We start from the raw sequence: 69,920 nt of genomic DNA, 5'->3' as shown, positions 1-69,920 counted from the left end.
CCCGGTACTGAACTTGTCCCTAAGAGGTTCGTCCACCGGATTATCAGTTTCGACGATGTTAAGGTGGTGAAAAATGCAATGAAACTGGTAAAAAAGTAGTTTTATTTCATAATTTCAAGTATATCTTGAATTATGTATACGCACTGACTTTTTTAGCTTTTAATTTATTTTGTTAGACGGTAAATGATGTTCTTCTTGGAGTAACACAAGCCGGACTTTCCCGGTACCTTAGTCGGAGATATGGTATAAGAGTTTGTTTTTACATGATAGTTCTGAATACTAATATAGTGTCATCTAAAGGATCTCGATCTTGTCATGTGTTTATAAAATAGATCAAGAAGCAACACCGAAATCGAAAGAGTCAATGAGGAGAATCCGACTTCGTTCAGCCATTATGATTAATTTGAGACCAAACACTGGAATAGAGGTTACAAAATGTTTACTCTTGGAATCTTTGAGATTATATACTTTGACGCTGATTGTATAGTTTCATTATGAGTTTCTTTCATTATTGTTCAATGATGCCAATATAGGCTCTAGCGGATATGATGGCCAAGAAATCGAAATGCAGATGGGGAAATCTCTTCGGTTACATTCTCCTACCATTCTCTGTCGGGCTGGAGACAGACCCTCTAGAATACGTCCGACGAGCCAAAGTTACGGTCGACCGCAAAAAACACTCCCTTGAGGCTGTATTCTCTATGGCGTTCTTTAAATTGATACTAAAAATTTTGGGGCTCAAGGTAAACTCAAGTTCCTAATACAGACAAGGTTAATGTCAAGATTTTGTGTATTTTAAGTTACATGAATATTAATTAACGAATGGAGAATAAAATTGAAAATGCAGGCAAGTGTAGTTCTTGTAAGGAAAGTGATCCATAACACGACGTTAACGTTCTCCAATGTAGTAGGTCCAAAAGAAGAAATAACCTTTCACGGCCACCCGTTATCTTATATCGCCCCTAGTGTTTTTGGCCACCCACATGTAAGTGTATGCATATATATGTAGAGTTATAGACAATCCATTAGATACATTTATAGAAACTCTTTTTGCTTATCTTGTTTTTCCAATTATGTTTTTGCATGTGCGTGGAGGCTCTTACTGTACATTTCCAGAGTTATGAGAACAAGGTCATAATATCAGTAACGGCCGATCCAACAGTCATTCCTGACCCTCATAAGATGTGTGATGATTTTGTGGAGTCTCTCAAGTTAATTAAATCCTCTGTCTTAGAAAGAGGGTTATATGAGATGGAGGTTTAGTAAAAATACTCCCTGTGTTGTCTCAGCATATCGTATTTAAATAGTTATTCAGTTTTAGTTCCATGGGCATGTACAAGTCTATTTAAATAGTTATTCAAGCTATATTCTAAGTGTGCTTATTAAAAGACAGGCCATCTTGAATGAAGTAATGATTATCAACGAGGAAACTGTGCATGTAACCTTGTGTTGTTTTAAACTTACTGATCCAACTTTGTTTTCTTTCTTTCATTTATGTACAAAGAACGTTGAGAGACTACATTTGACCATATGTTCTGGATCAATGATGATGATGATGATATATTGATACATTTACATATTGGCTACAACCGGCTCCACTTCAGTTTCTCCTTCAGGTCCTTCCTTGGTTTCAGAGAGATACAGAGACAAAGCTCCTTCACCACGGAGAATCTTAGCACCAGAGCCTCTACGCCCTTCTCCTTCAACTGCTTCTTCATCCACCACAACCGCCTCTATCATATCCTTCCCTGTACCTTCCTCCGGTATCTGAATGAAAAAACATAAGAGAGTGAATCCAGATATAACGAATAACTAATACTATAAGAGGTAAGAACTTGCCTCGTACATAGAGTCCATGAGGATGCTTTCTAACAGAGCTCTTAAACCACGAGCTCCCGTGTTTTTGGTTATTGCTCTTCTCGCTATTAGCCGCAGAGCTGGTTCCGTGAAATGCAGCTTTACTCTATTCATCTGATACATCTTTTTGTATTGCTTTCCAAGTGCGTTCTTTGGCTCCGTCAGCACCTGCAGTCCAACTGATTTAGAAATTAGAATCACGTTAATAATTTTTAATATCAAAATCAATTTACACCTGCATAAGTTGGTTCTCGGTGAGAGCAGACAAGCTGACGAGAACTGGAAACCTTCCAACAAACTCAGGTATTAAACCATAAGCAATCAGGTCACTGCTTTCCACCTGCCAACACCAAACAATGGACACAATGTCATTACGAACAACAAGCAGAAGAATCTCACAAACATGTGTGCTTAAAGACCTACAGTTTCCATCAGGTTTGATGCAACAGCTGCGTTTGTAACACCACCTGCCCTCATGTTAGCACGTACAGGAGCACCAAACCCTATTGAAGAATCATGGCGCCTGGCAACAAAAAAAAAAGAAACATTCAGTTGACTTCTTGTAAAGGTAATGTTTAGGGGATTTGATTTGATACCTCTCAGAGATGGTCTTCTCGATGTCTACAAAAGCACCACCACATATGAAGAGTATATCTTTTGTATCTATCTGCAGAAACAGAGGAGAGACATTAAACTCTCTAACACTCCAATCATCATGCAAAGAGCATTAAGAGTAGAGCACAAGAAATAAACCTGGATGTTGTCGCCTCTAGGGTGCTTTCTAGCTCCCTTCTCAGGTACATTAACGATCTATTTACACAAACAGAGAAAGAGAGAGAGAGAGAGAGAGTTAGATATTGGTTATCAAACACAAAAACATGACTTAAACTGCAAAACTTACAGTTCCTTCCAGCATTTTCAGCAATGCTTGTTGAACACCCTCTCCTGATACATCTCTGCTGATGTTAAGGCTTTCTGCCTGGCAAAACCAAAAAAGAAGCACATAAAATTATATAATCAAGTAGTTTTCCAAAATTGGCACTAGGATAATGTTTATTTTAGTCTCTAACCTTCTTTGTTATCTTGTCGACTTCATCGATGTAAACAATCCCCTGCTGTGCAGCTGCAACGTTATAATCTGCAACCTGGAGAGAGAGAGAGATCAATCAAAACCCACTCATCACAAATAATAATATAAAGAAAATTGATTTATAATAAATGTAAACTGGTTGGGTTTTAGGAAAGATTACTGTGAGAAGTTTGTATAATATAGACTCAACATCCTCTCCCACATAACCAGCCTGACAAAAAGTTATTTCATTTTTTTTTTTTGAATTGGTCATCACGAAAAAAGACATACATGCATGCGGCAAAAAAAGAAGACAAGAAGAGAATATGCCTGAGTCAAGGTGGTTGCATCCGCAATGACAAAAGGTACATTCACAAACCGCGCCAAGGTTTTCGCAAGTAGGGTCTTCCCTGTGGTTGAAGAAAAAACAAACAAAACAGATGAGATGTGAGACAAGCTGAGTTTGAAGTTTTGGCAACCATGCTAGATTGATCACCTGAGCCAGTTGGTCCCATGAGGAGAATGTTACTCTTCTCCAGTTCAACCAGATCATCATCATCATCATCACCTGGTTTTGCTGCAGTGCTATCGGTTTCTCCTGAGGAGGACCTAGCTTTCCCCACACAAGTTTCAGCATCAAAACTAATGATATTCTCTTATGGAATACGTGAACAAGATATGTTAACTATTTTTTCAGATGCTTATAGGTAAAATAAGCTGTACTAGTAAAGGTTTGTAGACTATAACCGTTTCTGTAATGATTCGTAGTATATCCTCTTGTAGTGATTGTAGACTGCCACTGAAAGCACCTGCATCCACCCCACACATAATTCAAAGTATTCAACAGTGTGCTCTTAAGTAACAAAAGAATGGATTAAAAACTAAACAAGGAATATGACACTGAAAATAATATATAAACTTTCTAATTACAATCCAACTAGAAACTAATCTCTGAATAGGAAGTTTGACGTTATAAAACCATTCAAAGCCTAAAGCATCACAAAGATATTTTAGACACTAGCCAAAAACGATCATCCACAACCACAAGCAAAACTTTACTAACAAGTAACAACATCATTTTCACCTTTTTAGCTCTCTCCTGACCGATCACGAACTTGTCCAAACCATTACAAATATCCTTTGGTGTCGGAAAACTAGACCCGAGGTTAGACCCACCCCAAGCATCCTCTTTCGAATCCGAACCTGTCCCAACACCAACACCAGCACCAGGACCACCACCGCCACGAACGGGATTAACCCGAAGGAAGGAAACTTCATCTGCGGGAGGCTGCCAGAGATCAGGTGGGTCTCCTCCTTGAGAGGAGGAGCACAAAAGAGCAGACTTTACTACGCCTCTCACCTTCTCCGTAGCGTAGCACCTTCTCTCTCCTCCCGTAGTGGGGTTGAGAGACGCGATCTTGTTAATGTTACGGTGGTGGTTGTGGTTGGAGTGAGGAGACGGTTGGAGATGAAGTGAAGAAAGTGAGAGTGTGTGAGAGAAGCGGTTTCTCGGGAGGTGTTTGACCTCAGAGCCGCGGCCATGGCGGGTTTCTCAGAGGGAATTCAATCGGGAGGGGGAAGGTATAATCTCAGCGATTGATCAACATGATCTGATTCAAGATGAGAATTATTGGAGATGGGTTTGTGAGGAATGAAGCAAAGACTGAAGCTTTTTTGATAGAGATGATGATGAAAGTTATGAAGCAGTGAAGAAACGCAAATTCGAAAGGGAAGAGAGAATATCTATTTCATCTTCTGGTAACAGTTTGACGAGAGCATTGACGGTTCATGGCGTTCGAAACGTCGTCGTCTTCGGTTCGTTTTTCTGGTTTTTTTTTTTGAATAAATACAAAAGTGATCTTTTGCAATAGCATGGTCGGGGGGTGTCGAACCGGGTTAAAACATCCGGTTGACTCCTATGAATCTAGCTCAAGATGTAAATGGTTGATTTGATATGTTGCTGATCGAGCTTAATTGCAGATTGATAATCCTAATTTATCATACATACCATGGATTCAGCATATCAATCTGCAAATTTATCATACTCTCTTTATCCATTTCATTAGTTTTCAATGTTTCAGAAGCTATATGCACGGGCGGAGTGTACTTAGCCAACTAGGAGACCCAAACGTACAGAGGAGAACTCCAGTGTATAGAGAACATATCTGTCTGCAAAATAGGCTAACTGCACCATTTTTTTTACACTTGGGTGGGTTGTGGTATCAATCATTGCATTATGCAAGGTTTTTTATAGGTTCTGGATGTAAAAGCAATGTTGTTACTCATCAAACATCGGTTGCTTTCAAGTCGAAGCAGTGAAATAGATAGCTTTACTGACAAAGTTTTGTCTCCACCCAAAACAAATCACATCCATTTACACAGTGAAAGAAAACAATGTTTATACTTTTGTCAATCTTTTACATTATTCGATGTTTTACTTACACACTATAGAAGGAGGATAATTTGAAAGTCTAAAAAAAGTTCAAGAAGAACCATGGAGCAAATGTGACAATGCCTTCTCAGTGTCGTTCTCGAACATGAAGAGAGCATCTGCAACAGCGTTCGTTGGGAACCCCATCTCCCTTATCGCACTGAACCCATTTGCAAATTCATGAACCTAAAACACGTTTCAGAAAAGAAAAAAACAACAACTGTAATTAGATACTCCTCTGGGAAAGTATATGCCGTGTAGCTATTATAGCTAATACATGAATAGAATGTGTGGATAGATGGAAATAAGATAAAATGCACCTTTGTGGGATTATCACCATAGTTTGCAACAGCGATGTTGACAGCTTCTCGGTTTAGCCCAGCATATTTCATCACTACAGGATCTACACCCTGCAATTGAAACCCAACCTCAGTAACAATAATAGAGGTAGAACAAATACAATGATCATACTAATGCAAAGTTTGATTTTCTTGACTCAGTTCCCATTAAGTATTACACAACAAAACAAAACCTCTTCTGTTAATTACGTTCACAGTCACAAATGATGATGATGATGATCCACACTTGTTCTTTTCAAGAACTCATACAAACAATCTCAGGCCTAACTCTAAGAACCTTTCCATAGAGCAAACCTAAGGATCATACTAGAGTGTAAACCAATTAAGTATTACACAAAACAAAACCTGTTCTGTTAACTAAGTTCATAGATAATGATGATCCACAATTAGAACACTCATACTAACAACAACCTCGGCCCTCCTAACTCTTAAGAAGCTTTGCCATAGAGCAAATCCTGATAGAAGAACTGAAAGATGAGCCTTACGTACCATTGAATGTGCCGGTGGTGGTTGTGCAAAATTAGCCGGCGGCGGTTGTGAAAAGTTCGCCGGTGGAGGAGGAGGAGGAGGATGGTCGGACCCAAACTTGCTCCAATCAGGGTTATCCTTCTCCGCCTCAGCAAGAACCTTCCTTTCTAGTCCGAAATCGAACTGAAAGCTGCTCCTAGGAACATCTCCAACTCGAGGCAACAACGGAGGCTGAAAACACACATCACAAATTTTCACAACACAGACTTCAAATCATTCAATCCCAAATTTTAAAAAGATGAGAGCTTTCACATCAGAAACTCAAAAAGTTGATAAATTGTTCTCACCGGAGGAGTGATACGATAGTCAGGCTTGAGAGTCACCTTGATTCCTAATCCAGCTAACCACCCAGCAACAACAAAGAAAAAAACGAGTATGAGAGCTACAGATCGAATAAAAGCAAATTCGAGATCAGATCAGAGGAGAGTTACATGAAGAGGGGTTGTGTTGAAACGACGGGGTTCTCTCCGGCGGCGGAGGGAAAAACGGTTGGCCGCCACCGATCTTTGGGTATCCGGGAGGACCGGTGTACATAGATGATGGAGAAGGAGATGGGTACATAGGACGGCCGTAGGAGGGACCTGACTTGTTTCTGAAGTCGTAATCCATTGTCGTTAAAGGATTTGCTGAGAGAAGACGGAAGTTGCGATCGGCGAGGAAGAAGAAGAAGGAAGAAGGAAGAAGTCTCGAAGGGGGGTGAGATGTGTTTGGATATAAGGATACGTGTGTTCCTTCCCCAGCTTGGACTCGGTTGTTTTTTTTTTTTGGTCAAATATACATGTTATTTTCTTCGGTTGTTCAATTCTTCATATAAAATATACCTTATTTTCTATTTTATAACAACTATATACGTTTTTTTTTTATCGACTGACAATAGTTTTAATTTTGTTTTTTGGTAAAAAATAGCTTAATATTATTAAAAGAATACATACAAATATCATGATATACACATATCTATAATTAAACTTATGATAAAAAAAAACTTTTGTATGTATAAACAAAATACTTAAATTTTGTTATTGTTTGCTAATTTATATACTTTTGGTATCAAATTTTATTTTATTTCTAAATTATAAGACGTTACAAAAATAAAAAATTATAAGAATTCAAACTAATATAATAATGATTTTCTGACAGTAGAAATATTTTAAAATTTAAGACCTTGGTTATAACTTTTTCTTTCTCTCATTTATAAGTTTATATAATTCTACAATCCATATAGAACATAATATCATTTTTTAAAAAAAAATAGAGAAGGTTCAAAAACTAAAAAGAACTATAAAACTCCACATGTACTGGTTTATCTTTGTTATCGATATTTCTTTTTTTTCGCCTCAGAAATATTTAAAATGTTTCACAACACTTTTAATGGGGGATCTTTCATCTTATACACGCCTCAAACAACTCATTAACTTGTAACCTAAGCAAAGTGTTTTCTCATAACTCTGAATACATTCAACGTATTAGCTTGTAATATAGGTTAAAAAAAAAAAAAAAAAAAAAAAAGCTTGTAATATAGGTAAGCTGTTGTCTCATAATCTGATAATCCTTATACGTTTTCTTTCTCTTTTATGGAAATTCTTGTAATGCTACAATCCGAGGCTCATATAACTGACTAACAGTACAATATCTACATAGCGCATGTCCTAGAAAAGATACCCTCATGAACAAAAAACACATGCTATGTACTTATAAGTTATAACCAAGCGTTACAAATTTTAAAACTGAAACCATATCTCTCAAGTCAACGAATAAAACATGAACTGATTCTAAATTGAGTTTGTGTGTGTGGGGTGGGTAGATGTGAGAGAGAGACTCGACAATAAGCATGAACCGTGAACTTCCTTTTTTCTAACTTCAACTGTTAAAAGACAAGACTTTGGTTTACACATTGAAAATCAATTGTTGAAAAGTTGAAAAATAAACTATTTGCTTTCACCGCGATTTTCTCTGGCCAACAAAGAAACAAAAACATAGAGAGAGTTGTTAGGCATCAAGTCAACAACTCGCCCAACCTAACATTAACCTAAAGCAACCCACTTTCGTTTAATAAATAAAACTTTATCCTATAGTCTCTAAATAGCCCACAAAAAGTCAATAATCCTAACCTTATTATATACACACATACACACACCCTCTTCTTCATCCATTATTAACGTCACTTTACCCTTAAAAACCAGTTTTTTTTTCTCCACCGAAACAATGAAAATGAAGAGCCAAGCTGTAATCAAATGTGTTCTACTACTCTTTGGAGCAATCCTCTGCATAGAGGCTGAGACGATCAAACAAGATAAACACACTCTTCTTCAATTCATTAGCAACATCACTCACTCTCATTCACTCAACTGGTCACCAACTCTTTCTATATGTACCAAATGGACCGGTGTTACGTGCGACTCCAACCACTCCAGCGTCGTCGGTCTTCACCTAGCAGCCACGGGTCTTCGCGGGGATCTCCAGCTAAGGCACATAGCCAGGTTAACTAATCTCCAGTTTCTCGTTCTCAGTTCTAACAACATCTCTGGACCTTTTCCTTCAAGTTTTCAAGCTTTGAAGAACTTGACCGAGCTTAGACTCGACTCCAACGACTTCTCTGGTCCTTTGCCTGATTTCTCTTATTGGGAGCGTCTACGAGTTCTTGATCTCTCTAACAATCGGTTTGATGGTCGCATCCCATCTTCTATTGAGAAGCTGGCTCTGTTACACTCTCTGAATCTTGCGAATAACAAGTTCTCCGGTGAGATTCCGAATCTCCATGTTCCTGGTCTGAAGCTGCTCGACTTAGCTAACAACAACCTGACAGGAACCGTGCCCGAGTCATTGCAGAGGTTCCCACTCTCAGCATTTGTCGGAAACAATGTTTCCTCTGAAAAGCTGGCTCCTGTTAGGCAACACACCAAACACCACCACCACCACAACCGTGCAGTTCTTGTCATAGCATTAAGCGTGTGTTCCGCCCTACTAGCTCTCCTCGCTATCTTACTGGTGATCATCCACAACAGAGACGAGCAAAGAAGATCCACAAAGGAGAAACCAAGCAAGATGAGGAAAGATTCAGATCCAAGCTTGGGCGAAGAAGGAGGTAACAACAACAAGATTGTGTTCTTCCAAGGGAAGAATCTCGTATTCGACCTTGAAGACTTGCTGAGAGCTTCTGCAGAAGTCTTAGGGAAAGGACCGTTTGGGACGACCTACAAGGTTGATGTCGAGGACTCGGCCACCATCGTCGTGAAAAGGATCAAAGAAGTGTGCGTCCCTCAGAGAGAGTTCGAGCAGCAGATCGAACAGCTTGGCAACATCAAGCATGAGAATGTTGCCACTTTGAGAGGATACTTCTACTCTAAGGATGAGAAGCTTGTGGTTTATGATTACTACCAACATGGAAGTCTTTCCACATTACTACACGGTACGTTACGAACCCTTATATTATTAGGGTAACCCTTATATTATTAGGGTCAGAAGTATCGTATAGCACCAAATGTCTCAAATTATGACCTCGTTCTATATATTTCCGAATTAAAATATCGTATAGCATCAAATATCTGTCAAATTATTCTATATATCTCCGAATTAAAATATCGTATAGCATCAAATGTCTGTCAAATTATGATCTTGTTCTATATATCTCCGAATTAAAAGCTTAAAGACTTATATCTTTATGTGTTTACCATCAGGTCAGAGATGTCTTAAAAATAGGAAACCTCTAGATTGGGAAACAAGATTGAACATGGTGTATGGAGCAGCAAGAGGAGTAGCTCATATCCACTCACAAGGCCTAGGAGGGAAACTAGTCCATGGAAACATAAAATCCTCGAACGTTTTCCTCAACGCCAAAGGATACGGGTGCGTCTCGGGAGCAGGGATGGCCACGCTGATGCATTCGCTACCCCGGCACGCGGCTGGCTACCGCGCGCCAGAGATAGCAGACACGAGAAAAGGGACTCAGCAGTCGGACGTGTATAGTTTCGGAGTGTTGATATTCGAGGTGCTGACGGGGAAAGCAGAGGTGGGTGGTAACCTGGTGAGGTGGGTGAACTCGGTGGTGAGAGAGGAGTGGACGGGGGAGGTGTTCGATGAGGAGCTGATGAGGTGCACTCAGGTGGAGGAAGAGATGGTGGAGATGCTTCAGGTTGGGATGGTTTGCACGGGGAGGGTGCCGGAGAAGAGGCCGAAGATGAGTGAGGTGGTGAGAATGGTGGAGGAGATAAGGCCGGAGAAGCTGGCGAGTGGGTATAGATCGGAGGTTTCCACAGGGTCGACTCCGATAGGGAGTCTATCAGGATCGCCGTATATACTGTGAGGAAAGACTATCGTGAATGATTGTAATTTGACATGTCACTTTCCTAGAACCAGTAAAAAAGAATTCAATTCATATATAAAACATAGTTCTTATCTAAGGAAGAAGAAAACAATCACAAGCACAAACTTAGAAAGATTCAAAATTTTATTCATACATACATACCCTTCAGCTTCCTATATTAACGACAGCAGAAGCATTAATGTAGCTGGAATGAACACAAGGAGAGTCCATTACTAGCGTTACAAACACCAAAGCTGAGGTTTACTATTAAGAAACTGCGACATGTTAGAGAGAAGTAGAACAAGTTCATACTCAAGTGCGCGCTTTTAGTCACATGGATCCCATGATCTGATCTGATCTGATCTGAACAAGTTCACAACTTAACTAACAGTAACAACTATGGCCCATAAAACATACTCCCTCCGTTTCATAATACTTGATGTTTTAGAAAGATAATTTTGTTTCAAATTAGTTGAAGTTTTGAGATTTTAAGGTTACTTTAACCAATTAGATTTCACAATTTTTTTAATTATTGGTTAATTGATTTTAAAATTATATCTTTAAAATATTTTTTATTAAAAAATATAATTTTCTTAATCTTTGTGCACTATGATAAAACATCAAGTATTATGAAACGGAGGGAGTATCATATAGCGAACAAGTTATCGCTTGTTAACCAAAACGAACCAGATAATGAAAACCGAATTAAACCGAAGAATTGAAATACAAACCATTATTAGAGTTTGTATCCAAAGAAATACAATAGTATCAAATATCAGAATCAAACCAGAATCAAACCGAACCGAATAATAATTTTACAAGTGGGAGAGACAATGACGCAGATTCGTCAAACGAATTTGAAAATCAACGTTGGTTAAATGCGGTTTCAAATTTCCAATCATGAAAACCGGACGGTTTTAAATCTCCAATCATGAAAACCGCACGCACCGTATTTAACGTGGACGCGAGCACAGAGAATCAAACACTTGGGTTCTCTTTCGTCCACCCACCACCACCACCCTTGTTTAGTCTTCTCTTCTTCGTCCTTCATCTCTCCTAAAAAACCACGAGAAGAAAAAGGCGATAACCTCGCCAAATCGGAGATACGCGAAAACCAAAAAAGGTATATAACATTCTCTCTCTCGTCGTTTAAAATCTTTCGATCTCTATTATCCCCTTTACGGATTTATAGCCTCTCTCTCTCTCTCTCTTTGTGGTAGATCTCGTAAGGTTTTTGGATTCATGGCGTCGAAGCGGATCTTGAAGGAACTCAAGGATCTCCAGAAGGATCCACCCACCTCTTGTAGCGCAGGTCTGTTGATCAATCCTTCTAGTATTAGATCTTGTAACTTGTTAATTGTGTTGCTTGATGAGATCTGGTTGATAGTTGTAAAGAAAAAGCTCATCTCTTTGTTTCAAAGATCTCATCTTTTTTTTTTTTGCTGTTTTTGAAACTTGTTTTTTTTTTATTACAGGACCTGTTGCTGAAGACATGTTTCATTGGCAGGCAACGATAATGGGTCCTTCAGACAGTCCTTACGCTGGAGGTGTTTTCCTTGTTACCATTCATTTCCCTCCAGATTACCCTTTCAAACCTCCTAAGGTGCTTTTCCAATTCTTTTTTTTTGTTTCTGTCTTTGTGGTTGTTTGCTTCATTATTATCTCATTGTTTCTTTTTTTCATTATGGTGTGGCGAAATAAATACCTAGGTGGCCTTTAGGACCAAGGTGTTCCATCCCAACATTAACAGCAACGGAAGCATTTGCCTCGACATCTTGAAGGAGCAATGGAGTCCTGCCCTCACCATTTCCAAGGTTTTATTTTTTTTTCTTCTTCTTTTGCTTAACATCTTTTGTACCTGCAATTAACACATTGAGCTGTCTCTCAAGTTGTTTAGATTTGACTCATTTTAGTATGAAAATGGTTTTTACTGATTTGCTCTCTCTTTAGTTGAGGATTAATAGCCCTCTCTTTAGTTGCTAAGCTTAGACTCATTTAGGATGAACAAAAATGGGTTTGTTTTAGTTTCTAACACCCAACGTTGTAATGGACAGGTGCTGCTATCGATCTGTTCTTTGTTAACCGATCCAAACCCGGATGATCCTTTGGTACCTGAGATTGCTCATATGTACAAGACTGACAAGAACAAGTATGAGTCCACTGCACGGAGCTGGACTCAGAAGTATGCCATGGGATGAAAAGGAAGACCTCAAAACTATCTCTTTTTAATGAAAACAAAATATGCCGTTATTTCTATGTATGATTCAATAGACAATCTCTTTGTGTTCTTTTAAAAATTCTGAAAAACAAGACCAAATGAAGTGGGTCTTGTTTAAAACCAAACATCTTTGTGAAAACAAGAAACTGAGAATCTTTCCGGTGTTGTCTTGTGTTGCAATTATGATTTGAGGTTTTTTTGCTGTTTGATATGATGAGCATCAATCAAACAACTGTTTATTTTATTTGTCTACCATAGATTTAAATTTCTACTATTGGCACATAGTTTTAAACCACAAAGCTTATGCGAGCTCTGTTCCAAGATTGTACTTAGGTTATTCATCAAATAGCAATATCATTTCTTTTGGAAATATTCAGCGTATTTATTGTTTATTTGCTTATTTTATAAAGGTAAAATTCCATAAAAATATCCGAACTAAATTTTGTTAAGCTTTTTAATACCCAAAATTTTTCACTACCCAGTTTGATAGTCTAATTAATTATTTTGTTCATTTTAATACCCAAACTTTTAAAACTGTATCCACTTTAATACCCGTTATTTATTTTAATAAAAATACTAATAAGTTTCAAATAAAATTTAAAAAATTTCTAAAATTTACAAAACAAACTCAGAAAATTCTAAAATTTTTTGGTGTTTGAGAAATAAAAGTAACTAAATAGTGTAAAATATTAAACTTTGTAATAAAATTTCTAAATTTTAAATATTGTATTTAGTTTGTTTTCTGAAATAAAAACGAAATTTATTTTTATCATTCAAATTCATTTATTTAAAAAAAAAATTTCCATGGTTTATCTACCTTCTTTCCTAAATCTTAAAATAAAATTAGAATTTTTAATATTTTTTCATAGATGTTTGAGATTTTTTAAGTTTTGTTTGAAATTTATTAATATTTTTTATTAAAATAAATAAAGTTTGAGTATTAAAGTGGGAACTGTGTTAAAAGTTTGGATATTAAAATGAACAAAATAATTAGTTGGAGTATTAAACTGGGTAGTGAAAAAGTTTGGGTATTAAAAAACTTAACAAAATTTAGTTCGGATATTTTTATAGAGTTTTCCCTTTTATAAACAACAGTGAAGTTTCATAGAGACTGTAAATGGTATTACAGTAAAACTGTATCACAAGCTTGTTGGGAAAACTGCATCACAAGTATTAAAGCAATACAATTTCAGATTTCACAAATACAAAAAGCTTTGTTTTACTTGACTGAAAATAACGTAGATTCATGAATAAGTGAAGCAGAGTCTCTTGCAGTGAAGAAAATTTATGGGACTAGAAGATTTAAATTTTCGATTAAAATGATTAGGTTTGGCCATTTTATCCGGATCCGAAAATCTGAACTAGAACCGATTTGAAAATTCGGTTTGGATATGGGTAATACTAGTTTATTCCATTAGATTTAGTTAGAGAAGATCATTGGAGTAACTAAAATATCATATTTTAACAGATCTGAGTGCTGATTCAAAGTAGTAGCACAACTTATTTTTACTAGTTTTGTTTATATTGACCAAATTTAATATATTTCGATGTCGGATGTTTGAAATTAGTAATTCATTAAAAATATCAACTAAAATGTAACCAAGAGAATCAAACCCAATACGTGAAGTCCGAACTCCAAACTCTAGTAGAAATACCACCGGACCACATTAAAAGTACTAGTAGTTATTGCACAAAATAACTGATATATGGATATTTATATGAAAATTCTAAAAATGTTCAAAATTAGATCTCAGTTTATTAATCCTCGAACTTATCTGGATCCGATAAGACATGAATGATCGAACCAACTAACAAATTCTAATTATTTTATTGGGTCTAAAAATCTAAGATTTGAACTGACATATACTTGACATCATCCGAACCGAATTCAAACTGACAAATTCTAATTATCCTATTTGGATCTAAATATCTGAAAAATTAGAAAGACTCTGACCCGACAAGACTCGATCGAAATCCGACTTGGAAACCCGGATGTCCATACCTAAAAATGATTATTTGGTATGAGTTTTATTTGTTGTTAACAAGATAAGCAAAATCCTATGATCAGAAAATATGCATATTGATATTACTATTGTTCAAATGAAAATGTCTTATTTCTTTTTCTTAAATTGCAGAGAAACATATTTCCAATCAACAAAAGTAGAAACTTAACGTATTGCTTTTTTATGGAAATTGATTATGTTCTCTATGAAAAGCGTAGTTCTCCCAAATAGTCATTTACAAAAAAATTATTACCAAAAAAGTTTATAATAAAAAAAATGATCAAATGAGATTTCATTAAAGAAGCAAAAGACTATTTTACCATTTGATTTATAATCTATAAATAATAAAAATAAAATTTAATTTAATTTAATTTTGAACTATATGTTATCAAATTCAATTTTTATAATTAAAAAGAAAATTTAAATTTTCCTTTTGAATTCAAAATTGCTTTTTGAAATTATTTTGATAATTTTCATTTTTATTGTTTATTTTAAACATCTTCTCCGAAACCTTATTTCTTAACTCTAAATCTTAAGTATAGATTAGTTAACCCTAAAGTTATAAATGTATATTTACTTTTTAATGAACATTATTAGTCATTTTTCATAAAGAATTTTTGTGAAAATAAACTAAAATGCTATCATAAGGAATTTTTCTTTTCTTATTTATCAATTTATTTTGAATATTTATATTTTTGTTTTATATTGAATTTCTTTGTGATTTTTCTTTGTCAAGAATTTCTTTGTGATATATTCAATTTTTTTAGTTGAAAATATGAAAGGCAGTCCATTTTTTTCTTTTGCATCATAGTCTTTCAAAACTCAAAGACCAGCACTAATTAGAGTTAGTTCTATAGTGTAAATGATATCTGTGGATTGAACTCAAATTATGGGCCTTCATGTTCGTAGACCTCAGATCCGTAACTCCTCCAAGCTTAGAAATATCACCTCTCTTGTTCATTTTCTTACGATGGCCGTGCCCGTACGTAAAAGACATTACACATTAACAATATTAGCCTTTTCCTCTGATTGTATCTTACTATCATTTCCCAAAAAAGGTAATACCACAGAATCGACGTCTGTTTTTCAAAATATGTCCACCGGTCATTTCTACTATCTAACAATCTATAACATATTGTAAGATTAAGGGTTTGATTTGGGGATATCCATGGGCTGACACTCCCATAGATTCAAACCCAACTTTTAAAAGGTTTGTGTTGATTGGAAGAATAATAAAATAAAAATCGGTCTTCCATGTTTGTTTGGTTTATTGACAAAGGAGACATGATTATCATATAGGTGTTGCATGTTCCAAAGCTCTAGAATACACCCTAAATCAATGCACGGGTAAAGAGACATTACAAACTTAGCGGTTCGTCGTCAAATATGTCGGCTGCATTAACTTCCCTACTTGGTTTCTCCTTTCCTAAAACTAGTAAGCAGTAATCAATTTAATTTCCTTCCACAAAACCTAATTTAATTATAATGTATTTTTTTTTTGTGAAGTTGTTCCTACAGGTTTGAATAAGAAAGTCTACTCTAGTTGACAAAAATATGTAAAAAAGAACGAACGGAACGTGCTCATCTAAAAAAGAGCCGGCCCTAGTTTTCTCCCAGGCACCAACATCGAGGCAGCTAAAGCAGATCCGTTTTCTGATGCCGGTGGAACTGGAGCTCACCAGCGTCGGGATAAACTAGTCTCTTGTTGTCTTTTGTTCGTTTACCTGCTTTACTCTGACTTCGTCCTTCTTCTTTTTCCTTTTTTTAACTTTCTGAAACTTGGGTTTTCAAGATCTAGTCGATATGTTTCCATGAATCAAATGAATCAAATTCTCTCGATGTTGCTGTCTCTCTGGTAGGTTGTACTTTCAACCTCAAACATGGAATCCTCACCTGACAGTGCTGCTTACCGCATCTCGGGTTCAAGCCTCGAAGACCTTCTTTCCGGAGCGGCGCTATCAGACTCGGCGGTGGTGGAGGTGGTTTCTTCAAGGAGAAGCTCACTCTCGCTAATCACCCTTTTTGCTCCGGTAAAAGCTGAAGATGACGTAATCGAGGCTGCACATACCTCCGACGTGTCTGAATTCAGCCAATCTCGGGTCTGGCCCGATGAACCGTTAATCTTCATGTGGTGCCTCTCGCCGGTGACACCGAGAGCTCCGGCTACACTAAAATTAAATCCTCATTTCCACAAATCTGGTATGGGCTTCTCAACACTAAAGTTGTTTGATAAGTTTACTAATGCCTTATATTCTTTCTTGGGCTTCAAGCCCAAAGATTTTTGTTGCTATTCACCTTGTATATGGAAGCATCCTGCAAAAAATAGAAACACTTTGGTCAAGATAGAGATCACGTGTATGATGTCTGATGAACAAGGAAAATTCAAATGGTCTCCACCAACTCCACAACTCTGGTTTGGCTGTAGCGTCTGTGTCAACGTCTCGTGTATATCAGTAACCACCAAAAGTATGGAAGAGGCCACAAAATCAGTTTGGGATCTCACAGAGATTCTGCTTAAGCTTATCAATTTCAATCCTTTAGATTACTCTTTTGTGGAGAAGTCTAGTCAAACCTCCTCCTGCCAAGGCCAGGAGAGATCATTTTTCCATTCCTCCTCCTTTGTGGTGAGAGCTCTACCGCCAACTTCCCTCCCGCAAGGAGGTGATACTTCTCTGGTTTCAAACCTGAGATCTGTTAGCGCCATACTCTGTTTGTTTTCTTGTGTAGCGACTTGTACGAGGTCTGAAGAAACAACGGAATTCGTTTCGACGAAAATCCAAGATATGAGCCAGTTATCAAAGGCAAGACATATAATACATATGTTGCCGTCTCTATTGCTCTTCGTCATATTCGAAGTTGCTTCTTCAACGCATCCGAATTTCTTCTTAGATTTGCTGGATTCGCAGTTGTTTTATCCAAATTTCTATCTTATTTCATGCTTTTTAATGTTTAACTTTGCTTGTATTATTGAATTTTACTTTTCTGGTATCGAGCTTTAAATTAATGGAAGATTTGTTTGCACAAAAAAAGAACGAACGGAAATTTTTTCTTTTTTTGTCACTAAATTTTCTTATTGAAACTTGTATGAACATCTTAAGTTTTCCTTAAAGGTACCTCAAGAGCTAGTATTATAAATTATACATCATATGAACCACGTTCATAATAATATTTTTATACAGTATGGGATTGTTATCAATAATCTCATTTTTAATTTATTATATTGTAAATGATGATTAATCAATCGAATATATTACTTATAACATATATAAAACTGATGAATAATTCTAGTTTTACGTTTTATTCAGAAACAATATTTTCTGTCAGTTTATTTTTTAAAACAATATTTTCTATCATATACAGGTTCATGAGAGACGGTTCTTTATATTTTATGATAACAATAAGAGTATAAAAGATCACATACGCTATGCAAGTGTATACTGGTTTGGGCTTACCGAGGCTTCTTCTTTCGAGGTCTATTCCGAATGCTTTTATTGTTTCCACTACGCAAGCACTATCTCAAACCACTTAAATAAAACTATCGAAATTGCTTATAGTTTAAAAAAAAACTGGTTATTATTCTTGCAATTTAATTTACGTATGATGGACCACCTACCAGGCACATGGAAATAGCGCAGCACCACCACCGAAGGTCTTTCTTTCCCTTGGGGTTTCGTTAGAGTTTGCATTGAGTAACTTTGTCTTTACTTAATAATTCTTCATTAGTTAATATGTTTTTTAAACGCTTCATTTGTTAATATTGCATAGTAAATTAGTAATAACTACTACTGCATTATATTATTATAAAATAATACATAGCATTCCGTTTTCGAATTCGCGCTCAATGTCATTATTTAAAAAGAAGACATTCGTGTCACTATCTTGTATGGTTACTGTCGAAAAACAAACATTTTGTAGATGTCAAAGAAGAACATTTTGTATTGTTAATCCCAATAGCGACTGGTATCAATTTTTGTACTGTTATATCTTAAATGAAATTTTTGTAATGAGGGATTTAATATTAGTTTTCAACCCACAACTCAAGCTTTTTCGTGTGGCAAAATAACCATAAAAACCAGCTTTTAAGCAAAAGGCAAAAATGAAAATCTCTTACAGGCCACTTCGAAGATGGACATCATTAAATTAAAATACGTTGTCTAAAGAATCTAAACATAAGTTTTAACCTTTTTCTATATGACAATCGAATTTTGTTATATTATTTAAATGTTCCGAACATGCAAAACCTTTATTTGAAAGTTGAAAACCATATAAAGTAATGTATAAGAATTCCAACTACACGTGTCAGTGATTGGACTAATGAAAAATCTATGTCCAGAGTCTCCATAACTTAGATGATAAAATATTTTCTTTTGTTAAAGAGGTCGTGGCCAGTGTAGCATGGTCCTGAAATCCAGGTTTATTAAAATAACAACACTAAACTTGGTTTAATCATAATTAAGTCTGAAAGAAAGAACATACAGCCTGAGATTTAGACAGTCTTCTAACACTAATCTCCCTTTTTGTATCTAGTGAAACACAGAATCATGAGGATGGTGGCCTCCACTAGTTGTCATTAATGATCGAAGGTTCATTAATGTTAATTATTGCTATTAGTTGAGTTACTAGCTGAAGGTTAATGTCGAAACAAAGGAAAGGACCATAGCTTGTTTCTGTAAAACTAAAAGAGCTGGTTCAATGATTAATAAGTATTCGTATTCGTTTCCTCATATTTTGTTCAAAGCTGAAACCGTCGAAGAAATCAGCACACGTGCTAAAAGAGACTGTAAAACATGTTATTGAACAACAGCTTGTTATTTGTTAACAAACAAAAATATGATAAAATTTCTAAACTGTTAATACTTATAAATCTTTTTGAAAGAGCATGATTGACACATATATGATGTTGTGACGATGATAATTGCCTAAATTGAAAAACATGATATCATGGACAAGAATTGGGTTCACCCCCTATGGTGAATCTTTAAATTCACCACTTCCTTATTAACCAATCAAAATGCCAACTAGATTAATGATTAAAAAATATAAAAAAAATTTTCAAAACCAAAAAAAAAAATAGTGTCAATTTTAATAATGCTAATGTCACTATCTAATCCATAAACTCAAACTCTATATCCTAAATCCAAATTCTAAACCCTAAATTCTAAATTATAAACTCAAACTCTATACCCTAAACCCAAACCATAAATCATAAACCCAAAAACCTGAACTCTAAACCCAAACCTATACCCTAAACCCAAATCCTATACTCTAAACCCAAAACATAAATACAAAACCCAAACCCTATACCTTAAATATTTTAGATTAATATTGATGTTGTTCTTTTGAAATTTAAGGTTAAGAATTAAAGTTTGGATTTAGAGTTCATGGTTTGGATTACAGTCTAGGGTTTGGGTTTAGGGTCTACGGTTTGGGTTTAGGGTTTATGGTTTGGGTTTAGAGTCTAAGATTTGGGTTTAGGGTCTAGGGTTTGAGTTTATGGTATAGTTTTGGGTTTAGAGTTTAGATTTTTTGGTTTATGATTTATGGTTTGAATTTAGGGTTTAAGATTTGGGTTTAGGGTATAATGTTTGGGTTTAGAAGTTAAAATTTAGGGTTTAGAATTTGGATTTAGGGTATAGAATTTGAGTTCATGGATTAAATAATGACATTATCATTATTAAATATGATATTATTTATTTTTTATTTTTTTATTATTAATCTAGTTGACAATTTGGTTGGTTATTAGAGAGGTGGTGAATTTAAAGATTCATCATAGAGGGTGAACCCAAGACTTTTACTGATATCATTGGCTTCCCTCGGTATCAAATCATTATTGTCATTGTGTAATTTACAATGTATAAACTACAAAGCGAGAGAAAAGCACCTTTTAGTCTAATTTTTTCTTTAAAAATTAAAACGGTCTCCCGGAAGAAAGTAGTCTTCAGAGTAATACCCCATTACTAGGGTTTAAGAGTATACAAATTCAATAAACTGATTCACAGGAATCTCGTAATGACCTAGCAACTTTCCCATAAAAAATAGCTGTTGATTTTATATCTTTGTTTGCTATTTATTTAATCATGTTTTAATTCTTTTTAAAGAGCACTGCAAAAAATAACTAGAATTTGATTATTATTATTATTATTCTTTCTGAAACGTTTTTTATTACTCGTTCATAAATTAATATTCTTATGATTGTTCGTATTATTGATTGAATGATTTTCTAATTTTACTAAAATTCTTATGTTATTCAAAATTTAGCTACTAAAGAATTTGTGTGTTATTAACTAGATAAATTTTTAGTTTTAAGGAGCACTATAAAAAGCAACTGAATTCCGACTATATATACAATTTCGAGAACATCTTAATAAATGTCCCGTTATTTTTTGATAAACTGATTAGTAGTGAAAACATGATCATAAATTTCCAATATATTAGTTGCTCACTGCTACCAAAATGTTTGTTAGTAAATTGTTAAAACCAACCCAGAAATTAAAATTATCCATTAAATCCTGCCATGAAATCATTTTAAAATCCGATATTGTTATATGTATTGTTTTACAGTTGTTTCTAAAAACCTTGCGACGATAATAGTAACTAAACTCTGTATAACTAGCTGTGAAAAAGTTAATTCTTTTAACATTAATATAGATAAGGTATCGATGATTTTGATTATGCAAAATATTTAATAAGAAATAGAAGAAACCTTCTAAACCATATTTAATTTGCTGTAAAATAGTTCAATTCTTATTATGAATGTACCTATGAGTTACTAAGCAAAGTTTGCGCCAAAAATAGAACAACAGTAATATTGCTAACTAATGACGATATTCAACAATATCACTATTTTCCGAATCAACTCCTGGAATGAGTGAATACTCAGATTATGATCAAAAGGCTTTGTCAGATGGCCACACGTGACAAAACCGAAACCGTCAGTAGAGAGTTGCGAAGTCGTCTCACGTGTGTGTGACATTATGGAGTATGGGCTAGTCACTATACTCACTAAAAGTCACTATAGAGGACTGAGAGAGTCGGTAACAAAGAATGTACAACTACTCTAGTTAAAAGCGCTCACTATCGATTTGTAAATCTAGTTCTATCTTTACATTTTTATCTTAATACCATTCTAATCTTTCAAGTATTATCTTCAATGTGTGAAAGTATAATTAAGATAACAGACATCTAAGATAATTATGTCTAGTTCCAGTTTTCCACTCAAGATAATCATCGTTTCGATTTAATTTACATGGCTTAATGTATATTACCTCAAATTGTTAGATATCTTGAGGATTTTCTTATAAATGGAATGTGTTCTGCCAATTAAAGAAGAAACTTGTAGTCTTTGAATAATATTTGAAAGACAAAAAGTTAAATTTTAGCTCAAATTTTAAATTCAGTGTAAGAAAAATCCAATAGAAATTTACACTAGATATTGATAGTTTAATTGCTAATACTATAAACCGAAGACAATTCAATATTCAATAATATAAATAGACACTGAAAAGAAATCAACAATACAAATATATCATATTCTGTTTTCTATACCATACAACGTCTATTTTCAATTATCATAACCTTTTAGGCTTTTAGCTAATAGCCTAATACTAGTAGTTTTGTATCTTTTTTTTTTTTTGCTAAAAGTAGTTTTGTATCTTACTTTTCATAGAGTCACCTGAAAGAAAAAATTTATGGTTGTATCTCCATCAAGATAAATTTAGACAATCGATTATATATATATATATATATATATATATATGTAGCTTGTGTCAGTGTGTGTACGTAAGATATATATTACGTTTCTTGATTAACGGGAGTTGTGACGAGAAGTAAACAGTAAGCATAAGACCAACATCGCTTGCTTCTAAACCAAGACTGTCATTGAGAATGACTCGAGTGCTACTTTACTACTCATGTGGATTGAAGTCTTTTTTATCACCCCTAGTAATTATGGCAACGTTTAGTTGTTCTGGTTTGTATAACGTTGTCCAAACTTATTGAAGAAACCTAAAAAGGTCATAATAAAGGTATAACAATATATTATTATTTTTTGAAAATTGTTATTTAGTAACATATGAAGCAAGTGTGATAGGGAGATATTTCATGATTTTTGGAATATTCAAATCTAGTCATGACAAATAACAAGGTTTTATTTTCTCTAGTCTCTCTATTTGCCCATCAAGATTCGAGCTTATGCTTTTGATTACGCTCTACACACATATCAACGTACATGTATCCATTTCACATAATTTAATCACGTAGTTAATGGTGATAAAGCTTCTGTGTTTTGGGACGTGGCCCTTCTTTCTAGAATGGATCTTTGTCCCTAATTTTAACTTTGTTCTCTTATAATATCAATAAAAAGATATATCCTTACCTAATTACTACTTCAACCCACATATAATAAACGTATGGATATTAATTATGATCAGCAATAGGTGTGAAAAAAGAAACTATGCGTATGTTAATATAAATGGTTACAAGTTGAGCTTCAAACTATGAATATAAACTGCATGGTTACTAGCCATGCGGCGAACCTACATTGCCCAAGAAGGTAGCAAGTGCCACCATAAAAAATTTCAGAATTTGTTAAATACACCTAAATTTTAATTATTTTCTTTTAATGAAAAACATTTTCTAAATTTTTCTTTGAGTTTATATAGGATTGCCCCACTAAAATATAATCCTACATTCTAGTCAAGTTGTTCGCTAACATATCTATATAGAACCCACGTAAAATAGTTTAATTATGTGATCCAATGTTCGAGCTTACAGCGGCAGATTTAATGTCATTATAAATTAATATGTTTATGAATATACATATTATGTATTGATGTAAAAATTCACAAAAACGTACTTAGAATATACATATTATGTGTAAATATTTTCTTTTATTATCTGTCAAAAACTATATATATTGTGATCTTTTAAATTTACATCATATTTTACTAAAGCGAATCGATGAAGGCATGATGAAGTTAAAAAGTATAAAGAGACTATAAATATATATATAATACAACTGAGTTTTCTGATGAGATCTTCCAAGTTATGTTCTAGATTTCTTACTTACTCCAAATGACGCAAGGCAGACCGATCGTGCGAAGCACGATTTTAGACAACGATATACACATAATTAGATACTGCTTCTTAAGATATTGATCAAGGTTATTTATCAAAAAAGAGAGGATATTGAGAAGCTTTAATCAATTAAAAACGGGATATTCTTAAGCCTTATACTTGTTGCTCGACATGTGAGGTGTCCAATATCATTTGTTCCTGCTCAATTAAAAAGAGAAGTAAATCAACTGTGCTTTTCAATTGGAAAAACAAATTGCCATTTAACAAAAAAAAAGTTTTAGAAGGAAACAATGTTCGTATAAATAGAATGCATTAACATATAATAAATTTGTGATATTAACTTGATTAGTGGTCATAATTATAGGAATATGACTAAAGTTTATCCAGAGACGGACCTATTTGTTACTAAGGGGATCAAATTACAGAACTTAGATTTTGTTTTTTTTTCTTTGTAGTTAAGTGTTTTAGATTCTGAATCAGGTCATATTCATGTTCGACACCTATTTATATGTTTGACAAATGCAAAACATTTCCCTTGATCCGCCACTGAGTAAGTTTATCATAATATATTTTTACATCAAAGAACTCCATATATTATTAAGATGGTTATACAAATTTTGTCGTGTAGGTTAGTTAATTCGGAATCAACAACTTTACATGAAAAAATCAGTAAAATAGCCTTTAAAGGAAAATAATGAGGAACATGTCTCGCGATCAATTGATAGTAGACGGGTCTTGGTACGCTACGCTAACACGTTTAAGGTTCGTTTCTCCTACTATGCAAAACTAAATTATATTGTTTTGTTCACTTAAAACGGATATGAGTCTGAACTTTAAAACTCATTTGACTATTCTGGATAAAAAGTTTATCTGCGGGCTTACGACTTTCATAAATTCAACTAGATTAAAAAATATATATTTTCAAAAAAAAAGTGAAAACCACGTATTCTAACCCATTAAGCAAAGTATATTTTGCGTGTATATATATATGCACTATGCCTTTTTTTGTGCAACATATGCACTATGCCTTAATCGATAAACCTTCAATATAAAGGGCTCCACGATATTCGGTTTTTCATAAGCCATTATTATATAGTTTTTCAACCATTTTTATATAGTTTCAGTTTACAGATGTGAGAGCTAAAGGGTCTGATTTAAACCCATTGTGATCAGTACATGTATGTCACGAGAACTAAACGGTCTGACTTATGCTTAGGGATGGGTACAGAGCGGATATTTGGAGTTTTAAAGATATCTATGATCTGATCTGCCCCGTACAAATCATCGTTTTTCTGGTCTGATCCAAACCGTGATGCTTTGGATATTTGATGTTACGGATATTCGGAAAATCAATATATTTTACCGGATGTACGATTCGATTTATCGATCCGCTAAAAATAATAAAATATTTATTTTCAAATAAATTAAAAGAAAAATTTTAATATAAAATAATAATATTTCATTACAAGTTATTTAAAAATTAGGTGCTTTTAAAATTTTAACGACCAAATAATTAATTTAGGTGATAAAATAACTAAAAAACTATATAGAAATATTAAATTATATATAATTTTATATATACATATATATATATGCATATGTACATTACAGATCGGATCAGATATTCGTTTTTTAAAAATGAGTATTTGTGATTTGCTTCTTATTTGACGGATATTAAGTTTAGTATTTGTTTCGATTTGTAAGGTTACGAATATCCGGATTTTTCTGATCGAATCGAAACGAATAACGGATCGAATCAAATCTTACGGATATTTTGCCCATCCCTAAATTATACCCATGCAAAGAGGTCTTAATCATCTTACTTGGAGCTATCATACTAGGAATCATTGTTCATTCTTTTTCTAATCGAAACAAAACAATATTGGTGCTGGAATCCATAACCCTGATCTTTAAGGAATTTAGTTAAGAAACTGTGTCAAACACATAAAATCAGTTAGAAACGTTTTATGTGTGATAGTACTATTGTTCGTTTGCATCTAATCTGAATCATTCACACCACACTATTTCCCGATGGCTGATAAATTTTCTTCGGATGAGACATTGGACAATAGTTTCGACCCAATAATGGAAGGAATACGAATAAATAGGATCCAATCTTTTTATGGTATTGTTATTGTTTTATTTCTGTGCGATATTCGTCACTTACTGAGAAAACAGAAGTTATATATAATAAAAAGATATATAATTCATGCATCAATGTATTTACGTATGTTTATGTGTGTGCGTGTAGAAAATGCCCACATGCAAGAATCTTGAGAATCTTGGACTTGATGAGCAATGCAATATATTCTCAGGTCTTGACTAATTTTACCGAACACCAAGTGGATGTTTACGTTAATTATGACTGCATCAACAACTTTGTATCAGTTATATATATGAAATATTCAGACAATTAATCAGTCGTCTCTTTTGTTCTTCGTATTTTACATGTAGGAATTTTTCTTTATGTAAAAAGTTAAGATCGATTGCTAGAAAGGAAAAGATACTTAACAGACATGTGATTTTAATTGAAATTTTCGAATGTGGTTGTTAAGATATCATATGGTTGGAAAACGTGCTAACAAGAAACATATTAATCTGAAGTACGTAATTTTGTATTTATCGATGAATGCGAAGCGAGATTCAGTTTGTCTAAGTTTCCTTGTATTTACTTAAATGTCGTTCTAATAGATACACATATCAGTTGTAAATATATCATATAAATTATAGCACTATTTATGTTCCTACGCGGGATTATTGGTCACTTGGCTCAATGGGGGAGAACACTGCGCTAAACCTTGGGGGTTGTCTTTGCCAATCCAAAGGATTCTTTATGTCTCTCTTTTCTCACGGTGGCTCTTCTCCGAACGCGTCCCCACGCGCCTCTTTTTTCTTGTGTGTTTCCATTTAATTAACGAAAAAGATATCTTCGACCTGAATATTATGCAAAGTAGGTAGTAAATGTGACAAGTTGGACATTTAGAATCAAAAAATGGCATTATGATAAGTTTTTTTTTCTTTTTGAAATTCAAATTTTTACATTCCTAGTTTCGTCCACCCGTTAAACCCGATCCATTATGCTAATCAGCTTTTAATATCCTTAGGAACTAGTTGCCGCTCTCAACCATCAATGATATTTCGGGAATATAGATTTTCCTCATTACCTCGGATTCTAGAAACTCTCAACTCGTCTCCAGCGTAACTAGTTTCCGGTGAACTCGTCGGAGCTTGTTACCATTATTATCAATCAAGTGCTAAGCAGACAAAAAAATGAAGATTTTTGGATACTCTTATCAAGAAGATTTTTGATAATTCAAACTATACACACCTCCAAACCACCAGGAACCATACAGAAAAACGGGTTGATTTAACCGCCACAAACATCTCAAAGCATCTTCCATAATCCGCAAAGAAAGTCATAACACACAACCACAACATAACAAACGAACTTGATTTCATTTGATAAGTTGATAACTATATTCTAAGTATATTACTGACTTAGAACAATTAGGGATGTGAAAATGAGTTTGATTTCATTTCCTTTTTTTGTTATCAAACTGTTGTATTATACATTGACGTAATCATATACAAGACTAACCGAAAGTTTATATATATCTGATATAAGACTTATTGGCGGCAAAAAATGTCGATAAAATGATCTTTAAACAAGAGAAGCATACGACAATATACAAACATAGATTAATATGTATTGAAATAGTAAAATAATCGAAGTGGCTTGAATCGGAACAACCATTTAAGTTTATAAAAATTCTATGAAAAATTTTTAACGTGAATTTTCTTGCCAAACTATTGATAAACCACTTTCTCCTAAAACAACCAGATAACACCTTAGAAATCAAATAACCAAAACTCCATGATCCTACAATTTAATATCACTGCTACATCCTATTACACACTCTTTAAAATGTCAACGTCGAATGCAATGCAAATGCCTAAGTATGAAACCTCTAAAGAACCCATATCTCACGAGATTGATATCTTGAGCTTTTAATAGTTTTAACCTTTTTTAAAAAATCCATGTAACTTACACATAAATATATTTAGAGTTTTTGTATATTCATTTATGTTTTGGGACTTTTGGAGCAGGGTAAATAGAGTTAATCGGAAGAAGAGAACATGTAAAAAAGTAATTTGAAGATTTTTGGTTTGAGGAAGCATGTAGAAGCCGCTCCTTACAGTCTGAGATCTCTATAATTCACTTTTCATGCTCTGATAAAAAAAATTTTGACAACGAAATGTTATTCTGTTACTCAGGCTTAAGGTGATTTGGATAACAAGATCGAAATAAAACAATCAATATAACACAGCTCACGGTAAAAAGTTAATATAAATACAATTTCTAAGATAGTGAATATGGTTTTTTACACGTAAAGAGCAACATGAACTTTCAATATAAAAAAAAACTCTATATATTGGAAACTTTTTTGTGGGAATAAAGAGATGTGTATTAACTTATTTATCTCACTCATCCACATGAGACAATACAACACACGTATAAACTAACACAAATATGTATTGTAAAATATGTTGGATTTTTGCAGTCAACTCAACATTTTTTTTTGTTTTCCAAATACATTAGTGCATTCCATAAATGTGTTCCAAAAGGGAAGGGAGAATAAAAAAAGATAAAGAATGGACACACATTGATCATAATACAAAGGTTAGGAGAAATGTTCTTGGACCAAGATGATTCATGAGTGTATTATATAACACAACATAACATAGAACATGTTTCATTCCAACATGATTCTAGCTAAAAACAATTATGAATATATAAAATGTGATCCCTAATTTCTTTAAAACATATTGGATAGATGACCTATCAAAATCACATATTTTCAAAAATATTGAGACAAACATGTATAATATGAACATACTTTCAAAAATCTTGAGACAAACATGTATAATATGAAGATATTTGTATGTTCCAAGTCATGCATAGATGTTTACTTCAGCTACTTTTGGTTAAACTATGTTTGTTTTAACTGAAACATTTTATACTATACATCGAATTTGCATTCCTTTACTAATCTTTGCGATTCATTTGTACATGATTTCTCTATCTATATATTAGTGTTTTTTGTAAGGACATCTCCATCCTTCTATAATTTACTTCATAAATAGAGTGATAAATGAAATATGAACAAAAATAAAATTTTGCTCCACCATAGTTTACTCTATAAATAGAGTGGGAAATGAAGTATGAACAAAAGATAAAATTTCACTTCATTTTTAGAATAATTTTTTTATTTTTTGTTGATACTATATTTTCTATTCTATTTTCGAATAAATTATGTAGTGGAGTTTAAAATATACTAAGAGTGTAAGTAAAGAAATAATTTGAGTAAAGAAAATGGTGAATTAGCTGAAAATATAAAAAAATGTAGTAATTAGAAAAATACCTAAATATTATGGAGAAATAGTGATGAAAGGGGGGGGGGGGAGAACTCAAGGATTAAGATAGAGAGTGCAAATATGGCAAAAATTATAGGCATTCAGTGCAAATATTCTAAATAAAATAGTAATATAATTTTATTCGGTAAATGTTTATGTACATGTATTTCTTCTTCTTTTTTTTCATTCCTAGCATCATAGGTGATAAAATTCTAAAAGAAATAATCTCTCTTTGTCAGTAATTAATGGAGAAAAAGATGGTGCTAGTTCAACTAGTTTCTACCTCTCTTTTTTTACACAAATATCCAAACAGAATTTTTTCTCTTTCATTCATAAAATTGGAAACTAAAATGGCCCAAATATAAAATTTTATCATTTTTAGAAAATTTAATCACGGTTTCACAAAAAAAAATATTGTGAATGACCTGTAATATTTACATTTTGATACTATAAGATTATATATTTAGTGCATTCGATGTAGTACTAGCACTTTTTACATCAATCATGAATTAATAAAAGGGTACCAAATCTCATTGTATCAAACGAAAACAGAAAGAACATTTTTCTAATTCCTACAAATTAGGAATAGCTTTGATATTTTGAACCCAAGTAAAACTAGGAAAACCGCCGCTGTTTGTGTTTCCGATCGACGGGTTTGGCTCTCTTAACCACCGTCGGTCCGGTTTTTCTCCGTCTTTTTTTATTTTTCTTCGGTGCATGCGTATATTGGAAGGCATGGGTTCGCAGGGACCTTTTTTCCTTTGCTTTCCTCGGCTCCGGGATAAGGAGAATCTCTTATCTTTCTCATCGCCGCTTTCATCTCCAGCATCGCATCTCATGATAGATGGATGGTTGGCTTATCGACTCTGGGGCCGCGCCGTTTCCCTCTACGGTGGTGGTTGGCGGTTTTTGTCTCTTTGGATTTGCTCGCACTGTATGTTGGGTCGATTGTGTGAGGTTGGTGGCCAAGCTTGGAGGAGATCGCGAGTACGATGCTCTCTGAGGTTGTGGCGTAAGTGTTGAACCTGAATTCCTCTACTTCCGATACTATTGTTGGAAGTGGCGTTCGGTGTTCGTGTTGAGTTCCCGGTGTTTTCCGGTGGGAAGTATCTGGTTTGGTTTCAGTGGCGACTTCTAATTGCAGACAGAGACGGTGACTATTGCTTCCGATGGCGAGACGACCGATGGTCCCGGCGGTGACTTCCTCGGCTGAGTTGGTGTTGGCGCAACCATCGACACGCGTTGTTCTGGATCCTTCGGGTTGGACACGTGGTGCGGTGGAGGTTGGGTCACGAATTTTACTTGGGTCGGGAAGTTTCGATGCTCAATAGGCTAGGTTTGTCTTTTTGTATGGGCTCGATTTCTTTGGGCCGTTGTTTTTCGTTTTTAGTTGGCCTTTTAAGGCTTTAGTAATATTATTTTTAGATGGCAAAAAAAAAAACTAGGAAAACCAAATAAATCCTTCTAAACATATTTAAAGTAAGATAATATTTGAGAAGAGCGTGAAAAACACGCAGACAAAGCACTGGTGGGGGGGGGGGCGTTAAAAAAGATAGTACAAGGAATAGCTCACAACTAATTATAAATGGCGGCAAATCCTAGGTTGCTTGCCACGTTACTTCATAGCTGTATTTTGGTAAATATATTTTTTTGCAAAAGGAAAATGATATTTTAGCTAACATATAAATACATAACTTCCTAAATAAAATTTTATTCAATACTAATTAAGTTTATTTGTTTCCTTGTTTAGGAACAATATGATTCCAGTACAATGTATCCAAACTATGTACAGAGCATTTAATTAAATTTTTCTATAAATTTGGTAAACCGTATTTAAGTAAAAAACATTAGTACGTGACAAGGTGAATAGAATTTAGGAAGACGAAATCACCCTCGACCTTCGTCATTATTTACCTATACATGTCGGTCAAAGCTGTTGAAGTGATAACAGCTAGTAACATTTAAAACAAAACAAGTTGCGAAAAAACTAAATTGTTTTTACTATTATATAATTACTGATAAAAAGTTTTTTAAAAAGTTAAAACAAGACCGGGTATCTTGGTATCACGTGATAAGAATCGCGGAGTTCGAGACTGATAGCCACGCGCTGACTCAGCATACTAAGCAACAACAAAAAGGCCAAATATTCTAATATCGACATGTGTTAACATGCAACTTGCTCTTATGAATGCGGCGTACCGTATTTTTCACTTCGTATTCCGAAAACACCCCTCAGTTTTAGTGAATAATATCTGGTGGAACATATAGAAATTAAAATAAATAAATAACGATTTATAATATTAAAATAATTACAGTTTAGATTCTCTCTCTCCTACTATCAATGCTATAAATGAGAATGTTAAGAGTGAGCTTGAGAAGAAGTCTTTCACTGCGTTTCCAAAACACGTTTTCTCTCCTTTCACCAGAAAAAAAAAAACAAAATCTTTCGATATTTTCTCACTTGTTTTTAAATTAAATTCTCGTGATAAATCTCTCACAAGTTTTTTTTTTAGTTTTGATTCTGTCGAAATCTCTTCCTAAGAAACCGAGAAACCTACCTTGATTCTCAAGTTTATCATCCTTTTATAAATCTTTTTATTTTGTTTCTCTTTTCATTTTGATGCGAATATTGTGAGAGAGAGGAAAAAAAACTTGTGATGGACGAGTTACAAGAGTACATGGACTTCCGACCATTAAAGTACTCAGAACACAAAACATCTGTCACCAAATACACCAAAACGTCACCGGAAACTCGACCCGACTCAGTAAAAATCGTTCGCGTCTCTGTGACCGATCCTTACGCAACCGACTCATCAAGCGACGAAGACGAACAAGAACAAGAAGACTTCCTCTTTCCTCGCCGGCGAGTCAGGAGGTTCGTCAACGAGATCAGAGTCGAGCCAGGACGCAGCGATACCGACGTTGCCGGAGGAGTCTCGACGAAGGAGAGGAAGAGACTCTCGTCTCCGGCGTTGGCGTCGAATCGCCGCCGTGCTCTCAAAGTGTCGACCACCTCGGGACAAAACGGGAGGAAGTTCCGCGGCGTTAGGCAGCGGCCGTGGGGGAAATGGGCGGCGGAGATTCGAGATCCGGAGCAGAAGCGGAGGCTCTGGCTCGGGACTTTCGAGACGGCGGAGGAAGCAGCGTTGGTTTACGATAACGCGGCTATTAGACTCCGTGGACCGGACGCTCTAACCAACTTCTCTGTACCGCCTGAAGAGTCAGAACCGGAACAGTCGGTTATTGTTAAACCGGAAAGCAACATTACGACGACAACAACGTCCTGTTCCGAATCAACTGAAGATTTTCAACATGTTTCGTCTCCGACATCGGTTCTCAATCTCCAATCATCAGAAGAAATACAACAACCGTTTAAATCAGCTAAACCGGAACCGGAAATTTCGGATGCGGTTTGGTGGCATACCGGGGTTAGTTCCGGTTCAGGTGAATCAGATGATTCGTTTATGTTGGATAGTTCGTTTCTAGACAACTATTTCAACGAATCACTACCGGAGTTTTCAATGCTCGATCAACCAATGGGTGAAGTATTTTTGGAAAATGATATCTTCGGTGATGCTTTCTTGGATGGTGAAAGTATGATGAACATTGGAGATGATGAGTTTACTACTTCCAGTATCAAAGATATTGGTTCAGTGTTCAGTGAATTTGATGATTCATTGATATCAGATCTGTTGGTCGTTTAGTATCATGAGTGAGAGAGAATAAGAGAAACCGTAGCAAATATGTATGGTGCGACCAAACAACAATTTTGATGTTTTTATTTAATGAGCTTTTTAATATTTAATAATTTAGTTTTGTCAGGAGCTTGTAAAACAATTTTTGGAGGAATAGTGGGGAAAATAGTTAATGAGTTTTGTTCTTATTCAATAATTAAATGTGTTTTGTTCTTATTCAATAATTAAATGTGTTCTTAGTTGCACGAACGTGTTTAATTTTTTTAAGTAATATTTATAGCATTTGCATCAATTCAGTTTTGTTAATTATTTAATTTAGAAAAGCTAAAGTGGCATTCTCTTTGTCAATGTCATACTATGAGGCGCAAATTACGGTCGTGGCCTGTGAAGTGAATGGCTTTTGGCTTTGGTTTTATTTGTGTTCTCGTTCAGGCAGGCTTTTCACCAAAAGAGAAGGCGTTGTGTTCTAACTTTTATGCTTGGTAAGAATATTAACTCATAGAAATGTGTGCATACAATTACAGAAAATTAGCACAGTAATAATATGGATTTTAATACTAAAGTGATTTATACTTTGATTCATACTATTATAAAATTGATATTATAAATAAAACTTTTTTGAATTAATGGAAAATTGTTTAAAAAGCCAAAATGGCTGAAGAATTTACTGCTATAGTGAGCAGCATAATAGCGACTAATCCAAGCATATAATGGTAATGGATACACCATTGATGATAACAAATTTGATGATCAACTGAATGAGATTGATGCAGTCTAAGGGTAAAACGTTTGATTTCATTTGTCTTGTTTCATTGTCTATCAAAATGTTTATTTTCATTTTGTAGAAATTCATTTCTTAACTATCCTCGTGTTTAAACAGTTTAATCATCTTCTTTTGTTTTTTTTTTTGCTAAACGTTATTTTTGGTTTTAACATATTGAGCATCATGCAGAAAATCAACAAATATACTTTTTGAGACTAAAAAAACTCAAATATACTGGAGTCCAACCTATCTCATCATCTGTTTATATACCAGTTGTGTGTTGCAGTAAATAAAACAAGTTACATATGCGGTAGACCCATAGTCCATAGACCAGCTATTTCTAACACCATTTCTAAAGTTAGGGTCGATCAGCATATCATTATGCGTAGAATACCAATAATAGAACAATTATCAAAGTAATTGAGTTTTGTAACTTTTTTTTGTCTCAACCATCTTCTAACTTTCTTTTGGTCTAAAGTCAGAACTATCATCGAACTTAATGCAGCAAAAGAAAAATTTGGGCGTCGCTTTTTTCTTCCGTCGTGTTGGCTTGTTGGCTTCTTGCCGGTTGGTATAATTATTAAAGACACAATAACAAGTGAAAAGTATAAGAAATTTATTTGAAAATTCGGTCAAATGTCGGAGAAAAGTAGGTGCACATGAAACATTTCAAAAAAATAAATTTACGTGGAAAATAGTTAAGCACACACATAGACCTTAACTTTTAAACCACATTTAATACGATATATATATTTACAATATTTTTTCTCTCTAATATAAATCGAAAATACTGATAGATTTGGTTTTGTAGAAGAGAGTAGTTAAATGGATTTGGCTTTCGCTATTGTGACGTGAAAGGACAATGTCGCAATAGGATTTGAATAAGGTTACCACTTGGTCTGTTATCGCCGAGATAGAGACATCCTACGTACGCCTTATTATTATTTTCTTTTTTTTGAAATTGGCGTACGCCTTATTTGTTTCCAATGATTATCATATTTTTTTGGTAAAAAAAATGATGATTATCATATTGTCCCTAAATATATATATGTATATTAGCTGCGTTTATTTTATTCAATAATATAATTACACTGTTTTGTTATTTTATTTTACATTAATATATGAGTTGGAGTTCATCTCTCCACCCGTAAACTTTTTATATCGAATGATCACACCATCATGATCACCCCAGATAAAAATAAATATTATATATCTATACATACTCTATCGTCATTATAAAACCAAAATAGTTGTCGGCTAATTACATTGTATGCCCCTATTGGTCAAAAATGAAAATTAATACGACCAGACTAACACATAAATAACATGGTGATCGTAAATCTCCATATGAGTTGTATATAAAACAAGTCAACAAGAAAAGTGTATTTGTCTTATCGCAGTCCGGTTTGAGAAGAACTATAGCTCGTTCAAGTATTGGCCTTTTTGTCTTACATGTATTGTTAAGCAATTTGACGACACATAATTATTTAGATTTCACTTAACATCTACGTAATCTGGATGAAATATTATAACTATTATATTAGACTCTGACAAAATAACGGTGTCCATAATCAATTTAACCACCAGTATCCATATTTACCGAAGGAAACAATATTTTGTAGTACGTACAATGTAGCAGTAGTCATGATGATTTCCATTGTATCTTGTATTAAAATTAACATATCCACAGAGTGATTATAGTCACGGATGTTCTTGTATTATGATTCATAATATTCATACAATATCTTATATATGTGTGCATGTATGGATTTATATATATGTGCACACATAATATATTTATATTTATAATGCATGCTTGATAAGGATATCTTAAGTTAGTGATAATTCGAGTATATTATATAACATTTGAAGCTAAGGATCATTATGTCTCTCTTCTCACGTGAGTCCGTGTTCGTTAAACTCAATCCTTTTTCCTTTTGTACCATTTTCAATATGTTAGTTCCCCTTTTTGGAGTATCGAAAAAGTCACCATAAAACTGGTTTAGTTAAGTTTTGATATAAAAATTCCTACACTTTGAGGTAACTTTTTTTCTTTATCCTTCACCTTTAAAATTACTTTGAGGAACTTTAATCTTAAGTTTTATTCCTGTTTCTGCTTTATAAACGTTCCTATGACCTTGGCTTCACGCCAACAGTAAGAAAGCTCAAGACTCAACACACCCGGTTAGTGTAACATTTTCCGGAAGATCCTAACTTCGGATCGAAACAGGCTACAATGAAAAAAAAATCTTTCAGGAATCTTCATATAATCAATCACAAACAAATGTAAAAATTCAAACAAAACTCAGAAAAACACATTAACGCAACTTGGTATTGAACAGAGATTGGCAAATGGACAGAGACATTGGTCAAAGACTTTGAACCGAACTTATTAGTTGGCATGATGAGTAGCAAAACTAGATCCGTACCTCATTGACCCACTTTGTAAGCTTTTGTATAGTAACCAATAGAAATGTCAACCTGGAAAATACAAAACATACTACAAATTAGAGTAATAATAAAACACTAAATTTAACGAACTTACAGTCACTATTGTCTTTACAAAAGCGTAGTAGTTAGCTCAAGAGATTATCCCTATTGGTGAATCTCTCATGAAAATATTTTACCAATTATATTAATATTTAATTAATAAATTTCTTAGAAATTAGAAACTTTACTTAAGTCTCTTAACTTTTTTAACAAACTCTCTAATTAGATATTAATATATGGTACTCTGGTCACCACACCAGTGCAGATATTTTGGAGAGAACTTGTTTGTCGTTTAAATATTTAAGTATGGAATACACTAGAAAGGAAAATGGTTGACACTCAATAGAAGATAATTTTCATAATATGATATACATACTACGTTTGATGTATAGTAGCTTGACGTCAAACTAATAAAACGTTTTTTGGAACCTAATCTTTCGAATCTATGTTTTTCGTTTGACGGCTTTATAGAGCACCAATATTGTATGTCGTTTAGTTTTTTTTCATAATGTAGTTTCCGGAAGATCAGAATCAGTATCAAGTTTCTCTATTAGAATCAGTGATTTAGTTTGTTTAAAAGATGGAAGGACACATTTAGAAATTGACAAACGTGAAAGCCTCAAGTGAGCTGGCCTCTTAGACTATGGCTGCAACTGGAATGCTAAATTATGGAATGGAATTGTTTGCAATGCATCGTTCCATAGAGTTCCCAAAAATATTTACCAGTTACATGGAATACTTTTTGAAACCAATTCCACATATTCCAAAAATGGAATAAAACCTAAAAACAAATTCTTTGTAAAATCTATTCCATTTGTTCCATACTAAAAAGTCTGGTGAATGTGTGGAATGATTGGAATTCCAATTTCATAGCAATTTAAGTTTTTTATTCCATTTTATTTACCATTCCATTTTTTCCATTATATAATCATTCCTTTTATTCCATGTATTCCTTTTAGGAATAACCAGTTACAGCCTATGTACATTGGTTGAGTTTTTTCAACACCCTATTTCTCATTTTTACCATTCTATGTCATTCACTTTTTTTTTCCACATCATTACTAAATATTTATTTTTATTTCATATTTAATATTTTAATATTTAGTAACTAAACAATAACAGATAGAGACATAAAAACTACTAAAATAAAATAATTATTAATTTAAATCAAAATAGTTAGAATTGAAAATCTGTGATATGATTTACAAAAAGTATTAAAAATATAAAAAAAAATTATTGAAAATACTGAAAACTTATGATATTTTGTATATGTCCAAATTATATAAAACTAGTCTCTCTTTGTAGCTCATAAAATAAAGAATCCTTATAGAAAATAATAAAAGAAATAAATTAATCTATGTAGAATAAATTACTTAAAACAATAAAAGTGAATACAAAAATTTCTTTATTATCAATAATAGCCAATAAGAAAGCAGAATACATTTTTGTGGACCCCAGTTTTGTGGTTTCAACCTCTTGAAAAAATTCAACACCAAATAACACATATAACGCATCCAATTTTTTCAACAGGTTCTGCAAGCAATTCAACAGTTTAATTCAACATGTCATTGTAAATGGTCTTAGCCTCTTAGGTATAGGCTCATCATACAACCCTTGCAACAGACGCTCACATTGTTTGTTTTTTATTTTTTAATTGACTGTTAAATTTAATTTTAAAAAAAAACCCTTTTACATCAATGTGCTTCCTAGGAACTTATAACTTATTTAAACTGAATCTATTTTTTATTTTCTTTACTCCAAAATTTCAAAACTTCTTCACCTCATCCTCTTTTCATCTCTGTCTCGTTGAGAACCAGTATACTAACCCTCCTTCAAGACCTCTATCTCTATTTCTCTGAACAATGGTAACCTTGTTCTTCACTGTTTTATTAATCAGCTTGATTAAAAATGCTTATGGTGAAGGTTTTTCTCCATATCTTCTTCTATTGCTCTCCTTCCAAAGACTATGAATGACAGCCTGAAATATATATCTGACTGTCACAGTCATTTTTGTCATTTTTTGTCTCACTAAAGTTTCATACAAAAACCAGAAACATTTATTTAAATGATATATATATTTCTAATTATATATACACATAATAAAATATATGTTCTGGCCGCATGGTTCCACCAGAAATAGATAATAAACACATCGACATCTAAACTTTTAATATAAGCACCGTTCATGCATGATTAACGTTTTTATATATTTGCATGTACAAATATTCATATACGCACCTGTTGTTAGTGTCATTTCCAAACAAAGCAAACAAGAGCACTTGTGTATATGAAATTCATTGTCTAGTAATTTACTTCCCCCCCCCCCCTTCCCCCCCTTCCCCCTTTCTTAATTACTTCCAACCAGTTCCAAGTTTTTCTGCTCCTAATTCTACCGGGCAGATCATAGCAAAGTAAATGAAATGCACTTTTCTTTTTCTAATATTTTCTATTAATTTATTACTTGTCTAAATAGATCCCAAAATAATATATAAACGTTGGATAACGTATATGACCAAAACAAATTCTACTAGCCCTTGTTACCAAAAAATATTACATACTAATTAGTACTATTGGTAAAGGTAAATATACTTTTAATTGTCTCAGCTTTAATTAGGTTACATAGCCCTTTTGCTAATTTCTACAGAAGCTGAGGCTATTAGCTAGCTAGAGTGTAATGTTGTTTTGGTCATCATCACCGGTCTTAGGGAATACTAAGTGAAACATTTGCCAAACCTCTAAAATTTATTTTTGAAAACATTATATAGACAAAGGCTCTCACAAAATCTTTCTAGACTCTCAAATTTATAAAAAAAAGAAGAAATTTAGTTGAAATCTTTTTTAAATTGCCTATAACATCCTAAATCTTAGGACCAACCCTGTTATAGTTTATTCAAAGTTTATATAACACTATGATTTCTATACAACTTTATTAGTTTCGCTTGAACTTAAATTAAACAAGTCTTTTGTAACCGGACTAACCAAATCTAGGATACTATACATATATAGTAAACTGTTGTTTTGCTGCAAGTTAGTCTTCATATCTTCATGTCTTCATCTCAAATTATTTACGGACTCTGTTCAAAAAATATTAATAGTATATTTAACAATGTAGTTGAATACTTTTAAAAATATATAGTTTTAACTATAACCTTTTTTGGAAATTATAAACTATAATTTTAGAATTATATCTAAAAATTTAAAATTTTATATCATAATTTATATTTAGTTTTAAAAATTCTTAATTTTTTTTATTTTGACTTGGACCATGTTCGATCGTTTCACGTGAATTTTGCATATCCATTTTCTATTTCTCAACCGTCAGTAATGAAAAATATTTAACAAATAAAATAATCCCAACGATTTAATTGGTTATAACGAACATAACAGGCTCAAGCCTACAGTTAGTCAGTTACTATATAGGCTGTACACACGCACTGCAGTATACTGTGTTTGTTTCTTTCTTTTGGAGACATATATTGCAATAATAATCACAATAATATAAGCCTTGGCTTTTTTTCATTCTTTTTTTTTCCGCAAGTTGGAAAATTGTAGCCGCATTTCATAAATTCATTTCAGTTGTTTTACGAATTATTTTGGGTTTGATGAAGCTGTTACGGTCCCCTATCTATTCTCTGCTTTTATCATAACTTAGTATCTACTTTTTCTGTATTTCAAGATTTTTCTTCTGAAATTTTCTTTTACCTTATTGAGATTTTATATCCTTTCTACAGTAATGCCTTATTTTCTCATTTACCTTTTTGTCGGTAAAATAAGTATTATGATTGTAAAAATAAATTATAAACAATATTATCACATGTGTTTCAAAAAAACAATATTATCACATAGATACGAAGAGAACGTTGACTAATCAAGGCAGCAAGTGCGAATGTTGCAGTGACACGTGACATGTTCTGTAGCCGTGGGGTTTAGTTACCCTGCACCAAATCACGGCTTCTGATTTGGTGAGTAGTCACACAATGTCTCGAGGTTTAAATTTGAGTTTTGAGGTGGTTGTGATACGTGAAAGAGGGCCCCTTATGCTGAATAGAAAGTTTTGAAACAATAAACTACGCTATGTTTTTCCTTCTATTTTTGTCAACTACTACCGCTCAATGGGGACCGAAACCACATTACAAACTAAACTATCTCCCCTTCTCCATCATAGATCACCAGATTAGGAATAAGATACAAAGTTTCAGGCAGAGTAACCCGCGAAGATGTTCCGAGATGATGCAGCTTTGGGTGAGATGATGATTTGATAAAAGACGCTCTGCTTCTCCTCTATTGCTATGAAGACGATGATTCCAACGACAAACAAAACTGATTTCTCCTCTTCTTACTGGGCAGGGCCTATTATGGACCTTCTTGCAAATCTATTTGGTTTTTTGGGTTATTAGAATATGAGTTTCACTGGGCTTTGCTCTTTAACTATGGCCTTTGGCCTTTGTAAAACATTTCTTTTTCTGCATTTTATATTAAGAAGCCAGTTACAAAAAAAAAAACAAAACCTTAATAAATCGTAAAATTGTTGATTTTATGTATTTATGTCAACAAAATATATGGGTTTGAATACCTATGGTGAAAACAATGCGAATCAATAAACTACATATTTGTTATATGCATTTTTAACTCTTTCGTTCAAAAAGAATGCTGAGAGACAAAGAGAGCACACAAGGTCACATGATGTGATTATGGGCCCTGCAGTTTGTACTGCACACACATGTATTTTTTTACCATCCACGACAGTCCTTAGGTTTGCTATTGCAGCGAAACGTAACGTGAAGCTTTTTTGTCTAAAATGAAAAAAAAAAATAAAACCTTTTAATGATAGTGGAAGTATGGGATCAAACTATAGCTGTCCAATTCAAAAAAGGCATTTGATGATTCGTTGGTATTCATGGAATGAAACTAAATCTTGTTAAAGTAAGAAAAAAATGTTAATATATGATGAATAAAATGGAAAACAATAGCTTGCATAATCTAATTAGTGTCATGGAATGACACTAATTAAATCTTGTTTAAGTAAGAATTCATGACACTAATTAAATCTTGTTTAAGTAAGAATTTTTTAATAGATCATGAATATTTATTTTATGCTTTACGAATTTATAATTTAACCGAAAAGTTAAAAATTCATTTTATGAATTGAAACTAGTACTAGAGTTTGATATTTTCCCCTATGATTTCAATTATGGTTGGCCACTATAGACATATTAAATAGTAAATACAGAGCTACTTACTTTTATGGGCTTTGATAGTTAATATGCATATAATGTTTTGTCCAATAGAAAACATTTTTTAACTATATTTATATGCCCATAGACGGTTCAAAAGAATTATGTTCATACACATTCATATAACTAAAACAGATGTACGTGAAATTTTACTCATAAGAAATTAGCTTACACTTTGTCAAAAAAAAAAAAATTAGCTTACACATCTACCGTCCACCATAGTCGATTTTGTATGGATCTAAGAACTTACTTTTGTTATATGTTTTATACTATATTATAGAGATGGTCACAAATCAGACACTGTTCGTACGAATATTTTATTCAATATATGTTCCCTAAGAGTTCGATCAAGAGAAGCTAAGCTAGATTTATGACTTTTAACCGCTAGGAAGGATAGTCTGTCTGCGTCAAGATTTACACTGTTATTTTTTTCCTAAATGGCAACAAAAGAAGAATGATATGAAAGAATATATTAACATTCGTTAATAACTATTTAGAAGTGGCAAAAAAATTTCTACCCGTACATCAGCTTCTGTCGCTTATGCTTAACCATGAATCAACATGGCTATTTCATAATTATTAGTTTGTCCAAACCTTCTCGTTATGATTAATCAACTTTGTTAACTTGTATTAGTCTATAATAAATTCGCAAGTTGGTATTATGTAATACCAACTAGCTTAAGTTTTTTAATATCGTAATTAGTCTAAATTGATTAATCAACTTACGAGAAGGTTTATTATATTATCATTCAGTAACCATCGTATACTATTTGGTATTATGTAATATCATAATTAGTCTAAATTTGTTTGCGAAGACCATTTTAGACGATATATATATCGGGTTGACCTATATAACAGGAAACCCGGGGTGACATTTCCCATAATGCGAACCGGGACCTACAAAGGTGTGCCAAAACAATATTTGCATAGTCTATATGGTATTTTATATATTCGTCTAATAACGTTGAAAAACAAAGTTCAAAAAAAAAAAAACGTTGAAAAACATGTTCACAAAGTGAAAATAAAATGGCAGCACGCATATATAGAATGAAAAGCAAGGTGATATTTTTTTTTTGAACCTAAAGCAAGGTGATATTTATAACGTTAAAGAGTGTAGAGATAAAGTTATGTGGACAAAAGAAAATTTCAAAAAAAGAGAGAGACAAAGCAGATGTTAAGAACAGAAGTTTTGCTACATTCACACCAAAAGCTTTTCTTTTTTTTTGCTAAAATTTTCATTCACACGAAAGCTTCCTTCAATATACCAAGCCTGGTCTCATTTCATTATCCCCTTTTTTGTCATCTTGATACCTTATCCTCCCGTTTATCTTTGCTCTATTCACATCACAATTCATATAAAAATAACACAAAACAAATCACAGTTTGTTTTTTTTTTCTTTGATAAAACACAGTTTGTTTTTTTTTTCTTTGATAAAACACAGTTATTATTGTTAGGATCAAGCTATGCAGATATTGTATATTTTACACACTGTAAACAATTCTACTTATTTCAGAATACAAGTAATACACTAAAATAAATAAATATTTTGTTCCACTCGACTATGAAAAGTTCAAATCTACTAAGAAATTTTCAGTGTATTATTATATTTTATTTTAAATTGAATATTTAAAATAGAGTTAAATTTACTTAAATTTAGTTAAAATAGAGTGTGTAGAATACAAAAAAATTGATGAATATAATTATTCTATTTTGGAGCTAAAAATGAAACAAAATTAGAGATATTTCTTTAGGTTTTGAAGCTAAGCAAAGAATTTATAAATGATAAATGGTTATAGTATCACATTTTTCTACCATATTTCATATTTCCCTTAATCACATCTACTTTTAGTTTTAAAAAGGTAAATAAAAAATTATATCTCTATCCTTAACTAATATAGTCTTAGAGTTTAGATTTCAGCATTTAAATTTTAGAAGGTGGTGTATAAAATTTTCAAAAATAAATAAATAATTGAAATTAAAATTTATTTATTTTAAAATAGTTTCAAAAGAATCTTTTGAGTTTCAGAAAGAAAAAAAGAAAAAATGATCTTTTTATAGAAACGTCAAATTTAAAAACGTATAATTTGAAAAATCTTTCTAAAAATTATTTTTTATTGTTTATGTAAATAGTTATTTATACTTTTATATTTATGTAAATAACTATATATAAAATAATTATTTATATTTATATATATAAAAAGTAAGGATAAAATATATTTTTCTCTTCAATGAAATCTCATTCTTTTAATATTTGGGAAATGTCTTTCTAACAAAGATAAACATGAGAAATGATAAAAAGAGATAAAAACAAAATTCCCCTTTAAATGAGAAATGGAGTGATCCATCAAGGTAAATGGGCCTAAGATGGAGCAAACAAGAGCAGAAAAGTTTTAGAATACAGATGGGCCAATAGTGGTCTATTTCATACGTCAGTGTTCACTTCGCTATGCTTGTTATAAGAATTTAGAGTGCGCATTCGTATATCCGTTCGGCTTTAGGAGAGTAAAAAAATTTAGTTCCATTCAAATATTTCCAAATTTTGGTTCGGTTTATTACGAATATTTGTAGGTTCGATTTGAGTTTAGATAATCCATTTAAATTGTTTTAAAATGCATTATAATTTATTTTTTTCAAAATTTATAAACAAAATAATTTATTTCATATAAATTTAAATAATATATGTCAAAATACATAAACTTAAACATATAAATTGATTTGATTTAAGTATTTGGATAGAGAATCAATAGATATTTTGAATATTTTTGGTATTTTGAATAAAATTTAGCTAGTTTAGACATTTAATTTTGACTATTTATATATATTTTCAAATACTTTAGATAATTTAAAATATTATATATATTTTAAGTTTTTTCTTATATACACTAAATCTAAAAACAGTTAATATATTTAGATATATAAATCTATTTTAGATATACTTAGATACATTTGAATAACTGAAATACTTCGATTCAGGTCAGATTCGGTTTTAGTTTTCTAAAAAAATCTAAATTTCGTTAGAATATTTAATTAATTTTTTTTTGGATAGGATTTGGTTCTGATTTTTTTTCACCCCTAAGAGAATTTGTCACTAGAGAAGAGAAATAGACGCCTAACCACACTTGAAATCAACAAATCAAACAAACAAGCTAAATACATTTTTGTTGTTTTTGTCGAAACCCATATGAGAGCAAACAACTATCCCTTCTCTTCTTGGTTTTCTCTTTTTGTACTTGATTCCTCTGCTTCAAGCAAAATGCATCTGAGTATCACGTGTAGACAAGTTCGATCCCTAGTCTCTTTAACCACGAGCCATCATCACGTCCAAGTGGTCCAAGCTTATGTCAGATGAAGACATCTCTCTTCCGTATGTTTCTCTGTCTTCTTTCGTCCGTAGATGATGACGTTCACTGGTGGCCACTTGATGAAGATGTAGCATAGCGACCATGCTTATGGCGAATATAGCGGCGTTTCCAAGTACCCCTCTCACATGGTCGAACCCAAATGCTCTTTTGGCAAACCCGAAAGCCGATTCAAAGGCGCTGATCACAAAGTTGGGCTTGTTTCCATCACAAGGTGTAGGGTTTTCTCCCGTTGGGATTGGAGAGGAACTGTAAAGGTGATCAGGCGAAACGAAACGAGCGTCTTCGCTTTTAATGCTGCCGACAAATGCGAGAGCTTCGTCTAGGACACGGTAGCTCTTGCCGTGGTGTTGAGCCAATCTCATAGCTAGTAGTATCCTGCTCTGTTCAAGCCGGGCAACCGCAAGATCTCTCTCTGTTCGTTGCTGTGTATGTATAGTCTGCAAAGCAAAGAGAAAAAAAGGAAGTTTTACATATCGTCTGTCAGAGAATTCATGATAAAATGAAACTGAACCCATAACACTATTGAGTAAGCAAAGAGAATCTTCTATATATATGCAAACATGCTCTCTCATACTCTTGCTTTTGTTGGGTCTAACTGACAAACACGCAAGTGTTTATAATGTGATGCTAAAAGGATTCTACGCTTTCAAATCTCTACTGGTTAGGATCTTATATAAGAATCTCACCGCATGTTATGCATATGCAACCCCCCCCCCCCCCTGAATGTAAATTTAGCTGTCATTTGACCACATTCCCACATCTTAACATGATCTGACACACTCTAAAAGAGTAAATAAACGAATCTTATAAATGTTATGCGAAATGGATTCTACACTTCAATATTTGGCATATGTTATGCATCTCCTGACTATCAGCTGTCAATTGACAACCTTCCCACTTATCAAATTAATCTCTGATCCCATGAACAAACGAGTGGGCGAATAAACAATGCTCGGACTCATATGATGTGACATAGTCTTACAAAAACGAAAGCTATGCAACTTCAAATAGATAAAAGCAAATGAAACCATTGTTATAGCAACAGTAAAAGAGTTTAAAAGCCAATTACTGTAGTTCAGAGCCTAAACTCATATCCGTAAACCCTAGCTAAAATGACTTACGAGTCCCAAAACCAAGAAACTGACCCCATAAACACTATGAGTAAGTAAGCAAAGAGAATCTTCTATATATCTCTCATACTCTTGCTGAAATATACGAATGCGAAATGTATCCTACAGTATTCAATCCCTATTCCTAATAAAGCTCAGAATCTCGAACCGTAATCATATATAGAGTCTTAATCGAACTCACATGGAAAAACTCAAGCTGGTCTTCGAGGTGCTCGAGCGCGGTGCGGATCGCGTACAGGCTCTTCGCCTCTTGAATCGTCGCTTCTTCGTCATCGAGTCCTTTGATGAAGACGTAACCCTGCCGCTTCTCTTCTTCCCCTAAGCCGCCACGGCTCTTCTTCTTCTTCCTCTTCTCCGATCTATTAGCTGGTTTGACGGATTTGAGGAAGTGAGAGCGGGAAATCGAGTGGATCTCGTCGCTGAGCTTGTCGTGTAGATCCCAGATTTTCTCCAGAACTGCTTCGATCTCTTCAATCTCCATTAGAATAAAAGAGGAATGGGGTTTCCTTTCTTCTTTGGGAAAGACCTTCCTTCCCTTCCACCTTTTTAATTGTAAAGAAGGTAAATGTGTATATATATTTTGTATATAATTTTATGTATACATGAGTCTTTGTTTAGATGTGATATACTATTATATATACTATTGTACTAGGTTTTTTCCTGCACCATGTGCAGTAAAAGAATTTTAAAATATTTTTAATAGATAAATATAAATTATATTTAAATTTTATTAATATTATAAATTTTCTTTTTTCTTATCAATATTTTAATATAAATTTGATTTAACTGAACATTAAAACTAAGATAAAAATAATTTTGTTTATTTTGAATTATATTTAAGAACGTGCATGTATATATTTAAAATTATAATCTTATGTAGATTTTTCTATATATTTATTTTAATTAAATATATTAAATAAATATGTGAAATTGCATAATTGTCAAAAATTAAAATTAAACAATATTTATAAAATCTGTAGATATATATAAGAAACTAATGATTTTACGATTTAATTTGATTTTATGATTTAATTTTTATAATTTTATAAAAATATGTATATATTTTAGAAATATTTTTCATTTAAATGATATTTCGAAATTTAAAATACCATAATTGAATATATTTATTTTAATGATGATTTATGAGTTATTATCATATTTTTAAAAAGTCCAAAAATATAAATTGATAATAAATGTAATATATGAGTTATTACCATATTTTAAAAAGTTTACCAAAAATATAAATTAACATTAAATATAATTGACCATGTCGTATTAATCTATAAGACATGTCAACAATTTTAGTAGTCATGTCACAATTATTAATCTAGGTGTTTTCTTAAACTATGTGTAGTGATGAATTTTTAAAAGTTATATTTATATTTTAAAATGTAATTTATTAATATTATATATTTTATTATTTTGGCCAATAATTAATATAAATATCACTAATTAAGCATAACATTAAGAGAAAATATATTTTTTTAAATTATATTTAAGAAATATATATGTATATATATAAAGTTAAAATCTTAGATAAAATTTTATTTATTTCATTTGGTTAAATGTATTAAATCAACTTGTACAATATTACTAAAAATCATATAAAATTGTATAGTTATCAAAAATTAAAACTAAATAATATTTATATAATTTGTAGATATCTAAAACAAACTAATGATATTACGATTTATTTTTTTTTTTAATTCAGAAAATTTTAGGTAATAAAATTTTTATAATTATAGAAGTAAAATTATATAATATTTCGAAATTCAAAATGTCAGATTTGAATATATTTATTTTAGTGATGATTTATGAGTTATTACCATATTCTACAAAGTTTACCAAAAATATAAATTAATATTAAATGTAATATATGAGTTATTGCCATATTTTAAAAAGATTTCCAAAAATATATATCATTATTAAATGTACTTGTCCATGTCATATTTAACCATATGACATGTCATCAATCTTAATAGCCACGTCACAATTTTTTTGTGAAAACGATTATAGAGAAGACACGTGGCAAAATCACTTCTCAAATATAGTTTAAGGGATATAATTGGGACATAGTGGGACCTGCAATCATCAGAGGTTCAGAAGTTTTTTATATCTGGTAACATGCCAAAAGATATAAATGCCACACACATCAGGCTCATCCCTAAGATAAACAGTCCTAAGGTAGTTTCGGATTACAGACCTATTGCACTTTGCAATATCTACTACAAGGTGATATCAAAGATCCTCTCACTCAGATTAAAACCGGCTCTGCAAGATATAATTTCTGAAAACCAGTCGGCATTTGTACCTGGTAGAGCTATCACTGACAACGTCTTGATCACCCACAAAATGCTGCACTTCCTTAAATCTTCAGGAGCCACCATTCACTGCTCAATGGCAGTAAAAACAGATATCAGTAAGGCCTATGATAGGCTAGAGTGGGTTTTATAAAGGCAGCCCTACAGAGATTGAGACTTCATGAGAAACTGGTACATTGGTTAATGGAATGCATTACCTCGGTTACCTACTCCTTCTTATTCAATGACGGAGTGGCAGGAAACATCCACCCTCAATGTGGAATCCGCCAGGGGGACCCTCTATCCCCATACATCTTCATCATTTGTGGGGAAGTCTTGTCCGGTCTCTGTAGAAATGTCCAAGCCAATGGAACCCTTGCTAGAATCCGAGTCGCTAGAAACAGCCCACGCATCAATCACCTCCTCTTTGCTGATGATACCATGTTCTTCACCAAAACAGACCCTCAATGCTGTACTACTTTACTCGACATACTACAAAGCTACGAGAGAGCTTTAGGCCAGATGATCAATACTGTAAAATCTTCTATTTCTTTCTCTGCAAAAACATCGCAGGAGATAAGGATTCGAGTCAAACAGCAACTGGGAATAGAGAAAGAAGGAGGTGTGGGTAAATATTTGGGATTACCTGAACATTGGGGAAGGAAGAAGAAAGATATGTTTGCTTCCATGATAGACATAATGCACTAGAAAGCCATCAGCTGGAACAACCGCTTCCTCTCCACAGCAGGGAAAGCCACAATGCTTCAGTCGGTCTTGTCCCCCATCCCCACTTTCGCTATGTCTGCTTTCGAGCTACATGTAGGAGTGTGCAAACAAATCCAATCAGAACTAACACGCTTTTGGTGGGACTCTCCTGATGGTAAGAAGAAAATATGCTGGAAGGCGTGGGATCAACTCACTCTGCCAAAACAGCTAGAAGGGCTTGGATTTAGGGATATCCAACTTTTCAACCAAGCTTTACTGGGTAAAATTGCATGGCGCCTCATAACCAAACCGGACTGCTTGCTAGCAAAAGTACTGTTGGGCAAATACTGCCACAAAACACCTTTCTTGAAGGCCACACAACCTCAATCTTTTTCGCATAGCTGGAAAGGGATACTACACGGCAGAGACCTCCTCCTCACTCATCTTGGTAAGACTATAGGTGATGGAGAAGACACCAAAGTCTGGACAGATTCCTGGATTCATCCTAAGCTCGACGTTAAAGTCTTCAGACCAACACTCGAGAGGGATCAGGATCTGATGGTGGCTGATTTGCTGTCAAGAGAGACTAAGGAGTGGAATAAAGCCAAGGTTGATAACCTACTACCGGAACTCTCCTCTCTTATTCTTTCCATTCACCCTAGCAAAAAAGGTGTTCTGGACACCTACATTTGGACACAACAAGAATCAGGAGTCTATACAGCTAAGTCGGGTTACTTCACAGCAAGAATGGACAAGATTCAATCGACCTCACCACTCTTGAATCTAGAACGCTGGAACTGGCAGAAGTTCGTCTGATCTCCGAAAATGACACCAAAGATCAAATTCTTCCTGTGGAAGTGTATATAAAATATACTGCCCACAGGAGAGAATCTGCGCAAACGCGGACTTCTGGTTAACACTCTTTGCTCTAGCTGTGGTGAAGAAGAAACAATTGACCATATATTGTTCCATTGTAGTCTAGCGAAGGAAGTTTGGGACCTCTGCCCTTGGTCCTCCAACTTGGACCTCACAACGTGCTCCTCTATTAAGATAGCTTTACAAGCATCCATCACGAAGACGAATCTACCACCGACGGGGACAAGCTCCAATCTTTTCCCCTGGATCTGCTGATATCTTTGGATTGCTCGCAATCAACGGATCTTCCAAAGCAGAAAGATGACAGCGAGAGACATCATCATCAAGGCCCTCATCTCGATTAAGGAATGGGAGGATGCTCAGCCACAGAATCCGATCACCTTGTCTATGATACCTCCCAAAACTCCCACACGCTTTATACCGGCGGAGAGCCTTCTCTGTAACACCGATGCGGCTTGGTCATCTGACTCCCAATCGGCAGGCTTAGCTTGGATCATCTCAGATCAATCTTCAACAGAGATCGCCAGGGGCTGTCGCTTCCAGGAACACGTCGCTTCTCCCCTAATGGCAGAGGCGTTAGCAATTAGAGCCGCTCTCGAACATGCGGCCACCCTCAATCTCACCCACATCTGGCTCTGATCAGACTGCAAAGGGCTTATACAAGCCATCAACACGAATCGACGATCTATAGAGCTCTCAAGCGTTCTTGCGGACATCGATTCGTTTATCTCCTCTCCTTTCTTTTTCCTGCATTTTTCTTTCGTTTTTAGGAATCACAACGGACCTGAAGATATGTCTGCAAAGGCTTCCCTTTGTAACAAACTCTCTTTCTGGGCTTAACTTGCTAAAGCTCATTCTCTTTTAATATAATCAGTTGATCAAAAAAAATACTATTATATATATCTTATATTTGAAACTAGGTGGATGCCCGCAATTTTGCGGGTTTAAATGTTTTGTAACAATATATTTATTATAATTTGCCAAATTAAAATATGTTTTTATCACCAAAACATTTTAATATGTCTTTTCTATTTAATACTTTTTAAAAAAATGTTTTTGAAAAAATGAATACGATATTTTAAGAAAAATGTCTTCTTGCTATAATCATCTATTTTAAACAACACACTAGATTTTGACCCGCCCTTTAGAGGGCGGGACAATCGTTTAGTTTTAAATTTATACTCTTGTTCGATTTTTCATAAGTGTGTTGAAGCATGAATATCCGGTATATATATATATATATATATCACGATTAACTATTTTATAAATATTTAGATCTCTGAAGGATCACGATTTTCTTTGTTTAAGCTTGGTTGATTTGAGTGTGTCTTCTCCTGTTAATCAATTTTCCAGTAAATAAGGAATTCATGGAATTTATACAAATGATAAGTTCAACAATAAATACTAAATCTAATAAGATAACATTTGCTAAAAAAAACCTAGAATTCTTTGGAATACTTAATTGAGCAAGCCCCGTGTTCTTCCCACAAACCCTAGAACGGCGATGTCTTTGTTTTGTCAAGTTTCAGTGGCCACTCTTCCTTTCCGTGTGGCTAGATCTCCGCCGGCGAGGCTCCAACCTGGTGCCCAGAGAGTGACTTTTGGTGGTAGCCATCAGTTCAGCAGCCTGATTTCATTCTCGAGCACTTGGGCGCTAAGTGCTATCACCCCTTCCTCGAGTCTGGTTAGCCTCCTCGAATCTGAGATCCAAAGCTCCATTGTTAACGTAGACGCTCCTAACAATGACGAGGTAAGTTCTATACTTTTATCTGCAATATTCCCTCTCTCTCTCTCTCTCATCATTGTATGTATATTGAATTTTGAACAGTTGCCCGAATGGTTTCCTTTCCAAATGATTGATCTTCCAACTGAACGAGTTGTGCAATTGATTAGGAAGTTTGGTGATGAAACCATTCTTGTCAAAATTGACCCTTCTACGCCTATTGATGATGAACAACCAAGATGATGAAGAACTACTAACTGGGATCCCCATGGTCATCAGTGTGTGGAAAGATGATGATGGTCTCTGTCTCGAGTTTGGAGTCAACGCTTTCTCCAATGAGATTGTCATTGACAGTCTAGCTGTCCAACAACCCCATGAACCTACCTATCCCTACCAAGGACCTGACTTTGAGTATGTTTTGATTCACAGGCTCTTCTTATGTATATATATTTATGAGAATGAATAATTGGTATGTGACTCAATTTTGGGGTTTTATGCAGTGACTTGGATGAGAATTTGCAGAAGGCTTTCCACAAGTTTTTGGAGATCAGAGGGATCAATCCCACCGTCACTGACTTTTTGGCAGATTATTTGGCCAACAAAGACGAGAGAGAGCATCTTCGATGGCTCAAGGATGTCAAGTCTTTTGTTTTGACATGTGAAAACTCTCAATAAGAGTGAAACTTCTAGGTGATTTTTATGAACTTGTTATCACCATTATCAATAATTGTAAGGAGTTGCTATTGTGTCTTTTGCTACACTATTAGATATATTCCACTTGGTGGACACTTCACGTGACTAAACAACTCACAAAACCTTGTTTAAAGAAAAACTAGATCATGACCCGCCCGGTCGGACGGGTTTTCATATTTTTTGGAAGCATGAGATATGTTTTTTTTATTATTATGAATTTTTTTTTTGATTTTTAGTACATTATAAAGTTAATTATTTAAAAAAAAAAATTACATATTTACTCGGTGAATTTTATTATATTCTGATGTCTAATATATTACATGTGTCTGATATATAAACAAAAAGTGTTTAGTTTCGTCATTTTTATTATTATTATTTTTTTGGAAGTGATCGTGGGTGTGTAAAGATGAGGTAGAAGATCAGTATTTATAGTTTAATTTTAGGGTAACAATAATGTACCACCAATATATATACTAAACCAATTAAGTAATTTATAATAAATACCAAATCACAGTATATGGTTACCGAGATATTATGTATAATTGTAATGACTTGGTGAATGTATTTTTCCATAAAATATTTTCTTTGAAAGTAAAATTCGAGATATCTATATCTGTTATGTAAATAATCATATGCATCGAATATATACTACATAAATATTCTCTAAGGCAATTTCCTAATATATCTTATTAGCAAAATCTTCGATGGCTCAAGGATGTCAAGTCTTTTGTTTTGACATGTGAAAACTCTCAATAAGAGTGAAACTTCTAGGTGATTTTTATGAACTTGTTATCACCATTATCAATAATTGTAAGGAGTTGCTATTGTGTCTTTTGCTACACTATTAGATATATTCCACTTGGTGGACACTTCACGTGACTAAACAACTCACAAAACCTTGTTTAAAGAAAAATATACAAATTGCAGAGAGTTGAGGTTATATTTGAACTAACCAAGTTTTTCTTTCCTTTTGAGGAAGAAACTAACCAAGTTCAATGGTTACTGAATCCTTATCCCACGGATTAAAACTATACACACATCTGCATGTATAATTATTGCCTTGATACAATAATTATACAAAATCATGTCTATAAAGGAGGAATGGGGTTTCCTTTCTTTTCTTCTTTGGGGAAAGACCTTCCTTCCTTCCTTCCACTTTTTTTTTTAATTTTGGACTCACTCACTCAGATTAGAGCGCTCGGGTGATTTTGATTTCGGAAACGAGTTGGAGCCCCCACCCGACCCTGAGACTTTAAACGGTATTTCTGCCACGGACTATGCACGTGTCAAAATAGAAACTGTATCAATATTTATGAAATTTGGTTTTAACTCTAATAAAACTGAAAAACCAATTAATGCTAAAATAATCTGTGTTTAATTATTTATTTTTAATAATTTAAGTGATTCTAAATAAAAGAATATAAATGATTAGATTAAATATCAAATAAATTAAATAGTTTTAGATACTTCAGATAGAAATATACATGTATTTAATTTTTGCTCAAATGAAATATAGCAAAAAAACATTATAACAAAATTAGTATATAAAGAGAAAATGGCTAAATTAGCACTAATTACAAAACAAATAACTTAATTATTCTAAATCCTAACTCTTTACCTTAATTTTACTTTGTAAATACTAAACCATAAAATTCAATCACTCAATCCAAATATGAAACAAATATGTATTTTAAATTTTATTAATATTATTTTAATTATTTTCTTTGTCGATTTTGAAATAATAAAATGTTTTACTGATATTTTAAAGATATTTCTCTTTACTTTTGGATGGTTCAATAATTTAGAGAAACTATAAATTTAAAAAGTATGTGAGGTTTTAAATTAATAATATAATTGTATATTTTTTTAATTTCGAATATTGGTTTGGTTAGTAGTACGCCCGTCCGTACCTACACGTATAGTCACTTTATTTTGCAAGACCATGACACGTCTCTCAAAATTTGTTAATTGTTTGGGCTCTAATGTCGTTCGATGAGGCCCAAAGGTATCATCATCCGGGTTGGTCTCTCACCTCACCATTGCATCGATGGGTCACTGTCACGCAAGCTAGTCAAATGTGACACGTGGACTGTACAGCTGACGTGTCGAATGTATTTTCATCAGGTGGAGGTTAAGTAAAACGTTACGGAACTGTTTCGTCACTTTCCGTTTTCTTATTTAAACTTGGGAAGAGGCAAACAAAGGGATGCAATAAGATAATCGAAGTTAAGCAAAAAGAATAAGAAGCTTATAAAAAGAAACCAATAATAAAGATCGAACCTACCAGAGATGACTGCATCAAAGGATGGTGCTAGTAGTTTCACCAACATTTCTGTAGAGGAGCACTTTAGCGTCTCCCAATCTAGTTCTGGTGGGCAGGTAATAATTAATACTTCATATATTAAGTGACTGAAATAACTGTGACCATATTAGGTGTTCAAAAAGAAAAAAAAACTGTGACCATGTTAATATATAATGCTGTGACGACAGAAAAAAATATGACGATGTGCAAATGTTTTGACAGTTTGTAGGTCCCACAGAAGAAATTCCAACGGCGGCTGATGCACTTATAGGGAGGTCGGCGACACTGACGGAGGCTCTCAAAGCAGCGGCCATAAACGTTGGCCATAAGCCAGTGGAAACGACTGACTTAGCTGCGATAAAAGAGGTGGAAGCTAGAGCTACCGATGGCGATATAGAAAGGGGAGATAGTGTAACGGCCGTGGCAAGCGAGGCGGTTGCTCGTAACAAAAAAGCAGGTAAAGAAGATGCCAAGAAGATTCATCTCCGAGACATTATTGCTGAGATTGATGTGAAGGTGGCGAGAGACAGAGCAGTGACAAGTGAAGACGCTGAAGCAGTGGTTGACGCTGAGCTCAATCATTCTCCATATTGAAACAATTTGAGTGTAATGAACAAGAGTTTGTTTTACTGAAACTTCATGAGTTCATTTCTTGATCAAGTCATTACAAGAGTTGCATATTTATACTCAAAAGACTAGATAGAGTTGCCCTAGACAAATGGCTTAATCGTAAACGTCCTCTAGATCAAGGGCTGAGAATCTGTTTGCCAGCTTCACACCATTAACATCTTCTGCAACAGCTTGCGTCACACACTGCTTTTGTACTTTGCTTTTCCTGCTCTTTTCTTCATTTCCAAGACTTAAACGTTGCTGTGTTGATTCAAACTTGGGACCACTTTTGTTGGGCTGATAACTGGGCTTCTCTTCTTCCGGAAAGCCCATCTTCTGTTTTCCCTTTTGTTCTCTTGTCAACCTGTTGCCATTCGTTGAGCTCTCATCAATATGCCCCCTCAAACTTGGTGTGGGAGCTGCTTCAACACCAAGTTTGTACCTGAGATCATCAAACGCAGGAAAGGACAGAGGCTTGGTGAAGATGTCCGCAAGTTGATGTCGAGCTGATATGTGCTTCACAACCAATGCTCCAAGTGCTACTCTTTCTCGTACATAGTGATAATCAAGCTCAAAATGTTTTGAACGCTTGTGGTAAGCTGGGTTTGCCGTTAAGTGAACACTTGAGAGATTATCACAATAAAGCTCTGGTGTGACTGAGATGGGAACTCCAATCTCTCGAAGAATCGAACACATCCAACTTAATTCTGCAGCTGTTTCCGATAGAGCTCTGTACTCTGCTTCCGTCGAGCTTCTGGAGACTGTCGGCTGTTTCTTAGATGACCATGAGATTATATTCGACCCCAAGTATGTGCAGAACCCTCCTGTAGAGCGGCGAGTGTGATGGCAACCTGCCCAATCACTATCACTATAGGCTCGCAACGTGAAGTCTGTGTCTTTGGATAGATTTATTCCATAACTCAACGTTCCTTTGACGTACCTCAGTATTCTCTTGAGCAACATGAAGTCAGAAACCGTCGGATCATGCATTTTCTGGCACACATAGTTAACTGAGAACTGCAAATCCGGTCTGGTTAAGGTAAGGTATTGCAGCTTCCCAGCGAGGCTTCTGAAGTAGGATGGGTTTTCAAACTTTGTGTCCTGATGTGGCACTTTGCTCAACTGCAGAGGAAGCGGTGTAGCAACTGGTGCGCAATCTGTCATCCCTGCTACAGCGAGCATATCCATGGCATACCTTTCTTGAGATAGAAACAATCCTGACTCGTGGAAGACTGCTTGAATTCCCAAGAAGTAATGCATCTGCCCCATGTCTTTCATTCTGAACTGTTTGTTGAGCTCTGTTAGCATTTCTTGTATCAAAGCAGAGCAATTCCCTGTCAATAACATATCATCTACATATAAAAGAAGCATGATGATGTTTTTCCCTTTAGTGTAGATGAACAGAGACGGATCCTTGATACTACAAACGAACCCATATTCCAACAAGAAGATACTGAATTTGTCAAACCATGCTCGTGGAGACTGTTTGAGACCGTAAAGTGCCTTGTGTAGAAGACAGACATGATCCGGTTTTGTCTTATCCACAAAGCCTGAAGGTTGACGCATGTAGACAGTCTCAGTTAAGTCTCCATGTAGGAAGGCGCTTTCTACATCCAACTGTTTAATTTCCCACTGAAAGACCGTTGCGATGTGCAGCACTATTCTCATTGTCGAGGTTCTGATCACAGGGCTATACGTTTCTAAGTAGTCCACTCCTTCTTCTTGACCACATCCTTGAACTACCAGTCTGGACCTCAAACACTTCACAGTTCCGTCAGCATTATATTTTGTTCTGTGTATCCATCTATTTCCCAAAACGTGCATCTCTGGTGAGTATGGCACTAGTGACCAAGTCTTAGTTAGCTCACAGTTTCCAATTTCCACCGTCATAGCGTTGTTCCAGCCGGGGTGACTCAACGCCTCTGCTATTGTTCTTGGCTCAGGACTAGCCACCTTGGCTGCTAGAAGAGCATAACGGGGATTTGGCTTTACTATACCAGCCTTGAGTCTTGTAGTCATCTGATGCTGGTTAGTGACAGAAGCTGTTGTGTCGTTTCGTGTTTGGTGATCACAACTGGAGCTCGCTTCACTCGTGTCATTAACTGTTCCCCTCGTGATTGTAAGAGGTTGTTGCGGAGTTGTGACTGTAGAAGAGCTGTAATCACTTGACGAGCTTAGACTTCTTGTATCAGAGAAGCTGTTTGATCCTTGACTTGACAAACAAGGTACATTATGTACTGCAGAAACTGTCGTAGTATGCTCAGGTTCCCGTCCCTCTGGAGCTTGCGAATTCATAGATGGTGATATACGAACTCCTTTGTACCAAGATGACAACAGAGGAGTAGTCGCTTGAGGATGCATATGTTTATAAACATCAGAAAACGGAAACCTTGATTCGTCAAAGATCACGTGTCTGCTGATATAAACACGTCCTGTGGGAGGGAACAGACATCTGTATCCCTTGTGTTTCTCACTGTAACCCAAGAACACACAGGTTAGTGAACGTGGGTCAAGCTTGTTCTGTGCATACGGGCGAAGCATCGGATAGCATGAACTCCCAAATACTCTCAAAGCAGAATACAGCGGCTTCATCTTGTGCAACCTCTCATATGGACTTAGTGTCTTCGGAAGAGCTGAATGAGGAAGCAAGTTACTCAGAAAGTTTGCTGTGACAAACGCTTCAACCCAGTATTTCTGAGGAGTTTTGCTTTGAAACAGAAGAGCCAGTCCTAGCTCAACTATTTGCCTATGCTTTCTCTCTGCTAGCCCGTTTTGCTGAGGCGTGTGAGGGCAGGAGAGTAGTTGTTTTATTCCACATTGCTGGAAATGAAGAAGTAGTTGGTTGCTAATGAATTCACCACCCCCATCACATTGAAAAGTACCAATATTTGTTGAAAATTGATTCTGAACAAGTGATTGAAAAGCAGTGAAAATAGAAAAGAAATCTGATTTCTTCTTCATAGGATACAACCAACAGAATCTAGAGTAGTTATCTATGAGAACTACATAGTACTTGAACCCTTGGACTGACACTACAGGAGATGGACCCCAGACGTCACAGTGGATCCTTTCCAACGGCCTTGAGCTCACTGAAACTGATGCAGAGAACGGCAACCTTGAACTCTTAGCCAGTTGACAAGATTCACACATCGTCTTGGACCTTTTATTGATGACGATGACTCTACTAGAAGAAAGTTGTTGAAGGATATGAGGATTAGGATGACCCAACCTATGATGCCAAACTTCATCACTTGCAGAAACCTGTCTCGATGTGAAGAAAGCATTCAAGGCTGGAGCTTTGAGCGAGTACAGACCGTTAACGCTTCTTCCCCGCAACAGAACCCTCTTGGTGGCCTTATCATACACGCAGACGTTGTCAGCATCAAAATCAAACCCACACGGATAGTCCTTTGTCATCTTAGACACTGAGAGCAATGGTTTAGCAATATTAGGACACACTAAAACATTATTCAGAGGAATGTTACCTGAGGACGAAGCAATGCTCGTTGATCCAGTGTGAGTGATAGGTAGATACTCTCCATTCCCAACCATCACCGAGTCAGAACCATCGTAGGCTTGAGCTTGGTGTAGATGATGAGGAGAGTTTGTGACATGCGCTGTGGCTCCTGTGTCGGGAAACCACTCTGAACTTCCTGCTTCTGACATCTCAGAGACTCGTAAAGCTGCGAGGATCTTATGAAGCTCATCTGGCTGATAGCTATTGTTGAACCTGTGCCAGCACTTCATGGCTATGTGTCCAGGCTTCCCACAGATCTGACAAGTAGGGCGGCTGTCCGAATCAGATGAAACTGAGGACCTTGAAGACGAGCTGGAGGAGATGTGTTGAGGGAAGCCTCTTCCTCGTGTAGAGAAAAAATTCCTGCCTCCTCTGTTTCGACCTCTGTTTCTTGCATAAGAGGATCTTCCTCGCTCGGTGTTGAAAGCCAGATGTGGTGACATCCCTGTGTCGACTGCATAGCTTTGAAGCCTGTCATCAAACGCAACCAGTCGGGGAACTATATCATCAAAGGTTGGTGAGCACTCTGCGTCCATCGTTCCTTCTATACTTGTCTTTATTGGTTCGTAGTCACGTCCTAGACCCAGCAGAGCAGCAAAAAATCTTCATCCTTTCGGGGACTGGATTGCCTATAGACGAAAGCTGGTCGCATATCATCTTAATGTCACGAAGATAGTCAGCCATCGGCTTCTCATTCTTGGCCATAGTCTGCAGCTTTCTCTGCAGCTCGAACAGTCTCGCTGAGGTGGCTCTGTTGAAATGGTTGGCTAGTGTAACCCAGATCTCGTAGGAGCTTGTACAGTCAATGACTTCACTCTGAATGTCTTCTGAGAACGACCCGAGTAACCACGACTGTATCACTTGGTCTGTTTGGAACCATAGTGTGTGGTCAGGGTTTGGTATCGGTGTTGTGGTGCCGTTGATTCCAGGAGCGTTGAGCGTGGCTGGAGGTTGAGTAGTAGTACCAGTAACGAACCCTAGCAAGTTCTGGCCGTTCAAGAACGCTTCAAATTGACGCTTCCATAGAATGTAGTTCTTTTCTGTTAATTTTACAGTAACAGAGTTTACGATTTTGAGAGTAGGAGGAGTATAAGGTTCCATGGATCTGTTAGCCATGGTGCTCTGATACCATGAAACAATTTGAGTGTAATGAACAAGAGTTTGTTTTACTGAAACTTCATGAGTTCATTTCTTGATCAAGTCATTACAAGAGTTGCATATTTATACTCAAAAGACTAGATAGAGTTGCCCTAGACAAATGGCTTAATCGTAAACGTCCTCTAGATCAAGGGCTGAGAATCTGTTTGCCAGCTTCACACCATTAACATCTTCTGCAACAGCTTGCGTCACACACTGCTTTTGTACTTTGCTTTTCCTGCTCTTTTCTTCATTTCCAAGACTTAAACGTTGCTGTGTTGATTCAAACTTGGGACCACTTTTGTTGGGCTGATAACTGGGCTTCTCTTCTTCCGGAAAGCCCATCTTCTGTTTTCCCTTTTGTTCTCTTGTCAACCTGTTGCCATTCGTTGAGCTCTCATCAATACATATAACCATGTTATTCCTGGAGGCGTTGCTGAGTCTGTGGCTGCAGCTTGCAAATTAAATCGCAGTCCCTCTATCTGATATCACCTACTTTGCAATGTATCCCTCTCTCTGATATAACCATGTCTCTCTTTACTTGCACAAAATGAACAAGCATATATATTTCAAAATTATATCAGAATTAAATAAAATATCTGGGACATTAGAATCCAAGCTTTTTTTTTTTGAAAATTAAAATTCATTCATAGTAAAAAATACATAAAAATGCCAATGATAACTAAATTACCTCAAAAATAAAAATTCATAAAAAAATGATAACTAAAATCCACTGAACAACGACTTCAACCCCCACCAGAATGACTTAAGGATATAACAAAATCAACACTAATACTAAAACCACACAAACAATTAAAAAATACCCAGCACGACCATATAACATAGCAATTAACAATCTTTAAAACTAAGCAAAGGCCAATGATCAGGAGCTACAGCTGCTGCTCATAGCATTCCACGCGCCTTGGAAACTAGGCCTTGGAAACTAGGCCTGAGCGTTTGGGTATCCGTTGACATTCGGGTCGGGTTTTTCGGATTTTCGGGTTTACGCCTCTAGGTCCTATACTAAAATTTTATTAGTACGGGCCGGATTCGGATAATAACACTTCGGGTTCGGTTTAAAATTATATTGCTTCCTAAACCCATAAAGTAACTATATATCATTCGGATTCGGGTTATATCGACTCGGTTCGGATATAACCAAAGTAAAAAACAAAAACTTAAAGTAAAACATAAAAAATACCTAAATTAAATAAAAAATAATATTTCCCAAATAAAATTGATAAAATAATAATAAAATGTTAAATTAAGCATGAAAACAAATATCATTTATAAACAATATACATTACTTTGTAGAGAGTAGACTTGTTATTTCAATGAGCAAATTATGAAATATCTATTTATAACTAATTGTGTACTTAAAGCATTTATAAAGTTTTTAATATTTATTATTATATATCATATTACCATATATATTGAATTTAATAATTGAAATATTTATATATATATTTTAAAATATTTATATTAACTATTAATTTCGGATTTTTTGGATTATCCGTTCGAGTTCGGTTAATAACATTTCGGGTTCGGATATTTTTTATACCACCTTACAAGACCCGTTCGGATATTTTACATTTCAGATCGGATAACGGGTCGGATTTTTTGATTGGGTTCGGTTCGGATTTCGGATTTTATGCCCAGACCTATTGAAAACTGATGTGACGTAATCATAAGTGTCTAATGCCTTACAAAGAAGCTTTCCCCCACACACCAAGAAGATGAAGCCTTGCCAACCGAACCTCTCCGGTATCACACTCGGAGGAAGAAACCAACGGCAAGCAGCCATTAGATACATTACCCTAGAAGAAAGACTGCTAATTCAAGTTGTCATACTCCTGACAAACAGACATAGTATTGAACATGGCCAAAAGAAGACAGAAACAACCCTCACTAAATGAATTTCAATTTCTAATTAGTCTATCAATCTCCAACAGATAAAACTGCCGTCAAAACCAATATTATCAACACAAACACATCATAAAGGTCCAAAAGACTGGCCTTACGTTCATGCCTCAGCAGAACCTAAGTCACGAAACTTAGCCATGAAATGGACAAACAGGCCCGACTAAACAAGCAGACTTTGGCGACAGCCTCGAAACCAAACCAAAGAAACCACTCTTCCAAAGGTGCCGAACACTAACCATCAATCGGAACCAAAGCATCTTTGTCGATAGCAGGATGTTGAGCTCTGTCACGGGACTCGAGCTGTCGCCGTGAACGAAGTTCCACAGATCTGAAAGGGAAAAATCGGTCTGACGAAGCCCTTCAGTCCTAAACGCTGACCCTCTTCATCGTGCCGTGAGTCTCGCCGTTGTTCCATGGAAAGTCATGACATTCTCCGTCGAAATGAAACGGGTAAAGCTTCTCCAGCCACAGAACGAGCATCTTGATAAAAGATTGAACAAAGGTGAAGAGAGCAAAAGAAAATAAGACAAGTAAAAGGATCGAAGCCTCCAGCACTGACAAAAACGCTGGACCGGAGCTAGGCTTGTTTTTCAGAAGCGGCGGCGAGTTGAGAGGATAAGGGAGCTAGTTTGTTTCCTTTTTAGAATTCAAGCATATATACAATTCAAAATCTGCCATAGTTGAGATATTTACAATTCTGTATCTAAGAGATGTAGGTGCATTCTTTTCATATGAAATGGTTATAACTTTGACTGATGGAAGTAGCGTTACTGTCTCCAATTTTATTTTTCTTCCATTGGCACGGTCGCTTTGAATACTCGTGCAGACTTACAATCATGAGGCAACTAGTGAGAAGGTGGGGTTGCCTCAGGGTAGTTAAACAAGAGGGTGAGTGATTGGAACAGTTAATTAAACTCTATATGGACTACACTATTGTGGACTCAACACATGGTGGGATATCTGTTAAGATGAATTTGATTATTTTGGTCAACTTTAACCAATTCAAAATGTTATAACGAATAATCCAACCAGCAAAAACAGAACAAATCATGACGTCCAAAACCTAACTCTCTTTTCCTCTTTTTCTACAAATTCTCACGTCAAAAGAAAAAAGCACAAACACTAAGAAACAAAACCATTGTTTGTGGTTGTGGTGATTCATCAAGTTCAGTGAATGAAATAAGTCAACGCCAAAGCCACCATCATTAGAACATACGCTATCCCCTGATCTATCGATGTTCCTGAACACATCCCAACATCAAAATCAACTTAAAACTCTATAAATCCAAATTTAAAATCGCAGATTTATTTTTGTATATCGTACGTACCATCGCTGGTTGGTGCGGAAGCTGGCGAAGGTGATTGCGCATGAGCAATCGGCAAGAATCTCCAACGGAAACTTCAAGGACGCCATTCCTTTTTTGTAAATCTCCTTGTGGTGAGGGAATCTCTTTTTCTCAACCAAGATAAGTAAAATGCCGATTGGTGAAAGAACAAGAAAAGCTATAAGATTCGATTATATAGTTAAAGGACATGCCTCGAGGAATGTGGGGCCCCCAAACGGCTCGGGACCAACACCTATCTCACAGATCATGTCCGTCTCACTCTCTGCGTTGTCTTTTTAATTATTTTTTTATTAAATTTTAAAATTAGATGTTTAACGAAAAAAGGTTAGTTAAGGTTCGTTCTGTTATTAAGCTGTGTTCGAGAAGGATTATATAAAAATGAAAAAGAAATATCTGGCATGTTTCTCTCAATCTTTCCTGGTGTGCTAACTTATAATAACCCGGTTAAAGAGCTAAACCCGATTTGTCTAAAAAAAAGAGCTAAACCGGATTAAATAATAATGTTTCAGTCTATCATCATGGTCCATCCAGATAATCCCTTAGATTTACACCTAAAAAGGCGAATTAAGTCCCCTAATTAAGCTCCGGTTTTCATCTCAAACCGGTCTGAAATTTACAAGAAAACCAAACCTTTAAGAGCTAGCTTCTTAGTTATAACTTGTAACTACCGGTATTAACGAACATGTTTCACCAAAGTCATGGAGATGGAGGAGCAGCGAAGAATGGATCTTCCCTGTTGTGATAGATCTCGAAGAGCTGCTTCGAGTAATGTCTTGCCAAGTCTTCGCAAATCTCAACCGCGTTGAACTCGAAACTACGCAACTCCTCAACCGATTTCTTCAAATCACCCTCGGGATCTCCATCTGTCAGGAACTGCCCTATGCGAGTGCCCCTGATAATATCATTCATTCAAGAACGTGTAAGTCAAGAAAACGGTTTGTTAAGTTACTGTGTGAGGTTTCTTAGTTTTTTATTTTATACCTGTCGGCGTCAGCCATGTTGAAACCACGACCGTTAGCGACATGACTTGATCTCGTAGCCTTCTCGCCTTCCGTCTGAAACCTGTACAGAACGCAAACCGCTCTCATGCAAAGCTCGGGGTCTTTCCCGAACGCTGCTAGCATATCTCCCTGGAGGTCCCATTTACGTTCCCCGGGTTTCTTGTCCCTCCTCAGTCTCGCAATGACGTCAGCATAACTGGCTTCTCCATCAGATCCCTCCTCTGGTGCATCCCCGCCTTCCTCGGTATCATCAAACTCCTCCTCGCTTGCATACTTATCATCATCAACGATAAACCCATTCAAACTCTCGCTCTCTGACTCTTCTTCTTCTTCCGTCTCATTCTCATCATCCTTAGGGATTCCCGTAAGTCTCTCTGTTGGATGTCCTTCGCTAGAAGCAGAGATCTCTTCAAGATCTCTCTGTCTTCTCAGTCTTGACGACGCTCGACGCTGCCTCCTCCTCAACCCCTCTCCTTCTGCGCTAAGTGCGTCAACAACCTCATGGTTCTGTGGTCTCAGGTTCTTGAGCGTTGCAATCGGTATGTTATCTTCATCATCATCATCATCATCATCATCATCGTTCTCTGAATCACTCGTAATAACCCGTTTCCTCTTACGACCAGAAGCGTTTGTGTCAACTTCACAAGCTCCCACGTCTTCATCTTCACATTCCTCTTCACCAACACCTCTCTCCTCTAAAGTATCCTTCTCATCGATTCTCTCCTCTTCTTCACTATCACATAAATCAACTACATCGGTGGATTTGCCACCATCATCTTCAAACACCAACATCTTATTCACTCGTCTACGAGAAGCCACACCATCATCTCTGTTTCTCCCTGCCATGTAGTCTTTAACCGGTGTGGTAACACAAGGCGAACAACCTACATGAAACAAAACGAACACATACATAAACTAAAATACAAAGAAGAATATTTGATCTAAGTATAATTCAAGTTTCTACATTCACTAATCTCACCTGAAACCTGATGATTATTAGCTAACCCTTCCCTACACAAAGACTCTTCCTTGTCCTTTCCTAATGGGAACGTGACACCAGCTAACATCAACCCTACCTTCACATCCTCATCTAACTCTAAATCTCCAACCCTAAACGCACCGATCTCATCTAACTTTCGAACCGTCTCCGCGAGTTTCTCAAACTTTCTCTTCCACTCCTCGGCTCTGTCCTCAGCCATCTGTTTCTCAACCTCCAACGCTTTGTTCACCATCATCATCTGCTCGACTAACGAGTCTTCGTCAGACTCTTTCGGATTCTTCATCTTTGATGATTCTAAAACAATCTCGCTTCCCTCGGCTTTCAAGACCCTTTCTTCTAACTCACGACACTGACCGTTTTGCATCTCCTTCACAATCATACCTCCCTCCCCCACACAGATTTTCATCCTCTTAAACCCTAGAATCAATCAACAAAGTCTCTCTGTAGTTTCTACAAATATAGGCAGAGATCTTACTTACACGTACCTCAAGAATCACGAACTCATCGGCGCAGTTTCGTCTTTCTGGTTTCTGATGTTGGAAGTGAACTGTAACGGACGGACACAAGCCCTAATGAAACGAACTCAAGGGAGTAACGACGCGTGTTTTAGATATGCCACGTGTGACGACGATTGAAATTATTAGTGGGCTTAGTTATGGGCCCATAAGAAGGTTAAGCTAATTTGGTTTCGGCCTATATTTCTCTTCTTCAAACTATAGTTTTAAAACTTTTGCTAGAATCAACAAGTCTCGAACAAAATCAGATGGGGAGACAGAGATAAAACGTTCATTAAATATTCAAAAGTATTTTATTTCCAAATTCAGAAAAAGCCTGAATTTAGACAAAAACCAAAAAAAAATCACGAGATCGTCAGAATATTTTAATAAAGAACTAGATTTTGATCCGCGTTTTCAAAAGCCTAAATTTAGACAAAAATCAAAAAAAATCACGAAATCGTCAGAATATTTTAATAGAGAACTAGATTTTGACACGCACTTTCATTTGACTATAAACAAAAATATACTTAATGTTAGTATTTGAGATTATTGTACATTATTATGTTAAAAAATCATATTATATTGAAAAAAAAATATTTAAACTTAATTAGTTTGTTTAAGGTTTTTATGTATTTTCATGTAATTTTCTATTAGTTATATGCATTTTATCCGAACACAAAAAATCGAACCTAAACCAATCCGAAACCGGAAATACATATTCAGTTTGGGTCAAAGCCCCAAGACAAAATACCTAGAGTATATTTTTGGACCCGTGGATTTCGGTTCTGTCCAAGTCTTATCTCAGACCTGATTGATTACCAAAGTACCCATTTTTGTATAATAGGTATTTTTGGGTATTTAAGATATATTTTCAGTATTATGGATATTTTAAGTTAAAAATTGATGCTATCAAAATTTTACTTATATATTTCAGGTATTAGAATAAAATTTTGGATATTTTCAGTTCTTTTGTCCATACTTCGCGTAAACTTTTTGAGTCATTTAGGTATTTGAATATTTTTGGATATTTAAGTTTTCAAAAAAATATGTTTCATGTATTTTTGTTTTATCGATTACTTTAAGTTTTTGATCCTAAATATCCAAACTGGCCTAGAATCGTCATGCATCCAAAAATTATAGTTATTTGAATTATATATCAGCACCGATATGGATCCCAAAAATCAACTTAAATCCGAACTGAAATTTTCAAATACCTAATTGGTCTAAATGGTTAGGATCTTAAAGAATCAGTCCATACCTGGTCCGAATACTAAAATTTATTCTCTTTCTCTTATTATATTTTTGTGTATTTAATAAAAGTTATAGTGTTAAATTGTTGACCTTTAAAATTAGTTTGACATATTTTTCTAATTTGATATTGCAACCCAACAATAATCTAAGAACATGATACAAAACCTTTTATTTTTAATAGTGTTGATGTTGGTATAGCATTATTGTAAGTTATAGATACTATATTTTTTCTTCAAAAAAAATAATGATACCATACGTACGTTTACCAAACGTAATATTATACTAGATTTTGATCCGCGCTTTTGAAGCGCGGGATATTTTACGATGAAAAATTTTACTAATAATTTAACAAATATTTTGGTTATTTTTAAAGAGTGTGTATTTAAAATATTTTTGCATTTAAATCAGTATTTTTAAATTCAACCTGATTGTGATTATACCTGTTAATCCGGAGATCTGACAATTCAATTTATGTTTTTAAAATATTCATATTAAAAAATCATTAAAACCCGAGACTAACCGATTGAACTAATGGATGACCGATATGTAATCTAATTGGATTTAAATTATAATAGTTTCATAATTTGTAATCTTATAATCGAAATTTTAAAGTTCACTATTTTGCAATTTACGAAATTATGACGTTTCTACAAAATTTTAAAGAGAAAATGATAGATACAAAATAACTAAGATTAATTATTGTATTATTTGGAAACATTGATAGTAGTATAAAAAATATATTGTTTGGAAACATTGATAGTAGTATAAAGAAATAAGTATATTGTTTGGAAACATGGATAATAGTATAAAGAAAGGAACATTAGTGACTTAATGTATGTTTAACTATAAAGTATAAAGGTGTATTTAATTTAAAAACTTACAAAATAAATGTTAGGTCCAACATAATGTTTCTGTTTTAATAAGATAGATGTAATCGCATTTGGTAACCATAGAAAAAAAGAAGATGTAATATTAACATCAAACACCATTGTATATTAGTTATAAGTGTGGGCCCTGCACATTTTATTTTATTCGGTAGAAACATATCATAATGGAATTGATTTATTAGAATTATATGTAACACTATTGAGTAAATTACTATTATATCATAAATGATGATGCAATAACCTTTCATAAGTAGATTTTTTAGAATGATTCTTTTTTAATAGTATAGATATAGACTTTTAACTGGAGAAGAACTTAATTTGCTTTCAATTGTTTTTTCTTGTCTTACCAAAATACAAATTCCAGCTTAATTGCGGCGGTGAGGTTCCGGGCCGGTGTATTCCTTCTAATTTTTATAATTAGTTTTGGGATAGTGTCGGGTGGTTCTCGTAAACGCGTTGCTTTGTACGAACCTTGATGGATTTGTTATCAAAAGGACCCTGTAACCATCTTTGAACCAATACTTTTTCATTAAAAAAAATAATCTTCGAACCAATATATTATCAAACGAATTCTAAGTGGATGTCATCAACGCATAGCAATATAGCATCTATTATTAGCTCTTATTGATTATTCAAATGCACATCGTTTCATGAGCCCTGCTGTTTGCCTGCTACATTAGAATCGGCACCTATGGCATAAGAGGGGTAAGTTAATTTACTTTTGGCCCATTTTCTTGTCTGGTGGCATTGGATTCTTGATGATAATAGAATGGAAACCTCTGGAGGGTACAGAGAGTGTAACTGGAAACAAGACAAGAGAGTTACTGTATTGGTCCACAGTCTTAAGATCAAGGAGCAGACATTCTTTTATGAGATTGTGCTCTTTGAATTCACTCTTCTTTTAATTGCTCATTTTACCCGTTGGTTAATTCCAAGAGAACATTTTGTATAATCTGACAACTCTTAATGATTACATTTCCAAAAAAAACTACTTAATTTCGTAGCTTGGGGTAGCTATAAGCATTCATATACTTATTCGTATTATATATCGATTTTTTTAAAATCATTTTTTAAGTTCTGAAAAAAAATCCATCAGCTATTATAAAAACACTGGAACAATTCAATCAAATCCATGGAAGTCTGGTGTTGATGTATATGAACCAGAAAGTAACCAAACCTACATGGATCCGACTCTACTTTCTGTCGTGGATAGTTAGTAAATTTGAGCTTCTTCCGTGTTGATCTTGTGAATATATTTAGCTCTCTTTTTCAGTTTTTAGTGGTTTCGTCGGTGTTTTTTTTGTGCTGATAAAAAATGTCTTTTTTGTCATTTTTCTAGTGATAATGAATTGACTTTAATTTTTATTCTCTCAGTTTTAATGGTTTTTCTTTTGATCAGAGTGGTCTTGCGGCATGAATTTAGTAATTTTGTCTTCAATATTTCAGCATTGTTTTTTTCTTACTAAATTTCTTTTGTGTGATTTGTTATGGTTTCTATTCGTTCTGAATATAAGTCTATTTTGGGTTAAAAAAAATTATTTGGTTCTAGTTTATTTAACTAAACCCAAACTTTTACATGCGGTAACAACAACTAACTGATTTTGATAAAAATAAACTAAAACATTTACAGAAGGACCATACTTAAAATTTATATCATTTAAATCATAACGCAACAAAATCATAAACATATAAGGTACATGTATATATCACTGTTCTTCCTATTCATAACTTATAAATTCTATATAGATTTGATTGGATATGTTTCAACATTTTATAATTTTTCTTCTACTTTACTTATTTTTTTCAAATTTTAAAAGTTTGTTTTCTAGATACCAATATTTGCTTTATTTTGTTATCTTAGGAAAGTTAAAATAAAAAGAAAAAACATATTTTAATTTACATTATTTATTAACATGTCAGAATTAAAATTATCAACATAATATATTGAAATCTAGTAGATTATAATTATTATATATGTCATATTGACAATAAATGGCATAACGTTAATTATAGTTTATAGTATTGAATTGGGGTTAGAGACTAATAAACAGCATTTAAAAAATATTACATGTTTGATCTGTACGTCCATAAATAAATATACATATATATATGTCAAATTTTGGTTTAAATAATAAATTATTAAATATTTTCTAAAACTTTGGTGTTATATATTGTTAACTGGTAACATTGTTGTTACTGCATCATGTGTGACATTAATTTTTT

The 69,920-nt window shown here is 34.4% G+C and overlaps 11 protein-coding genes, 1 long non-coding RNA gene and 1 pseudogene across 15 annotated transcripts in view; 8 read left to right on the top strand and 5 right to left on the bottom strand.

Moving 5' to 3' along the window:
• The window catches only part of LOC108846337 (wax ester synthase/diacylglycerol acyltransferase 11), a 2,639-nt gene extending 1,153 nt beyond the window's left edge, over positions 1-1,486 (top strand). The window contains exons 2-7 of the mRNA XM_018619564.2: positions 1-87; positions 177-243; positions 333-427; positions 534-743; positions 848-985; positions 1,096-1,486. The exon at positions 1-87 is cut by the window's left edge and continues 504 nt beyond it. Of these exons, the coding sequence (XP_018475066.2) occupies positions 1-87; positions 177-243; positions 333-427; positions 534-743; positions 848-985; positions 1,096-1,263 (765 nt within the window). The 3' untranslated portion in view covers positions 1,264-1,486. The remainder of the gene's footprint in view (positions 88-176; positions 244-332; positions 428-533; positions 744-847; positions 986-1,095) is intronic.
• LOC108845472 (CLP protease regulatory subunit CLPX1, mitochondrial) lies at positions 1,432-4,651 on the bottom strand. Its single transcript, XM_018618679.2, is given in 14 exon segments — positions 1,432-1,767; positions 1,840-2,025; positions 2,093-2,197; positions 2,281-2,380; positions 2,454-2,524; positions 2,611-2,667; positions 2,759-2,836; positions 2,928-3,002; positions 3,108-3,158; positions 3,257-3,336; positions 3,423-3,535; positions 3,674-3,735; positions 4,011-4,384; positions 4,387-4,651. Coding segments are annotated over 14 exon segments (1,629 nt in total). The 5' UTR covers positions 4,469-4,651; the 3' UTR covers positions 1,432-1,572.
• Positions 4,652-5,308: 657 nt separating this feature from the next.
• On the bottom strand, positions 5,309-6,976 carry LOC108844424 (formin-like protein 20). The gene is made up of 5 exons (XM_018617687.2): positions 6,676-6,976; positions 6,532-6,584; positions 6,206-6,415; positions 5,678-5,767; positions 5,309-5,543 (listed from the first exon to the last, which is right to left on the bottom strand). Exons 1-5 carry the CDS (start codon positions 6,851-6,853, stop codon positions 5,409-5,411), a joined length of 666 nt encoding a protein of 221 aa, XP_018473189.1. The 5' UTR covers positions 6,854-6,976; the 3' UTR covers positions 5,309-5,408.
• A 1,367-nt stretch (positions 6,977-8,343) lies between these two features.
• Positions 8,344-10,636, top strand: LOC108844571 (probable inactive receptor kinase At5g53320). Its single transcript, XM_018617851.2, has 2 exons — positions 8,344-9,650; positions 9,919-10,636. The coding sequence occupies exons 1-2, from the start codon at positions 8,447-8,449 to the stop codon at positions 10,542-10,544; spliced, it is 1,830 nt and encodes a 609-aa protein (XP_018473353.1). The 5' UTR covers positions 8,344-8,446; the 3' UTR covers positions 10,545-10,636.
• LOC130509522 (uncharacterized) lies at positions 10,392-10,922 on the bottom strand. Its single transcript, XR_008943529.1, has 2 exons — positions 10,707-10,922; positions 10,392-10,587 (listed from the first exon to the last, which is right to left on the bottom strand). It is a non-coding gene; the product is annotated as an uncharacterized LOC130509522 (long non-coding RNA).
• Positions 10,923-11,512: 590 nt separating this feature from the next.
• Positions 11,513-13,006, top strand: LOC108843873 (ubiquitin-conjugating enzyme E2 10). The gene is made up of 5 exons (XM_018617018.2): positions 11,513-11,667; positions 11,765-11,856; positions 12,020-12,147; positions 12,254-12,358; positions 12,599-13,006. Exons 2-5 carry the CDS (start codon positions 11,787-11,789, stop codon positions 12,740-12,742), a joined length of 447 nt encoding a protein of 148 aa, XP_018472520.1. The 5' UTR covers positions 11,513-11,667; positions 11,765-11,786; the 3' UTR covers positions 12,743-13,006.
• Positions 13,007-16,049: 3,043 nt separating this feature from the next.
• LOC130509237 (uncharacterized) lies at positions 16,050-17,774 on the top strand. 3 transcript variants are annotated; one of them, XR_008943376.1, is made up of 3 exons: positions 16,050-16,200; positions 16,272-16,964; positions 17,036-17,753. XR_008943376.1 is itself a non-coding variant. In XM_057004987.1 (3 exons), the coding sequence occupies exon 3, from the start codon at positions 16,646-16,648 to the stop codon at positions 17,762-17,764; it is 1,119 nt and encodes a 372-aa protein (XP_056860967.1). In that variant the 5' UTR covers positions 16,050-16,200; positions 16,272-16,479; positions 16,625-16,645; the 3' UTR covers positions 17,765-17,774. The 3 variants fall into 3 exon arrangements, 2 of the variants coding, with proteins under 2 accessions (XP_056860967.1, XP_056860968.1); XM_057004987.1 differs by having other exon boundaries at positions 16,272-16,479; positions 16,625-17,774; XM_057004988.1 differs by having other exon boundaries at positions 16,272-17,389; positions 17,493-17,753.
• A 13,870-nt stretch (positions 17,775-31,644) lies between these two features.
• On the top strand, positions 31,645-33,195 carry LOC108845985 (ethylene-responsive transcription factor CRF3-like). Its single transcript, XM_018619188.2, has one exon. It carries the CDS (start codon positions 31,913-31,915, stop codon positions 32,957-32,959), a length of 1,047 nt encoding a protein of 348 aa, XP_018474690.2. The 5' UTR covers positions 31,645-31,912; the 3' UTR covers positions 32,960-33,195.
• An 11,345-nt stretch (positions 33,196-44,540) lies between these two features.
• Positions 44,541-46,493, bottom strand: LOC108847757 (plastid division protein PDV1). The gene is made up of 2 exons (XM_018621085.2): positions 46,112-46,493; positions 44,541-45,237 (listed from the first exon to the last, which is right to left on the bottom strand). Exons 1-2 carry the CDS (start codon positions 46,409-46,411, stop codon positions 44,737-44,739), a joined length of 801 nt encoding a protein of 266 aa, XP_018476587.1. The 5' UTR covers positions 46,412-46,493; the 3' UTR covers positions 44,541-44,736.
• A 2,496-nt stretch (positions 46,494-48,989) lies between these two features.
• LOC108845471 (uncharacterized mitochondrial protein AtMg00310-like) lies at positions 48,990-49,751 on the top strand. Its single transcript, XM_018618678.1, has one exon. It carries the CDS (start codon positions 48,990-48,992, stop codon positions 49,749-49,751), a length of 762 nt encoding a protein of 253 aa, XP_018474180.1.
• Positions 49,752-51,153: 1,402 nt separating this feature from the next.
• Positions 51,154-52,317, top strand: LOC108847756 (uncharacterized protein At2g39795, mitochondrial-like; annotated as a pseudogene).
• A 2,137-nt stretch (positions 52,318-54,454) lies between these two features.
• On the top strand, positions 54,455-55,123 carry LOC108845470 (late embryogenesis abundant protein 49-like). The gene is made up of 2 exons (XM_018618677.2): positions 54,455-54,606; positions 54,752-55,123. Exons 1-2 carry the CDS (start codon positions 54,517-54,519, stop codon positions 55,121-55,123), a joined length of 462 nt encoding a protein of 153 aa, XP_018474179.2. The 5' UTR covers positions 54,455-54,516.
• Positions 55,124-62,795: 7,672 nt separating this feature from the next.
• LOC108844186 (uncharacterized) lies at positions 62,796-65,637 on the bottom strand. Of its 2 annotated transcripts, XM_057004984.1 has the most exons (5): positions 65,548-65,637; positions 65,042-65,479; positions 64,043-64,946; positions 63,044-63,953; positions 62,796-62,956 (listed from the first exon to the last, which is right to left on the bottom strand). In XM_057004984.1, the coding sequence occupies exons 2-4, from the start codon at positions 65,466-65,468 to the stop codon at positions 63,758-63,760; spliced, it is 1,527 nt and encodes a 508-aa protein (XP_056860964.1). In that variant the 5' UTR covers positions 65,469-65,479; positions 65,548-65,637; the 3' UTR covers positions 62,796-62,956; positions 63,044-63,757. The 2 variants fall into 2 exon arrangements, with proteins under 2 accessions (XP_056860964.1, XP_018472908.2); XM_018617406.2 differs by lacking the exon at positions 65,548-65,637 and having other exon boundaries at positions 65,042-65,541.
• Positions 65,638-69,920: the final 4,283 nt, after the last annotated feature.

This window comes from Raphanus sativus, chromosome 3 (genome assembly GCF_000801105.2).
Source record: "Raphanus sativus cultivar WK10039 chromosome 3, ASM80110v3, whole genome shotgun sequence".
Classification (NCBI taxonomy): Eukaryota; Viridiplantae; Streptophyta; class Magnoliopsida; order Brassicales; family Brassicaceae; genus Raphanus; species Raphanus sativus.
The sequence above is the reverse complement of the archived record's forward strand: the minus strand, read 5'-3'. Positions and strand labels throughout refer to the sequence as shown.

Bases quoted from the DNA above. Each gene is read 5' to 3' on its own strand.
- LOC108844424 (XM_018617687.2), bottom strand. From the start codon at position 6,853: ATGGATTACGACTTCAGAAACAAGTCAGGTCCCTCCTACGGCCGTCCT. The intron at 6,416-6,531 runs GTGAGAACAATT...GTGTGTTTTCAG, and splicing joins ACTATCGTATCACTCCTCCG to CCTCCGTTGTTGCCTCGAGT. The intron at 5,544-5,677 runs GTGCATTTTATC...AACGTGTTTTAG, and splicing joins ATGGTGATAATCCCACAAAG to GTTCATGAATTTGCAAATGG.
- LOC108844571 (XM_018617851.2), top strand. From the start codon at position 8,447: ATGAAAATGAAGAGCCAAGCTGTAATCAAATGTGTTCTACTACTCTTT. The intron at 9,651-9,918 runs GTACGTTACGAA...GTTTACCATCAG, and splicing joins TCTTTCCACATTACTACACG to GTCAGAGATGTCTTAAAAAT.
- LOC108843873 (XM_018617018.2), top strand. From the start codon at position 11,787: ATGGCGTCGAAGCGGATCTTGAAGGAACTCAAGGATCTCCAGAAGGAT. The intron at 12,148-12,253 runs GTGCTTTTCCAA...ATAAATACCTAG, and splicing joins ACCCTTTCAAACCTCCTAAG to GTGGCCTTTAGGACCAAGGT. The intron at 12,359-12,598 runs GTTTTATTTTTT...TGTAATGGACAG, and splicing joins CTGCCCTCACCATTTCCAAG to GTGCTGCTATCGATCTGTTC.
- LOC130509237 (XM_057004987.1), top strand. From the start codon at position 16,646: ATGGAATCCTCACCTGACAGTGCTGCTTACCGCATCTCGGGTTCAAGC.
- LOC108845985 (XM_018619188.2), top strand. From the start codon at position 31,913: ATGGACGAGTTACAAGAGTACATGGACTTCCGACCATTAAAGTACTCA.
- LOC108847757 (XM_018621085.2), bottom strand. From the start codon at position 46,411: ATGGAGATTGAAGAGATCGAAGCAGTTCTGGAGAAAATCTGGGATCTA. The intron at 45,238-46,111 runs GTGAGTTCGATT...TTTGCTTTGCAG, and splicing joins ACCAGCTTGAGTTTTTCCAT to ACTATACATACACAGCAACG.
- LOC108845471 (XM_018618678.1), top strand. From the start codon at position 48,990: ATGCTTCAGTCGGTCTTGTCCCCCATCCCCACTTTCGCTATGTCTGCT.
- LOC108845470 (XM_018618677.2), top strand. From the start codon at position 54,517: ATGACTGCATCAAAGGATGGTGCTAGTAGTTTCACCAACATTTCTGTA. The intron at 54,607-54,751 runs GTAATAATTAAT...ATGTTTTGACAG, and splicing joins AATCTAGTTCTGGTGGGCAG to TTTGTAGGTCCCACAGAAGA.
- LOC108844186 (XM_057004984.1), bottom strand. From the start codon at position 65,468: ATGAAAATCTGTGTGGGGGAGGGAGGTATGATTGTGAAGGAGATGCAA. The intron at 64,947-65,041 runs GTGAGATTAGTG...TGTTTCATGTAG, and splicing joins TAATAATCATCAGGTTTCAG to GTTGTTCGCCTTGTGTTACC. The intron at 63,954-64,042 runs GTATAAAATAAA...TGATATTATCAG, and splicing joins AACATGGCTGACGCCGACAG to GGGCACTCGCATAGGGCAGT.